We start from the raw sequence: 61,080 nt of genomic DNA on the forward strand, positions 1-61,080 counted from the left end.
CCCGGGGGGGACTGCCAGTGGGAGCTAGTGTCTGTGTTGTGGCGCGTTGGGGGCGGTAGCTTCTTCACCTTCGGTGTAGATCAATGTAAAAATTTAAAAAATAATAATAATAATTGAACCGTCCGGTTCGCCGATCGGACCGCTGGTTCCACCGATCTGATTTCGATTTAACATATTTCCGATTCAATTTACAAGACTGAACTAGAACCGTGATCGGCTGGCGGTTGAACCTGTCGGTCCGGTCCGGTCCGGTTTTTAAAACCATGGTTGCAGGCATCCATGGTTGAGTACGGAGTCATGCCCATTGTCTTCTAATTAAATATACGCTTGCAGTTGCTGTAGTTTTCCAAATCCTTACTTAGTCCTCGTTTGCCAAATGATTGTCAAATCGTCGGCAAAGACGACAAAGTCATATTTTAAAATGTCGCGTTGAAATTAGTTTGATCCCGTCAGTTCACTGGTTAGACTGCGGCTCATTTCATTCAGAATAATCAGTAATATTTTACATAGTGATAGATGCTTTAAAAATAAAAAGGCTTATGAGAACTGGCCAAGAAAACTTGAGGAAAAATTAGATAGAAGAAAAAATGTGAATAACAATAAAAATAAAGATTTAAAATTAATGAAATCTTTTGATATCCACGTTTAAAGTTTTTTCACTCATTTTCTTTTTCTATATATAGATTAAATAATTTAAAATTTTGTAAGTTTTTAATTAATTTTAGTTAAATTTAATTTTTTTATATCCTCATTTTAAGTTTTTAATTTAATCATTTTCTTTTTTATATAAAATATTAAATAATTTTAAAAATAAGACCAATATGTGGACCTACATTAAATAATTTGATACATTGCCGCTCAAAGACAACACTTTGAACTCTATGGAAAAAAAATTATTTTATTTTAAAAACTGGTCGAGCTTTTGCATTTGCCATTTATTTTATTTATTCTTGAATGGGAAAATAAATTAATAAGAAAGAATTAGTGTGACTCCTCATTTGAGAAAACATGTTTTATGAGATAAAAACGGATTCAAAGTTAGATTAACTATTGAGAAGGAATGAGAATAATAGCTATAGCATTCCCTTAACCTTGTAAACCTATAATCTCTAATATACAAGTAGAGTGAACTTGGATATTCAATTAATTAATTAATGAATACCGAAGAAATGACCAAACGAAAAGAAAAATATATGCAATGATATAATAACAACATATTACAAAATATATAAAATAATGAACAAGAGAAATGTACAAATTAGTTTATTAAACTAATTAAAAATTTGATTTTTATAATTTTATTTAAGAAAAAGTATTCCAAATCGATTTTATTTACAAGAAAATATCTTTTACAATTTTTATTTAGAAAAATAATTTTTACAATTTTATTATAAAAGTTTGATTTGGTTTGTAAAAAAAGTTTCAAAATTCAGTTTTATTAAGAAACTTTTCAATTAAAAATGATTTATATATTTTTTTGTTAAGTAATGAAATCGATTTTTTATTGAAAGCAACGGTTCCAATTTACTTAAAACAAAAAGCTTTAATTTATATTTACAAAATAATGATTCCAATTTATTATTGTTAGAAAAAAGTTCTTAGATTTATTATTAAGGAAAATGAATTCAGTTTTACTACTAAGAATAGCGGTTTTAGTTTTATTATTTTTATTAAGAAACATGATTTCAATTTTATTCTTTTAGAAAAATGATTTAGGTTTTATTTTTAAGAAAAAATGGTTTCAATTTTAGGGAAAAAAATCGATTTTGTAAAAAATGGTTTAAGTTTATATATACATTTATATCATTATGAAAAGCCCAAATAATAATGGAAATCAAGCCCAAGGCCTATGTAGAGTTGAACTATTGAAGGCCACAAAGTCAAATAGCCTATAAACAAACTCCAATATTAAGCCCAACTCAAACAACATAATTCAAAACCCAATTAAAATGAAGTCATGCCCCTAAGCCAAATGAATAATTGAAATCCAATTCTAATGAAGCCTAGAATCCGCATCAATGATAAAAACCAGGCCACAATATGCAAATAAGTCTTAAGGCCATATAAGAAAACATGCATTGTAAGGAAACTTACCTATGTCTCTTGACAATGTCATGGAGAGGAAACCATGGATGGAGAGGAAAGGCAGGTGCCAACGAGAGTGGTGATGGCAATGTTGTGGATGTCAGTGGTGACTGACGGTGGTAATGGAGTGGTGCAACAGTGTGTGGACGACGACGAATCCAGACAATAGTAGCCCGACGAATGGGTGATTGTGGAGTTGTGTGGAAGTAGCGGTAATGGAAGTGTGGGTCTTAGTGATGGTAGTCACATGGAGGAGGGGACAGTGGCGACAATAATAGTGATGTCATCGACGGCGACAATAATAGTGATAAAGGTGGTCGTGAATGCTGTTGGAGACGAAGGAAGAAGAAAGAAAAAGAAAAAGAGAAAAAGAGTGTGATTATGAGAGGGCTGTCGAGGAGATGGAGAGAATAAAAAAGAAAAAAGAAAAAGAAGAAGGAAGAAGAAGAGAAGAGAGAGGGGAGGTGGGTGGTAGCTATATGTGGAGTCCCTCTTGATAGTAGGGTTCAAAGTATCGGCCGAGTTCGGTATGACTCGGCCGAGTCGTATTAGCCTCAACACCTATCGCGACAAGACCGATACCAGATACAGTATAATGCATGAACTCGGTTGGGAATCGGTTAGACTCGATTGACTCGTCTGAGTTTTCGAATTAACTCGGTTGACTCGTTAGGTTACAAAGAATTCTCAAAATTTTCATAAGATTAAAATAAATAAATAAATCAGAAATTGCCCTTTCGAAAGGGTACACCTTCTAAAATTTTAAACCATCAATGAGGAGATCAAAGAAGATGAAGAAGAAAAAATCCAAACCATGACCCGTTTGGAAAGAAGCGGAGAAACCACTGAATGATGAGGGCATGATTTAGGATTTACTTACCTGATTTTCCTCAAAATCGAGCATTACGGGAGGGTGGAGCTTAGGCGTCGGCGGTGGTGACTCGTCAAGTGGACTGAATCTTTCACCGGCGATGTCGACAAGACAATCCCCTCACAATCAGATTGCTTCCCCTCCCATGTTAGGTCTTGCACGGTTGCAAATTTGCTATTGCAAGTGGTGTCGTCTGTTGTGGATCTTGATAGCATGGTGGCGTGTGAGGGTGGGAGATTGGGAGCTCTATTGTGGGTCTTGACAGCAATGGTGGTGAGGGTGAGAGATTGGGAGCTCAAATAAGTAAAGTAAAAAATTGCCTTTTATATGGATTTACATGGAGAATTGAGTCCCAATTTACATGAAAAATATCTTTTATATAAACACTTTAATATGATTTAATAATAACATATTAGGAGAATTGAGTACTCGATTTACTAAAGTAAAATGATATGAAAGGTATATATGAGGTTTAATGATAAATTAAAGTGTTTATATGGCAGAGTGAGAATTAAATCCTCAATTTTTAATATTATCATAAATAACTTTGAGCTAAATGTGAAAAAAAAAATGTTTTATTAAAATTTTCAATTTATTTAATTATATCTATTTATTTTTTTAATTTATATAATATTTTTATAATTTTTTTGAAAATTTTAATTATTTTATTTTATGTATCACTCGATACCAAACCGAGACACCGATACCGATATGTCTCGTGACCCTTTGAGTCAATGATCGATACCACGAATTTGAACCATGCTTGATAGTAGGTACTAAAGAGAAAAAAGTTAGATGATGAGAGTTGTGGAAGCTAATATGGAAGCTTGCCATGGGATAGTGCTTGTACATTATGAGCAAATGTAAATAAAAAAAAAATGAAATTAACATGTGTGCACATAAGTCACAAAATATTTTTAATGGTTTTTGTGGTTGTTTTCATTTTCCTTATCTTTTTTTCTCATACCAAACCACTTGTTTACACATATTAACAAACATTTCATATAGTACTTATTTATATTTTCATCAATGTACAAGACATTTGTATTAACTATACAAGACATTTGAACTAACTATATAAGGGTTGTACAAGGTTGCCAAGGGTGTGTGAATGGAATTTGCACCACTATATAAAAGTGTTACACTAATTATACAAGGTAAATGTACTAATTGTACAAAAGGCGTACAAGATTGTACTTTATGCAGAATTTCAATCGATTCTATACCATTTTTTTTTTATCATCAAAGGATTGCACACTCTCATGCTACACATTCCTTTATTACACACCCATCTTATGCATTTTATTTAACTTATACATGAAAATTTGAATACTTACCCTACTAATGATGTTTGGAAGAAAAAAAATTTGTTTTTAAGTCTTCCACTTTCTTCTAAGCTAAACCATTGGAAACATAGTTCACACATCTATGTGGACACATTATCTATGCATTATCAATTTATCTCCTTTCTAAACCAACTAAATGGAAATATGATTAACACTAAGTATATGGAATTTATGCAAGTGTACAAGGTATTTACACTAAGTGTATAAGGTATATGTATTAATTGTACAAGGGTGTACAAGGCCGCCTTCCTTGAAGGAATTCAACTTATTTTAAAAAACTCGCTAACCATTTCCCTTTGTCAAGGATAGAGGACATTTCCTCACACACATTGTTTGATGACACACTCATCCCATGCATTTTTTTTTTTACCTTATACATGTTCATTCAATTTCCCACCCCACCAATGATGAATAGGAACATAGATTGGGTTCAATTTTTTCTTTTTTCCTTGAGCTATGATAATGGAAACATGGTTAACCCACCCATATGCACACTTTGCATTTTATGTCTATGGAATTTGTGTAAACGTGCAAGGTATTTACACAATGTACAATGTAAATGTATTAACTATACAATGGTGTATAAAGTTACCTTCCTTGAATGAAGGAATTCAACTGATTTTCAAAAACTCACTCGACCATTTCCCTTTGCCAAGGATGGGGGACATTCCTCACACACATTATTTGATGACACACTCATCTTATGCATTTTATTGACCTCGTATATGATAATTCGATCAACTACCTTCCTTGAATGAAGGAATTCAACCGATTTTCAAAAACTCGCTCGACCATTTCCTTTTGCCAAGGATGAGGGACATTCCTTACAAATATTACTTGATGACATCCTATGCATTTTATTGACCTTGTATATGATCATTCAATATTCAACTACCCAACTAATGATGAATAGGAGCAAAAAATTTGGATTCAATTTTTTCCTCACATTTTTTAACCAAACCTTGAATCTTTGATGGAGAGTAAGACACAATAATATGAAAACTCCTAAATCAAGATCAATGAAACAAAATTGTCAACTTAAACTAAGTAGCTCAATACACTAATAATAAATACGAAGAAAAACATTAAACTCAAAATAATGTTAATTTAAGAAGAAGATACATAGAAATCAAACACTTTTTTTTTTTCAAAAGCATACTTAAAAATAAAAAATAGAAACTCAAAAATTATATAAGGATATTATTTTAAAATTTTTAAAGAAATACTATGATAAGTATGTGAATTAAAATAATTTAAGACTCCAAAAATTACCATAAGAATAAAAAAGGTACAAAAATTAAACAAAATTTTCATCAAAGCAAATCGTAAAATGGAAAACCAGAAAGAAAGAGAAAATTTGAAATTAAAAGTGTAATACAAAAAATAGCCTAGTTGAATGGCTTTGATGGTGGTAAATAACCTTTCTAATTCACCCACTCTATGACTTAAAGAAATATCGTAAGTACATTGGTAAGGTAAAATAAATAACAAAAGAAAAAATATATTACAAATGGTGGGTTGGTTAGTCAATCATAATTTCTCCAAGACTTCCTTTGATTTGAAATGACAAATTGTAAAAAAAAAAAAAAAAAGTTAAAATAATTAATTTTTTTTTATCAAAATAGTAAATAAAATATTATGACATGAATAATAGAAAAGATTGATGTAATATTATTATATGGATGAAATTAACCTTTGTAATGGATCATAAGACTAGTTATGTATTTTAATTGAAAAACATGCATGGGAAATGGATCTTTAAGTGCCATAATCAACGGTATAACTTTTATTAGTCGTTGTGATATTTTAACGTTGCAAATGATGGGGATAGCTTATTTATTTATTTATTTTCCATGGTAAGTGTTATGGAAAAATAACAATAGGTAACAAGAAAAATAAGAACACACAAATTTACGTGGAAAACCTTAGACAGGAAAAATCACGAGTAAAGGAGAAGAATAATCCAATATGTCAAAAATTGATACAAAAGAAGAGAGTATCAAGCGGCTACTATATAAATACCTGAAAACCTATACACCATTCCATATATATATATGGGAGAGAAAAAATAAATAAAGCACGAAAATATATCATTTTTTCTTCACCATATATATTGCATCGCGAACTTTTCAAGTTGGACCAAAAAGGAAATCGAGTCACCAAGCTCTAACAATCTCTGCCTTGACAAAAATTCCAATGTAAGGAATGAAAAAAAAAAAAAAACTTCAATCTTCAACAAAAATTCTTCACCTCTTCCATAAACCTTAAAGGACAATTTAACAACAAATACTAGCCAAATCCAAGCAATGCTCAAACTTGGCTACAAGAAGTATCTTTGTCATCATATCAGTAGGATTATCATGGATGATAGCTTTAGGCACAACAATATCACCACAAGCAATGATATCATGCACAAAATGATACCGCACATCAATGTGCTTTGTCATCTGATGAAACATTTGGTTTTTTGTGAGGAAAATATCACTCTGACTATCATAAAAAGTTGTGGTAATCTAGAAGTTGTCACTAAGTTCACCAAATAGTCATTTTAACCAAATAGCTTCCTTACAAGTCTATGTAATAGTCATGTATTCAGTCTCAGTAGTAGACAAAGCAACTATAGTTTGTAAAGCTATTTTCCAACTAATAGCACAACCACCAACAATAAAAACATACCTTGTAAGAGATCTTCTTTTATCAAGATCACTAACAAAATCAGAATCGAAATACCCAAGAACTCCATCTCTAGTTCTCCCAAAATGCAAACAATCATTAGTAGTGCCACGTAAGTATCTGAAAACCCACTAAATTGTTTTTTGATGTTCTTTACCAGGATTTTCCATGTATCTATTGACTGCACTGGCTGCATATGATAAATCTGGACATAAACAAACCATAGCATACATGAGAGACCCCATTGCACTAGAATATGGAACTCGTGACATATAATCAACATCATCATCAAATTGTGGAGATAAAGTAGATGAAAGTTTGAAATGAGTTGCTAAAGGACTACTAACAGTTTTGTCATTCTGCATATTGAACTTGTGAATAACTTTCTTAATGTACCCTTTCTGGCTTACGTATAATTTACTTGCCTTTATATCTCTTAGAATCTCCATTCCAAGTATACTTTTTGTCATTCCTAAGTTTTTCATCTCAAAATCCTTATTGAGTTGGACTTTTACCTTTCTTATCTCTTCCTTATCCTCGACTGCTATTAACATATCATCAACATATAAGAGTAGATATACAAATGACCCATCATCACTCTTCTTAAACTAGACACAGCTGTTATAATTGCTTCTTTTAAAATCATGAGTGGTCATAAATGAGTCAAACATGTTATACCATTGTCTAGGTGATTGTTTTAGGCCATAGAGAGATTTTTTCAACAACCACATTGTCTTCCTTTCCTGAAACTATAAAACCCTCAGGTTGTTGCATGTAGATGTCCTCCTCAAGTTCTCCATGTAAGAATGTTGTCTTCACATCCAACTACTCAAGCTCAAAATCATGCATGGTCACAATAAAATAAATATAGCGAGTTGTTTTTGGAAGACCCAACCCTCTATGGTTCCATAACTTAGACATAATAGGATTGAAAAATTTTGATTTTTAAAATTTGTCCTAGTTTGGATCTTGTTTATGGTTTAACCTAGAACGGGGGGAAAGGGGTGGGCACTGAATAGATAGTTCTTTCCTTTTATCCCTTTTTTAAAAAATTAAATAAAATGAAGTAAAAATAAAATTCCCTTTAAGAATTAAAGATGAGTGTAGAAGAAGACAAGGATTTATATGGAAAACCACCAACAAAGTCTCTATAAGAGTATAATAACAATGGGTTAGAGATCGTAGAGTATAAATCCACTATCAAAAGATCAATACATAGATTTACTTGACAAAAGTTATCCCTATGACTTACTCCCAAGTACCTACACTAGTCTTTACATCTATGATGTAGCACCCCACATGCACCTGGTGGACTACCTCAACACCTAATGGGATATGAATGTCTCATGAACTCAAGGAATGAGAATCACCAAGAATTGAGAGTCTTGGTACACAACAAAGGCTAATGATCTTCTTTCACCAAAATTTGCATCACAAAAAAACCTTTATGGCATGATATTTATACATAAGGAGGAAAACCCTAGTAAATATAATCCTAAATTTTCTAAAAAATAGTTTTTAAAATGTGGAAATAATAAAAATAAATTATGAATGGGAATTTGGAGAAAACTACATCGAGAGCACTGAGAAGTGCTTAAGCGCTCATGTAGAGTTTAAAAACCAATTTTAAAACACTTTTAACTGAATTCAAAATCTAACATCAACTTCATGTCATAATTTACCCCCATTAGCCTTTCTCGGACCTCTTTGTACGTACTTACTTGTGTCATCCTAATTGATGACCCAAGAACTTTGAATCTTTGATAGAGTAAGACATAATAATATAAAAACTCCTAAATCAAGACGAATTGAACAAAATTATCAACTTAAGCTAACTTAATGCACTAACAACGAATATGAATAAAACCATTAAACTCAAAATAACATTAATTTAAGAATAAAATACACAGAAATCAAACATATTTTTCTTCAAACGCATACTTTAAAAATAAAAAATAGAAACTCAAAAATTATATAAAAATAAACATTCTAAAATTTTCTAAGGAAAAAAGAAAGTAATAAAAATATTAAGACATTTTAAAAAAAAGTAAAGAAAAAAAGTTAAAAAAAAAAAAAAAAAACAAATTAGGCAAGAATTCTTGATATATTTCTTTGAATGTAATTCTACATGAAAAGAACCTGAAAAAAGAAAAAAAAAAAACTACAAAAGTATAAATAAGATAAGGATATTTTTTAAAAAAAATAAAAGAAATAACGTGATAAGTATGTGAATTAAAATAACTTAAGACTAAAAAAAAATTACTACAAGACAAAGGTGCTACAAAAATTAAACAAAATTTTCATCAAAGCAAATCTTAAAAATGAAAAATAGAAAGAGAGAAAATTTGAAATTAAAAGTGTAATACAAAAAAAATAGCCTACTTGAATGGCTTTGATGATGGTAGAAAAACTTTCTAATTCTCCCACTCTCTGACTTGAAAAAAATATTATAAACATATTGGTAAGACAAAAAGAAATAACAAAAGAAAAAACATATTACTGATGGTGGGTTGCTTAGTCAAGGATCACTTCTTCGAGATTTCCTTTGATTTAAATATTAAACTTGAAATTGATCTTTGTAATGGATCATAAGATTAATTAAGAATCTTAATTGAAAAACAGGCATGGGAAATGGATCTTTAAGTGCCTTAATCAACGGTACTATAAATTTGTATTAGTCGTTGTGATATTTTGACATTGCAAATGATGGGTATTGCAAGTGGCGGGGGTTTTTATTTATTGTTTTTCGGTCATATGGTGAGCAATTGCTTCAAACGCTGGCCTCAAACGATATGTAAGCATTGATGATGCCTTGTTCCTGACCATATTTCCTACTAAACCTATTCAACTTCTATCAAAAAGTCTAATGCTTTGTTCCTACCTATTTCCTATTAAACCTATTCAACTTCTTATTTATTCTTTGCATAAAAGGGATTTTCTTTTATACTAATATAGCTTTAGATTATGATTTAGTCTAAATTTACTAAATGATTTTCTTTGATTACTATATAATGACTATTATTAATATTAACTGAAGAAAGAATTGATCGACCAGAACACCATATATATGAAATCGGAGTTTACTATGATCCAAGGACAAATAATATGAATCTCATGAACAACAATGAAATGAAACAAATTCAAATGAAATAACAAACCTGAATCATAGGACTATTTCCGGCCGAATTAGCGTGTGTGGAATAGGGATGCGGATTGAGACAAGGTTGAAGAAGATTCTGAGACCTTTGATGAGTCCGTGGTGCCATTAGAGGAGTTGGAAAACTGGGTGTGGTTTCTCTCAGAAAGGCTAGTGCTATATGATGTCTGCAGCGCTGGGGGAGCGTAATACATTGGCACAGGCATTTTTATAGGAAGAATAGGCAATAAAGCTTCAGAATTAAGGACACTAATTGCTTCCCTCATTGAAGGACGAGCATTGCAATCCGGGTGAGCACACCAAAGACCAACAATCATCAATCGTTCCATTTGTTGATCATCATAATCTGCAGACAGTCTTGGATCAGCTGCTTCAAGAAGTTTTCCTACGCCATAGAGGTCCCAAACCCACTCCACCAATCTGATCTGATTTTCTTCGGCCTTTGTTTCCACGGCTCTTCTTCCACAGCAAATTTCCAATGCAACAATTCCAAAACTGTACACGTCAGAGTTCTTACTAGCCTTGCCTGTCATGAAACATTCAGGAGCCATGTAGCCCATGGTCCCTGCTAAAACAGTGGTTTGTGACCCTTTACCATGATCAACAAGCCTGGCTAGCCCAAAATCTCCAAGCTTAGCATTAAAATCTGAGTCCAGCATCACATTACTGGACTTGATGTCCCTGTGTACCACACACTGCTCCCATTCTTCATGTAGGTACAGAAGCGAAGAGGCCAAGCCTAGAGCAATTCTATACCTCATAGCCCATGTTAACAAGGTTTTTTCTTCAAAAAGACAGGTGCTCAAGCTTCCATTTGGCAACAACTCGTAAACCAATAGGAGCTCTCCTTTTTTATGGCACCAGCCCATGAGCTGCACCAAGTTCCGGTGCCTCAATCGACAGAAGATCTTCACTTCAGATGCGTACTCCTTCATCCCCTGTTGGGAGTTCCTTGTTACCCTCTTAACTGCAACATAAGAGTTCAGTTCTCGCAAGAAACCTCTATAGACCCCACCAAACCCTCCCTCTCCAAGCTTCTCTCCCTCTGAAAAGTTAGTGGTCGCAAGAGCCAATTCATTAAAGGAAAACTTCCTCGGTCCAGTACCCTTCTCAAAATCTTCGTCCATGGCCAGGTCACTGTCACCACCGTCTTCTTGATCTCTCCCAGTATTCCTCTTCCTCCAGAAGTAAAACCAAGCCAATCCAAACCCACCCACCACAACAAATGCACAAACACTCAATCCCACCGCAAGTTCTGTCTTCTTTCCCTCTCCAGGTTCTACAGAACTGGGAGGTTCCAAAGTTGAACTAAAATTCCATGAGCAAATTTTGTTTATCTGGAAATACGATCCTGTTGAGCCTGAGAAGCCCATAGTAACGTATTCCGGCAAGTATTCCCTCAGATCAACTTGGTAAGAGAGGCTTTGCGTACTATTGGTACTGTCCGTAACCTCAGTAATTAGGACAACACTGAGATTATGTGAACTAGAAGTATAACTGATGGAAACATGATTTAGCTTTCCTTTCTCGATATTGCTGGACCAGTTCACAGTTTTAACAGATATCATGGAGTTAATATCAATACCAATATGCTCACCTTCTGGATCCCTCTTTGCTGCGTTTGTAAATGTATCAAACTCCACTGCAATAAAAGTAACTGCACTTTTGTTTGTCTCATTCTTTTCTTTGGCGAGACCAAGAGTTTCTCCCAACGTATCTGTATGCAATTGGGTACCATTAAGGAAGAACGTAAGTCCGTCGGCATGCAGACTGTCGCCTTGTGAATTGATGACAAAGGAGAAATTGCTAGTGAAATCAGTTAGATTTCTGGAGGTCTGATCCCAGAGATACAATCGCTCGCTATACATGGCTCGACCCCAACTATTATTCGCTTGCATGTCCTTCTCATTTCTGGTCAGTTGGATGCATCCATCTGAAGAATATACAGCGTCTCCTGCTTCGTCGAAGGATATATTATGGTTATTTGAACCAAAGCTGGAGAAGTTGAAGGACAACGAAGTTGCAGAAGGGAAGAATATTAGGAAGAAGAAAATGGAAATCATGAAGAGATGAAAGGAGAGAAGTTTGTGAGATTCCATACGAGTGTTGCAAGCACCCATGGTTGAGTACAGAGTCCTGCCTATTCTCTTCTAATTAAACATATCCTTGCAGTTGCGTACTCCTTTGCCAAAGAATTTTCAAATCGCCACCAAAGACGGCAAAGTAATATTTGAAGAGGTCGCGTTGAAAGTAATATTATTTGTTGATAAAATTATTTGTAAAATCATATGATCCATATTTCATAGTTAATAGCCAAGTTACAGCTTGTGACAATTAAGCCTAGAAACCTCATATGGCCGGCCATTCTGTGATTCCATTGTTTGTAAAGACCAAAGCCTAAAAATTGGTTCTAGGAAGTTGTTATTCAAGAAATTGTCTTTGTCTATTCTTCTTCTTCTTCGTCCTATGTGTGTAGTTTATATTTTCTTGGCAGCCACGGTTTCTTCTTCCAAACTGACTGAATGATTTTATGGGGTTGGATGGGAAGCATTGTCTCATTCAGTGACTCCTAGTCCCAGCAATATTGTGGGTTGCTTTGAATATGGATACCAGAAATGTAAGAGAGGAAGGAAATGATTCTATCTAGGGGATTCATTTTCATGGAGATGTCCAATTTGACTAATAGAATTGACTCATCCAGAATTGTGGGGAAAAAGGGGTCCATAGATCAAAAAGAAAATATTTGCTTTGATCTGCTACTATTTTTGTCGGTGATATCTATGAATATTATTTTTAATACATACTAATATCGAAGATATCATGTTTGTTATTGTGCTAGTGTTTGAATGACCAAAGAAATAAAAATAGATGTGATAAAACATACTTCATCTTGGGATTTAGTTTTTGGATTTAGAAAAAATATAATAGGTAATTTTTGTTTCTTCATTAATATAAATAAACAAAGTTACATTTACAAGTTTTCTTTTTTGTTTTGTTAAGTGGGGCAACGTGAAAAATAAATCAATAAAAGAGAAAATTTTAGAGAAAATAATTTATAATCCATGAGATATGTATATCTCATTGCTTTCAACAATATCATTAAATCTTTTTTATAAAGGATAATGAATGAGCTAGATATGTTATTTCAGTTATTATTTTATTTTATTCTCAAACGAAGATGAGAAATGATGGGAGGTACAATATTATATCGTATCTCATTGTTAATCAAACATGGGATAAGGTATAAGTTCCATATAAAGGCCCCTCTCAACCTTTGGGCACCCATGCCATACTTCCTATATATTTGGGTTGTGGCACCCATGGCATACCAACCGTTGAGTGAGCATTTTCTGTTTACCAAAGCTGATAATAATAATCACAGAGGTCATTGTTTGGGAGTTCTAATAAATACAGTACTACACATTGATATTCATAACACTTTTCTAGCACCTATGTTAAGCTAGATATAACAATATGCAAAACACATGCTACAAAGAAGCCAACAAAAAAAGTGATTACATATGGATATGAAATAATTTGGAAGGAATGTTGATCATCAACTGGAAGTTCAAACTTTGGTTTGCTAGTTGCTAAACTTTCATCACTTCTCTTCCATCTTGGTGCATCGAACACCCAAGCTCGAACAACTTCCTCTCTAGAAGTATATGATTTGTAAACACTCCCCTTATAAAGTAGGACATTCTTTTGACATTCAGCCCATGAATCGTACACTCCATGTCTATGACCGACAAACACTACATAGTATGTTTGATTGTTCGTCATCTGATGACATAAATGCTGTTGGTTAATATTTGATAATGAAACAAGAAATTTATAATGCAATTTATAATGAACGTATGTACTTCACATATGTGTACAACATTCGAGGATAATAACAGTCATAATAGGAAAAAAGTTTAAATAAATTTTAGCACCTAAGGGCCATTAAGGTAGTACCTAAGGTACAGTACCAAAAAACTATTGGTGGAACACTTGAGCACTCAAGAGAAGCACATAATGGCATGGTCTAAGGGTCAGAAAGGAAGGCTCGAGGCTTGGGAGAGGTTGAGTTCAAGTTTAGCTAAGGTAGTACCTAAAGGCCACTAAGGTAGTACCTAAAGGCCATTAAGGTAGTAACTAAGGTACAGTCCCTAAAAAGCATTGGTGGACCACTTGAGCACTCAAGAGAACTACACAATGGCATGGTTTAAGGGTCACAAAGGAAGACCTGAGGCTTGGGAGAGGTTGAGTTCAAGTTTAGCTATGGTAGTACCTAGGGTCCTTTAAGGTAGTACCTAAAGGCCACTAAGGTAGTACCTAAAGACCATTAAGGTAGTACCAACGATACAGTACCAAAAAACCATTGGTGGACCACTTGAGCACTCAAGAGAACCACATAATGGCATGGTCTAAGGGTCACAAAGGAAGACCCGAGGCTTGGGAGAGGTTGAGTTCAAGTTTAGCTATGGTAGTACCTAGAGTCCCTTAAGGTAGTACCTAAAGGCCACTAAGGTAGTACCTAAAAGCCATTAAGGTAGTACCTAAGGTACAGTACCAAAAAACCATTGGTGGACCACTTGAGCACTCAAGAGAACCACATAATGGCATGGTCTAAGGGTCAGAAAAGAAGGTCCGAGGCTTGGGAGAGGTTGAGTTGAGGTTTAGCTAAGGTAGTACCTAGGGTCCCTTAAGGTAGTACCTGAAGGCCACTAAGGTAGTACCTAAAGGCCATTAAGGTAGTACCTAAGGTATAGTACCAAAAAAACATTGGTGGGCCACTTGAGCACTCAAGAAAACCACATAATGGCATGGTCTAAGGGTCACAAAGGAAGACCTGAGGCTTGGGAGAGGTTGAGTTCAAGTTTAGCTAAGGTAGTACCTAGGGTCCCTTAAGGTAGTACCTAAAGGCCATTAAGGTAGTACCTAAGGTACAGTCCCAAAAAACCATTGGTGGACCACTTGAGTACTCAAGATAAGCACATAATGGCATGGTCTAAGGGTCAGAAAGGAAGGCTCGAGGCTTGGGAGAGGTTAAGTTGAGGTTTAGCTAAGGTAGTACTTAGGGTCCCTTAAGGTAGTACCTAAGGGCTCTTAAGGTAGTACCTAAGGTACAGTCCCTAAAAAGCGAGACTACTTCCCCAAATCAGCTTTTGAAATATTATTATTGTTCCAAAACTTGAGGTGGGTCATTGGATGAATGGTTCTATAATTGAGAAGTGCTCACCAAAATCATCAAATCAATTTCAACCCCATATGTAAAAGAGAGGCTTTATTTATCTACTTTCCCAAAAATACACTAAAATGTTCATGTTGTGCCAAAACTTGGAAGTGGGCCTTTGGATGGATGGCCATGTATTAGAGAAATGGTAAGCAAAATGATCTAATCTAAGACCTTTTTTTTTTCCCAAAAATACAGTCAGAAGTTTACATGGGTCATTTCATGAGTAGCCATATAGTTAAGAAATGCTCACCAAATCATCAATCAGACTCAAACCCATGTGTAAAAATGAGACTGTCTCCCAAAAACACATTCTCAAATTTACTTGTTATGCCAAAACTTCACCTAGGTCATAGGAAGAATGGGCCAAAAATGCAGAAATGTTCATCAAAATCCTCAAACCCACACCCAAAAGAGAGAATTTTCCCTCAAAAATTGAACTGGGTTATTAGATGAATGGTTACCAAAATTATCAACTGAATTCATACCATGTGTAAAAACAAGATATTTTACCAAAACATATTAGAAAATGTACTTGTAGTGCCAACAAAAATCGAAACTGGGTCATTTGGATATGAATGGTCAGCAAAACCATCGATCAGATCCAAATCCATATGTAAAATGACAACCCTTTGCCCAAAAATCAATCAAACACCTAAGGTAAAACCCACTGAACGGAGAACCACATACCTCATGTCGTGTTTCCTCTGATCGGGTTCTTTTTTGTTCAGATTTGAGTGCTGATTACATGGGCAATTTTGCAGACCCGTGGCTACTTACATGGAGACCGTGGTGGCTGCTAACAAGGAAAACAAAAGGGCAATTTTGGAATAACTTATCCAAACTGTAATTAGTGCACAAAAAAATAATATTCTGATCATTAATGGACAAAGCCCATATTCCAGTTTCTTTGGGTTTCATTCCCATATAACCTTCAAATGGGCCTCCTAAAACACAACTTCCCCTATATTAAATCATTTTTGGTACAATATACCTATTAAACAAAAAGTCCAAAATGTTTATGAAAAAAACATATGTAAAAATTAAGAAAGAAAACCCAAAGAGCAAATAAGTGAAGCACATTCCATTCATGTTCAGCTATGATGAACTGATTACTACCCAAAAATGCTATTTTGCGCCTTTAATTCATTATGTTTTAAGCACTTTTGTGTAGTAGTTCTCCATTTTTATTCCAATTGGCATGTTAAGGACCTAGCAATGACTTCTAATCATATTTGTGGCTATTTTTAGTGTTTTGACAGCTTTTTGGATCATTAAGACAAGCCAAGCAAAGGAGAGAAGCAAAGAGGAGAAAAGCAAAGAGGAAAACAGAGGACAACAGCTGCAGTCTTCTTTCACACTTTTGGAGCACTTCTTGAAGTCCATTTTCTACATGCTATATACCATTTCAAAGCTCAGGAAGTCAAGAATCTAACGCTTAAAACCGTGTATGATTTGGAGCTGAAATGAGAAAGTTACAGCTATTGGAAGCCAATCACTCCAAGCTAAAGGAAGAATTTTGCACGGCTGCGAAATCACCCTTTTGCTGCGAAATGATTTCGCAGCCATTTTGCACAGTGGTATGGAATTTCTCCTGAAGTTTCTCGATATTTGCAACCGACTCTTTTAGATCTTTTCTTAAGATATTTTTGTATAAATTTCCATTTTCTCCTTGTATTCAGCCACTCATGTAATTCCTTAGCTAGGAAGTATCCAAGGAAGGGTAAATTACCTTCCTATATAAACTCTCTTGTAAACACTAAAAAAGGAGACTCTCGGGGAGCTTTTTCCAGGGGATCCATCATATAGATATATAAATATATAGAATATACAGAGCCTTGCTCTGTTTTTCCTTCTCTTTCATTTTCATTTTCTTGCTAGCCAAACATTCTCTGAGATGTTTTCTCAGAGGATGAGTGGCTAGGCTTTTTGTTTCTTAGGTGAAGGGAAGCTAGGTGAAAAGTCCAAATGAAAAGGTGGAAAACTCTCGTGCATTAAATACAGGTAGTTGGAGTTCATAAATGGCTTTTAAATCTAAAGTTTTGCTTTAAATCCCTTTGAATCACTTTGAATGGCCAATACATGGTAAGCTTCAGGTCTCTGTGGATGCTTATTGCTAGATCCATATCAGTCCATTAGTTATCATGTACGAGCCATTGGAAAGTGGTTCAAGGTGAAGACCCATAGTGTCTAAAGCCATTAATGGAACTTGACTACCACTTCTATTGACTTTTTATGGATTAAATCTTCATTGTTAAACCTATACCGGTTCGGGAAATAACTATAGGTTAAATCCCCAATGCGAGGAGAAAAATCCGGAATTTCTCACTTTACAGTTGACACCTGATCCTAGTAACCTGAATCCTAAGAAACACCTTTCTTTCTAATTTCTTTCTAGTTAATTTTAGTTACTTTATGTTAGGTTAGCTTAATACCATCCGTTTTCATTCAAACTTATGTCTTCTTTTAAAGCTAACCTTGAAATGAAAAGACACCAATTCGTTTTTGAACTAATATCAGTTGTGAAGTGAAAACCCATCCCAGAGTTCGACCCTAGAGCTGCTATACTATAGTAGTTTTGCTACGCCAGTATGAGGTCATAGGATTTATAAATGTTTTTTTTATTAAAATACCCGATTGGGCATGAATCAAATGGCGCCGCTGTCGGGGATGGTGCCACTTTGCAGTGATATGATCTTTTGAGAGTACTTGTGATCTTCATCACAAGTTTGGTGACTTTTCTTTTCTTTTTACTAACTCTTTTTATTTGTTTCTTTTTCTTTGTTCATATTTTAATATATCTTTTATTTAGTTTTTAGTTAATCTTAATAATTTTCTTTTTTCTTTTTCTTTTATTTTCTTTTGTTTTCTCTGTTTTTAATTCATAAATTGCTAGTTGTACATGCCATGTTGAATACGAGATAGTAGAGGAAGCCATGAACTTCATAAGTTATGTGGCTGAAGTTTCAAGCGAATGGGGTGAACCAAATGCTAGAAATATGGGAAGAATGACTTCTCAACCTAAAGCTAAGGGTGAGATGTATATTTTGAATGACGACATAGACATGAAGGCAAAGCTTGCAGCTATGGAAAGGAGATTGGAAGAGCTAGAAATGAACCAGATGCAAGAAGTGCAAGCCATCTCTCAGACACCATTGCAAGCTATGCCTTGTGCCATTTGTCTATCTTATGAGCACTTGGTAGAAGAGTGTCCTACCATTCCAACGGTGAAAGAAATGTTTGGCGATTGCAACACCTACAATTCCAACTGGAGGGACCATCCAAAATTCTCTTGGAAACCACAGCCACCTCAGTACCAGCAACCTGCTCAAGCACCTCAGCAAGCCTCAAGTCTTGAACAAGCAATAGTGAATCTCAGCAAGGTCGTGGGAGATTTTATTGAAGAACAAAAATCCATCAACTCTCAACTCAATCAAAGAATTGACAATGTAGAGAGTTCATTGAATAAAAGGATGGATGGAATACAAAATGATCTATCTCAAAAGATAGATAATCTCCAATACTCAATCTTAAGGCTCACCAATCTCAAGGCTCATAAGAGAGAATCTTCACAAGTGAGAGACGTTAAAGTCGTGATCACTCTAAGGAGTGGTAAAGAGGTTGATTTGGCCACATTCAAACAAGAGCATGAAACAGAGAATGAAACAGAGAAAAATAAGAGTGGGGAAATTAAAGGAAAGAGAAAGGGAATTGTTTCCATTGCCATCATACAATGCAAATCTCTAATGAAGGATGCAAACTTCATATGGGATCCGAGCAAGCTAAATCAGGATCAAATTTTTTGATGGACTTAGTCTTTTTAAAGACTAGCTAGTCCATATCTTTTTGTTTTGTTTTTTTACTTGTTTTAATTTTGATTTCAATGTTTTAAATTTTGATTTAAATACTTTTAATTTTGATTTCAATGCTTTAATTCTAATTTGTTTGATGTAATTTAGTCTTTTTGAATGATTTTAGGTTGGAGAAAATGCAAAGAAATTGAAAGGAAGTCTTTCAGAGCGAGAAAAGGGCAAAAACATGGCAAAAATAGGGGTCTGCGAGATTTCGCAGCCTCTACGAAATCGGCACTTTGCTGCGAAACCATTTCGCAGCCTCAGGCCCCTCTCTACGAAAATTTTCGCAGCTGCGAAACTAAGTTTGGCACACGAGTGCCACTTCACAGCACAGGAACCCCCATTTCGCAGCTGCGAAATGGCTGCAAAGCTCCAAAGCATGAAAATTCCCAATTTCGTAGCCAAAGCTCCATTTCGCAGGGTGTTTCACAGCTACGAAACCGATTTTGGCACATGACTGCCATTTTACAGCATAGTGACCCTCATTTCGCAGCTGCGAAACGGCTGCGAAATCACAAAGCGTAAAAACTCCCAATTTCGTAGCCAAAGCTCCATTTCGCAAGGTATTTCGCGGCTGCGAAACCACTTTTTGGCACACGATTTCCATTTGGAAGCCCCGTACACTCATTTTGCAGCTGCGAAATGGCTGCGAAACCTCCACACCTTAAAATCCTTCAGCGTGCACACCATGAACAGACATGTCATAGCCGCACCCCCATTTCGGCAACTATTGGACACATTTCGATCACTTTTCGAAGTTCATTTCATGCATACCATATATCATTTGAAATCTTGGGAAGTCAGGAGTCCATAGCTTCAAATGGTGCTTGATTTGGATTTGAAACGAAAAAGTTATGGTTGTTTGAAGATGAATGTGCAAACCATGAGCGGAAATGTCGCACCTCCATTTCGCTACTGTTGGACACATTTTTGAAGCACTTCCTGGAGCTCAAATTATGCATACCATATCTCATTTCAAAGCTTGGGAAGTCAGGAGTCCAGCGCTTCAAACGGTATGCGATTTGGAGGTGAATGAAGGAGTTATGGCCGTTTAAAGACGAGCGCGCAAAGCTGAGCGGGAATTTCGCAGTCGAGAGACCATTTGGAAGGGTGTTTCGCAACTATGAAACCACTTTTTGGCACACGAGTGCCATTTTACAGCACAGTTCCCCTCATTTCGCAGCTGTAAAATTGGCTGCGAAATCACCTTTAGGCTGCGAAATGGTCTGCGAAAATGCCACTTTGCTGCGAAATGATCTCCAAGCTTCGAAATGGCTGTGAAATCACCTCCAAGCGTTGAAATGACCTTCAAATTGCGAAATTGACTTGCAAAATGGAGGGAGGTTTGCAAAAACACCTTGCAAAGCCAAGGAAAGTTGCTAAAATGCCAACAAAGCCCCACGACCATGCATATGAAGAGAAGAGCCCCGCGCACCCTGAGATCACACACATGAAGCCTTTCACTCCATATTTGACCTCCTTAAACCATCAGAGCCCATAGCTCCAGCTGAGGAGACTATGTCACCTAAGGAGACTACTAGAACAGAGGCCAAAGTCCTGATCCAAACCACTCAAAAGGCCACCACAGATGCATCAGCTCCATAGGACCTTACCATTACTTGATCATCTCTTTACTTTTTGTCTTTATATATTATACATAGCTCCATGTTTTGATGTTTTATATTCTAGGATTGGAGGTATCCATTGATCATATCTTATATTCTACTTTCTCAGATTCATATATAAACATCATTTTTTGTTTAAACTTGGCATTTTTCTATTTTCTCTATTCACTGATTTTTTTGTTTTTTTTTTAAACATGTGGTTTCTCCTATACGACTCAGACTCCATGTCACTCAGGAGGTACCACTTCCTCCCTATTTTTTTAATCGCTATTGTCACATTGAGGACAATGTTCAGCTTGGTTGGGGGGAGAGTTGAGGAAGTAAGTATTGTTAATAATGCTAAGTTATTTTGGTAATTTAGTTGTTTTTTTCTTAATTAAAAAAAAAAATTCTACTCTCCATGGTTATTAAGGAAAAATTCTCAAAAGTAAATGGGAGAAATTAAATTCTTATCTTATTGCCATAGCCTCAGAGTTTGTATTATGCTTATTAAAGTTGATAAATTGTTGAAGCTCCTTTTGATTTCAATCTTAAGTCTTCGACTCTAATCTTTTCACACACTGAACACATTAGATTCCAATTATAAGATGGAAAACTTTCTCACCCCCTAAACTTAGGAAATTTTCAACTTGGTGCCTTTGACCTCATTCTATTAGTGTTGGGACACCTTATAAAAGGCCAGTGTGTCTTATGGAAATTTTTTTGCTTCGCTTGCTTTGAAACCTGAGCAAGGTCTGAAGGGTATATGGTGAAAATCTTTAAAACCTGGTGCCATAAGCCTTAATTGGTTGGGAGTCACTGACCTCAATGCTCGTTATATGGGTGAATAGGTGGAGTTTAACATACTGTAGGTGCTTGGGTATTTAAAAATTCATTCTCAAAAGTCCAGGGTGAAATTCGAGGAGTTAGTGGTTGAAAAATCCTTAAAGCTTGATGCCCTAAACCTTGATTGGTTGGGAGTCATCGATGGACCCCCATTACATGGACAATTTAGAAAAGAATGCCTTTAAGCTTTGCACTCCTACAAGAAAAAATTGTGAAAGAAAAGAGGCGCGTTCTTAGCCTATTGGAGGTTGATTAGTTTGCTAAGCTTTGAAAAGAACTAGGTTGAGGGGAGAGATTAGTTTGACATATTATATTTGGAAACTAATAAATAACACATAGATTTTTGTGGAAGAGTAAGGGTTGGACCTTTGGGAGTGGAAATTAATTTGAAGCTTAAATTTGCATAATGCCTACTCTTTATGAATTGTGACTAGGCAAATTATTTGATAGCTCCTATTGAAGTTCGAGTTTTATTTCTTTAATGTTCCATGTGAGAGTTTGATCAGTCATGCCACTTGATTATATTTTGGAGTGATCAGCATGATTTTATAAAATATTATATTATCTATTTTTCTTTATTTTTCTTTCCTTCATTTCTCATGGATTAGCAATGTGTCAGTTGGGAGGAGTGATTACTACCCAAAAAGTGCTATTTTGCGCCTTTAATTCATTATGTTTTAAGCACTTTTGTGTAGTAGTTCTCCATATTTATTCCAATTGGCATGTTAAGGACCTAGCAATAACTTCTAATCATATTTGTGGTTAGTTTTAGTGTTTTGACAGCTTTTTGGATCATTAAGACAAGCCAAGCAAAGGAGAGAAGCAAAGAGGAGAAAAACAAAGAGAAAAACAGAGGACAGCAGCTGTAGTCTTCTTTCGCACTTTTGGAGCACTTCCCGAAGTCCATTTTCTACATGCTATATACCATTTCAAAGCTCAGGAAGTCAAAAATCCAACGCTTAAAACCGTGTACGGTTTGGATCTGAAATGAGGAAGTTATAGCCATTGGAATCCAATCACTCCAAGCTGAAGGAAGATTTTTGCACGGCTACGAAATCACCCTTTTGCTGCGAAATGATTTCGTAGCCATTTTGCACAGTGCTGTGGAATTTCTCCTGAAGTTTCCTGATATTTGCAACCGACTCTTTTAGATCTTTTCTTCAGATATTTTTGTATAAATTTCCATTTTCTCCTTGTATTCAGCCACTCATGTAATTCCTTAGCTAGGAAGTATCCAAGGAAGGGTAAATTACCTTCCTATATAAACTCTCTTGTAAACACTAAAAAAGGGGACTCTCAGGGAGCTTTTTCCAGGGGATCCATCATATAGATATATAAATATATAGAATATACAGAGCCTTGCTCTGTTTTTCCTTCTCTTTCATTTTCATTTTCTTGCTAGCCAAACATTCTCTGAGATGTTTTCTCAGAGGATGAGTGGCTAGGCTTTTTGTTTCTTAGGTGAAGGGAAGCTAGGTGAAAAGTCCAGATGAAAAGGTGGAAAACTCTCGTGCATTAAATACAGGTAGTTGGAGTTCATAAATGGCTTTTAAATCTAAAGTTTTGCTTTAAATCCCTTTGAATCACTTTGAATGGCCAATACATGGTAAGCTTCAGGTCTCTGTGGATGCTTATTGCTAGATCCATATCAGTCCATTAGTTATCATGTACGAGCCATTGGAAAGTGGTTCAAGGTGAAGACCCATAGTGTCTAAAGCCATTAATGGAACTTGACTACCACTTCTATTGACTTTTTATGGATTAAATCTTCATTGTTAAACCTGTACCGGTTCGGGAAATAACTATAGGTTAAATCCCCAATGCGAGGAGAAAAATCCGGAATTTCTCACTTTACAGTTGGCACCTGATCCTAGTAACCTGAAATCCTAAGAAACGCCTTTCTTTCTAATTTCTTTCTAATTAATTTTAGTTACTTGATGTTAGGTTAGCTTAATACCATCCGTTTTCATTCAAACTTATGTCTTCTTTTAAAGCTAACCTTGAAATGAAAAGGCACCAATTCGTTTTTGAACTAATATCAGTTGTGAAGTGAAAACCCATCCCAGAGTTCGACCCTAGAGCTGCTATACTATAGTAGTTTTGCTACGCCAGTATGAGGTCATAGGATTTATAAATGTTTTTTTATTAAAATACCCGACTGGGCATGAATCATGAACCCTAGTCATTGTACATGGGCACTATACTAATCAGCTAACTGGCACATGACACTTACTATTTTGAAGACTATTAGGAATCATGACTAGTGATGGACTGACAATATAAAAACTGTTTCTACCCCAATTGTGATATTGAGCCAGTCCAATGTCAGGAGGGCCAGGCAGGATAAATGTCATGCTTAACCTACCCCTTACTCTCTAATACAAGCAATAGACATGTAACCTCTCAGGTGAGCAACCAAATGGAAACTTATACCTCCCAGCTACCACTGAAAGCACACCTTTAGAGTCAAGTCATTGCACTAGCTAGAGTAGGGTTACGAGAACTTGCTGCAACAACTATTTTATTTGCATCTAACATCATCAATGCAGTACCAGGAGGAGTTGCAGACTCCCAAGCATATTCAGAAGCAGCATAATTGGCATTTTAAAACATACAAATTTCTTAAGAATTATTATTATATTTAATTTTCTTAAGATGGTGCCTCAAAGAGAAATTTTCCAATAATGGGTCAAAAATAAACTATCATCCTCCTCATCAATCATAACAAGTTAAAAGAGTTAGAAACAATGGATAAGTATAACCTTTTGAGCTTAAATCCTATTTTCATTGCTAAGAATTCACCAGGACAAGTGAGAAAAAAAAAATTGGAATACACACCTACGCGACCCAAACCACCTTCCTATGAAGTCTCAGTAGCCGAATCACATTAATAATGCTCCTATAATTCTTCCCAATATTATAACAGTGCACTCAAATATGAAGTTTCTGACCAAGAAACACAACAGGTATTTCTAGTGACCCTCCATTTTAGTTGGTGAAGAAAAGCCATTAAGATTTGAGTTTCAAATTCCATTTTGTCTTCCTTCCAAAGAATTAAAAAACAATGAGAAACTCAACTCAGGTAACCAATTAGTTTAATTAGAATTGATTGATTCCAGATGTTTTTTCTTTTCCCACATGAAAGCCATTTTTCCTATTTTACTTGGATTTTCTAGGTATCCAAACAAGCTCAAATGTAACTTGTAAAAACTACTCATACCTTTAATTTTCTGGATGAAAGAAGCAAAGAAGTCCAAATTAAATGAAAGATTAAAAGCTTGATTCCAATCAACATCCCTGATGGGCAATACAAGTTCAAAGTCAAACCAAATTTGATAAGAATCAAACACTTAAAATGAGTTTAATTAAACCAATTGCCCCAACTCAGTTCACTCTTCAATTATTCAAAACCCAGAATCAACAATTTTTTTCTCTTTTTCAGAAACCAAACAGAGAACTCACGAATCCTTAACGCAGAAATTGGAGCGCTTCTGAAACTCTGCACTCAGCATTGTAGTCATATTGGAAATCTGACCATAACCAAGTTGTGTGAACAATGGAAGAAGCTCGGGATTATCAAACTCGTTGTAGTCATCCACGTTATGGCACTGTACGAACTGCACCGAACCCATTAATAGTACAACGAGAACCACCAATGTGGGAGCAGGGGAAGGGCAATAAGCGCCAACTTTCGCTCTTCTCATATCGAAACCCGATTGAAGCGTCGACAAAAAAGAAGTGTTGAAGCTCAGAAATAGTGTGTTTGGTTGGGAAGAAACCGTGGGAAAGTGGAGGAGAGGAAATGGGAGCTCATTTGGATTTATTTTCCTGGGCTTTCTAAGGAACCAAACACGGGGAAAGAGACTGATAGGCGATGATGGAGGAGGGAGGAGATTATTATCAGGGAAAGTTGTGTTTTTTGAAACTAGGTTTGAAATTTGGAATTTCCTGAGATGGGGTTAGGGGAAAATGATCAGAAGCGAAAGAGATTCTCTACTTTTGGTTCTCGGGTCGAGTTTCTTATTGTTTTAGCTTTGAAAATTAGTTCAAGTTGAAAATTGTTCTGTTGACATGGGGAGGTTTTGCTGATGACATGGAGAGATTTAGGGGCAATATGGGAAGATGAAAAATAAACAGTAGATAGTGCACGTTTTGGATATTGCTTTACATATTAATAGTTGGATCTCACATTTTGTATATTTGGATCATCAAAATCATATAATTTCCACATCAATAGCCCAAAACCTAACTTTCCCATAATAATATGCTTCATAATGATGAATGTTTGAGAAAAGGGGGAAGGAAAAGAAATATTAATAATAACTGGTCGGGAAAACTTGAGGAAAAATTACATATTGAAAAAAACTAGAAGAAAAGAGAAGTGAATAATAATATATGTATATATATATATATATATATATATATATATATATATATATATATATATATATATATATAATTAATAAATTCTTTTGATATATAATCATATTTAAAGATTTTCACTCATTTTCTTTTTTTATATAAAAATTGAATAATTTAAATATATATACAAATTTAATTAATTTTAATTAAATTTGATTTTCTTTTTTTATTTTTTATATCCTCCTTTAAAGTTTCACTCATTTTCTTTTTTTTATATAAAGATTAAATAATTTAAATATATATACAAATTTAATTAAGTTTAATTAAATTTGATTTTCTTTTTTTATTTTTTATATCCACCTTTAAAGTTTCTCGCATTTTATTTTTTATATAAAAGTTAAATAATTTGAAAATATATAAGTTTTTAATTAATTTTAATAATATCTAGTTTTTCCTTTTATTTATTTTTATAATAGATTAAATATGAGAAAAATTATATTTACAAAAAGTATTCTAAATTGCTATTTATTTATAAGAAAATGTCTTTTACAATTTTTATTTAGAAAAAATGATTTTTAATATTTGTAAAAAAATGTTTACAAATTCAATTTTATTAAGAAAAGTTTCAATTAAATATGATTTTTTATATTTTTATTAAGAAATGAAATCAATTTTTATTAAAAGCAATGGTTCTAGTTTACTTAGAAAAAAGTTTTAATTTATATTTACAAAGGAATTATTTCCGATTACTATATAATGACTATTATTAATATTAACTGAAAAAAGAATTGATCGGCCAGAACACCATATATATGAAATCGGAGTTTACTATGATCCAAGGACAAATAATTTGAATCTCATAAACGGCAATGAAATTAGACAAATTCAAATGAAATAACAAACCCTGAATCATTGGGCTATTTCCGACCGAATTAGCGTGTGTGCAATAGGGATGCGGATTGAGACAAGGTTGAAGAAGATTCTGAGACCTTTGATGAGTCCGTGGTGCCATTAGAGGAGTTGGAAAACTGGGTGTGGTTTCTCTCAGAAAGGCTAGTGCTATAGGATGTCTGCAGCGCCGGAGGAGCGTAATACATTGGCACAGGCATTTTTATAGGAAGAAGAGGCAATAAAGCTTCAGAATTATGGACACTCATTGCTTCCCTCATTGAAGGACGAGCATTGCAATCCGGGTGAGCACACCAAATACCAACAATCATCAATCGTTCCATTTGTTGATCATCATAATCTGAAGACAGTCTTGGAGCAGCTGCTTCAACTCCACCAATCTGATTTGATTTTCTTCGGCCTTTGTTTCCACGGCTCTTCTTCCACAGCAAATTTCCAATGCAATACACGTCAGATTCCTTACTAGCCTTGCCTGTCATGAAACATTCAGGAGCCAATGTAGGCCATGGTCCCTGCTAAAACAGTGGTTTGTGACCCTTTACCATGATCAACAAGCCTGGCTAGCCCAAAATCTCCAAGCTTAGCATTAAAATCTGAGTCCAGCATCACATTACTGGACTTGATGTCCCTGTGTACCACACACTGCTCCCATTCTTCATGTAGGTACAGAAGCGAAGAGGCCAAGCCTAGAGCAATTCTATACCTCATAGCCCATGTTAACAAGGTTTTTTTCTTCAAAAAGACAGGTGCTCAAGCTTCCATTTGGCAACAACTCGTAACCCAATAGGAGATCTCCTTTTTTATGGCACCAGCCCACGAGCTGCACCAAGTTCCGGTGCCTCAATCGACAGAAGATCTTCACTTCAGATGCGTGCTCCTTCATCCCCTGTTGGGAGTTCCTTGTTACTCTCTTAACTGCAACATAAGAGCTCAGTTATCGCAAGAAACCTCTATAGACCCCACCAAACCCTCCCTCTCCAAGCTTCTCTCCGTCTGAAAAGTTAGTGGTCGCAAGAGCCAATTCATTAAAGGAAAACTTCCTCGGTCCAGTACCCTTCTCAAAATCTTCGTCCATGGCCAGGTCACTGTCACCACCGTCTTCTTGATCTCCCCCAGTATGTCTCTTCTTCCACATGTAAAACCAAACCAATCCCAACCCACCCACCACAACAAATGCACAAACACTCGATCCCACCACAAGTCCTGTCTTCTTTCCCTCTCCTGATTCCACAGAATTGGGAAGTTGCAAAGTTGAACTAAAACTCCACGAGTAGATGCTGTTTATCTGGAAAAAAAAGTCCTGTCGAGCCTGAGAAGCCAATAGTAACGAAATCTGGTAGGTAATCCCTCGGATCAACGTTGTAATAGAGGCTTTGCGAAGTTGTGCAATTGTCTGTGAAGTCAGTAATTAGGACAACACTCAGATTGTGTGAACTAGAAGTATAACTGATGGAAACATGATTTAGCTTTCCTTCCTTGATATTGCTGGACCAGTTCACAGTTTTAACAGATGTCATGGACTTAATATCAATACCAACATGATTACCTGCCGGATCCCCTTTTTCTGGGTTATTATGTGTATCAAACTCCACTGCAACAAAACTAATTGCAGTTGAGTTTGTCACGTTATCCTTCGCGAGACCAAGGCCTTCTCCCGACCCATCTGAAGGCAATTGGGTACCATTAAGGAAGAACGTAAGTCCATCGGCATAAGTATAGTTGTTTTGTGAGTTAATGACAAAGGAGAAATTGGTAGTGAAATCAGTTAGATTTCTGGTGGTCGGATGCCAGAGATACAACTGCTCGATAAACATGGCTCGACCCCAACTACCATCCATTGCTTGGTCCTTCTCGCTTCTGGTGAGTTGGATGCGCCCGTCCGAAGAACATCGAGCGTGTCGTGTAAAGAATATTTCATGACTATTTACATCAAAGGTGGTGAAGTTGAAGGACAATGAAGTCGCATAAGGGAATATTAGGAAGAAGGAAATGGAAATCATGAAGAGATGAAAGGAGAGAAGTTTGTGAGATCCCATATGGCAATCCTGTTGCAGGTAATGTTTTCAGAATCGGACCGGTCATTGAACAAAAAAAGTTACCGATTCACGGTTCATTGGTCAGACCGACAGTCAAACCTCGAACTGATGACGTCATAAATATATAATTTATAAATTATTAAAATTGAAAATAATTATAAAAATAAAAATAATAATTTATATATTATTTAAAAATTAAAATTTTATTTAAAAAATAGAAAATTAGTTTTAAATTAAAATTTTAAATTAAAATCATAATTTTAATTTAAAATTTAAAATTTTAATATTTATTTTACCATTAAATCATATTTATTTCTTGGTCTTCGTTTGAATAACTATTTGAAGAAGCTAGGAACAAGTCAAAAAAAAAAAAAAATACTTGAATCAAGAAGTGGTGCGATAAGAAATGTGAATTTGGGCGTTGGTTCATTATTAATAATTTATTATACAAAGTTCACAGAGATGGTACTGTGTGTTTTTCTATCTTTCTTTTTGGGCACAACGAACAAACACAAGGATTATTATTATTATAAACCACCCACCTCCGCAACCCCCCCTCCTTCTCCCCCTCTCTCTCTCTCTCTCTCTCTTATGAACATTACTGGCAAATAACGCAAATCATAGAGGCATCTGCCAAAAACAAGCAGAAAAATTCTTGCTTTTCTTTTACTTGTGTTTAGGTTGCTCTGAACTGGGCTTTCATTCATTGAGGGTTTGCGGCGTCGAGAGGGGGTTTTGTAGGGCGGGGGGCACCTCCCCAACCCCCCCATCCCCCCTCTCTCTCTCTCTTATGAACATTATTGGCAAATAACGCAAATCATAGAGGCATCTGCCAAAAACAAGTAGAAAAATTCTTGCTTTTCTTTTACTTGTGTTTAGGTCGCTCTGAACTGGGCTTTCATTCATTGAGGGTTTGCGGCACCGGGAGGGGGTTTTGTAGGGCGGGGGGGCGATGGTTGTAGCGATGGGGAAGAAGAGGGGGGATGGTTGTAGCGGTGTAACGCCCAGGGGGGAAACTGCTTGTGGGAGCTAGCGTCGGTGTTGTGGCGCGTTGGGGGCCTGTAGCTTCTTCACCTTCGGTGTAGATCACTGTAAAAAATTAAATAATAATAATAATAATTGAACCGTCCGGTTTGAATGGAACCGGCCGGTTCACCGGTCGGACCTCCAGTTCCACCAATTTGATTCCGGTTTAACATATTTCCGGTCCAATTGACTAGACCGGACCGGAACCGTGATCAACCGGCTGTCGAATCGGTCAGACCGACCGATCTAGTCCAGTTTTTAAAACCATGGTTGCAGGCATCCATGGTTGAGTACGGAGTCCTGCCCATTGTCTTCTAATTAAATATACGCTTGTAGTTGTTGTAGTTTTCCAAATCCTTACTCAGTCCTCGTTTGCCAAATGATTGTCAAATCGTCGGCAAAGACGACAAAGTCATATTTTAAAATGTCGCGTCAAAAATTAGTTTGATCACGTCAGTTCACTGGTTAGACTGCGGCTCATTTCATTCAGAATAATCAGTAATATTTTACATACCGATAGATGCTTTAAAAATAAAAGGCTTATGAGAACTGGCCAGGAAAACTTGAGGAAAAATTAGATAGAAGAAAAAATGTGAATAACAATAAAAATAAAGATTTAAAATTAATGAAATCTTTTGATATCTACGTTTAAAGTTTTTTCACTCATTTTCTTTTTCTATATATAGATTAAATAATTTAAAAATATATTTTTAATTAATTTTAGTTAAATTTAATTTTTTAATAATTTTTTTATATCCTCATTTTAAGTTTTTAATTTAATCATTTTCTTTTTGATATAAATATTAGATAATTTTCTTCACAATGTGAATTGATACATCGCCACTCAAAGACAACACTTTGAACTCTATGGAAAAAAAAAATATTTTATTTTAAAAACTAGTCGAGTTTTTGCATTTGCCACTTATTTTATTTATTCTTGAATGGGAAAATAAATTAATAAGAAAGAATTAGTGTGACTCCTCATTCGAGAAAACATGTTTTATGAGATAAAAGCGGATTCAAAGTCAGATTAACTATCGAGAAGGAACGAGAATAATAGCTATAGCATTCCCTTAACCTTGTAAACCTATAATCTCTAATATACAAGTAGAGTGAACTTGGATATTTAATTAATTAATTAATGAATACGGAAGAAATGACCAAACGAAAAGAAAAATATATGCAATGATATAATAACAACATATCACAAAATATATAAAATAATGAACAAGAGAAATGTACAAATTAGTTTATTAAACTAATTAAAAATTTGATTTTTATAATTTTATTTAAGAAAAAGTATTCCAAATCGATTTTATTTACAAGAAAATATCTTTTACAATTTTTATTTAGAAAAATAATTTTTACAATTTTATTTTAAAAGTTTTATTTGGTTTGTAAAAAAACTTTCAAAATTCAGTTTTATTAAGAAACTTTTCAATTAAAAATGATTTTTATATTTTTTTTTATTAAGTAATGAAATCGATTTTTATTGAAATCAACGGTTCCAATTTACTTAAAACAAAAAGGTTTAATTTCTATTTACAAAAAATGATTCCAATTTATTATTGTTAGAAAAAAGTTCTTAGATTTATTATTAAGGAAAATGAATTCAGTTTTATTATTAAGAATAGCGGTTTTAGTTTTATTATTTTTCTTAAGAAATATGATTTCATTTTTATTTTTTTAGAAAAATGATTTAGGTTTTATTTTTAAGAAAAAATGGTTTCAATTTTAGGAAAAAAAAATTGATTTTGTTAAAAATGGTTTAAGTTTATATATACATTTATATCATTATGAAAAGCCCAAATAATAATGGAAATCAATCACAAAGCCTATGTAGAGTTGAACTATTGAAGGCCACAAAGTCAAATAGCCTATAAACAAACTCCAATATTAAGCCTAACTCAAACAACATAATTCAAAACCCAATTAAAATGAAGTCATGCCCCTAAGCCAAATGAATAATTGAAATCCAATTCTAATGAAGCCTAGAATCCGCATCAATGATAAAAACCAGGCCACAATATGCAAATAAGTCTTAAGGCCATATAAGAAAACATGCACTGTAAGGAAACTTACCTATGTCTCTTGACAATGTCATGGAGAGGAAACCATGGATGGAGAGGAAAGGCAGGTGCCAACGAGAGTGGTGATGGCAATGTTTTGGATGTCAGTGGTGACTGACGGTGGTAATGGAGTGGCGCAACAGTGTGTGGACGATGACGAATCCAGACAATAGTAGCCTGACGAATGGGTGATTGTGGAGTTGTGTGGAAGTAGTGGTAATGGAAGTGTGGGTCTTAGTGATGGTAGTCACATGGAGGAGGGGACAGTGGCGACAATAATAGTGATAATAGTGATGTCATCGACGGCGACAATAATAGTGATAAAGGTAGTCGTGAATGCTGTTGGAGATGGAGGAAGAAGATAGAAAAAAAAAAGAAAAGGAAAAGAGAAAAAGAGTGTGATTATGAGAGGGCTGTCGAGGAGATGAGGAAGAGGAGGAGAGAATAAAAAAGAAAAAAGAAAAAGAAGAAGGAAGAAGAAGAGAAGAGAGAGGGGAGGAGGGTGGTAGCTATATGTGGAGTCCCTCTTGACAGCAGGGTTCAAAGTATCGGCCGAGTCTGGGACGACTTGGCCGAGTCGTATCAGCCCAACACCTATAGCAATAAGACCGATACCAGATAAAGTATAATGCATGAACTCGATTGGGAATCGGTTAGACTTGACTGACTCGTCTGAGTTTCCAAGTTAACTCAGTTGACTCGTTAGTTTACAAAGAATTTTCAAAATTTTCATAAGATTAAAAATAAAATAGAATAAAATAAATCAGAAATTGCCCTTTCAAAAGGGTACACCTATTCTAAAATTTTAAACCATCAATGAGAAGATCAAAGAAGACGAAGAAGAAAAAATCCAAACCGTGACTTGTTTGGAAATAAGCAGAGAAACCACTGAAGGATGAGGGCATGATTTAGGATTTACTTACCTGATTTTCCTCAAAATTGAGCATTATGGGAGGGTGGAGATTTGGTGTCGGCAGTGGTGACTCGTCAAGTGGACTGAATCTTTCACCGGCGACGTCGACAAGACAATCCCCTCACAGTCAGATTGCTTCCTTTCCCATGTTAGGTCTTGCACGGTTGCAAATTTGCTATTGCAAGTGGTGTCGTCTGTTGTGGATCTTGATAGCATGGTGGCGTGCGAGGGTGGGAGATTGGGAGCTTTGTTGTGGGTCTTGACAGCAATGGTGGCGAGGGTGAGAGATTGGGAGCTCAAATTAGTAAAGTAAAAAACTGCATTTTATATGGATTTACATGGAGAATTGAGTCCCAATTTACATGGAAAATATCTTTCATATAAACATTTTAATATGATTTAATAATAACATATTAGGAGAATTGAGTACCCGATTTGTTGAAGTAAAATGATATGAAAGGTATATATGAGGTTTAATGATAAATTAAAGCGTTTATATGGCAGAGTGAGAATTAAATCCTCAATTTTTAATATTAGCATAAATAACTTTGAGCTAAATGTGAAAAAAAAAAAATTGTTTTATTAAAATTTTCAACTTATTTAATTATATCTATTTTATTTTTTAATTTATATAATATTTTTATAATTTTTTGAAAATTTTAATTATTTTATTATACGTATCACTCGATACCGAACTGAGACACCGATACCGATATGTCTCGTGACCCTTCGAATCAATCACCGATACCGCGACTTTGAACCATGCTTGATAGTAGGTACTAAAGAGAAAGAAGTTAGATGATGAGAGTTGTGGAAGCTAATATGGAAGCTTGCCACGGGATAGTGTGGTGATTAATGGCTGCAATGGAGTTAAAGGTTGCATTGGCATCTCTAAAAGCGAATGTCTATCGCCGGCATCATGGTGGGAGTAGGTGTGGTGTCAGCCATTTGGGCCTTACCAAACTCAAAAGAGAGATGAGCAGAAAAAAGGGAGAATTGTGCTGAAGAGAATCCACTTGTCGATAATTGGCCAACGTCCATTTTAAGTTCTATAATCGATAGAAAGGATATAAACTATAAAGAGAACAAATTAAATAACCTTCCAGAGTTGTCATATCACTTGATACATAAAATAGAGAGTGATTGCAGGGAGAATTTTATGATCCCTGTGGTGTACAGATTTTTCACCCTTGGATTTATATATTTAATTGTGATATTTGATTTAGGGTGTACAAAGACTTGTTGGAGGCTTTTTTTCCATCAACAACTAAATAAAATTGTATTTATATTAAATTTTGGAGGATAGCAATTTAGTAATGGGAGATTAAGCAATGATATTTTATATTATTAAAATATATAATGTACAATAAATAAAAATAATGTATTATTTAATTTCATCTTCTCTTTTATTTTATATCAATATTATTAAAAATATAGAATAATAATTTTTAGTTTTTTTATCAATCATTTAATAAAAAATTAATTCTTATGAGCTAAGAAAGCTGAGTTTATTTTGAATTCTAATTTTATTATATTAGATAACTAAAAATTAAAAAAAATAATTTCAATATAACTCAATTAAAAAATTATTTTGATTTAGTGTAATTCTCATACATAAATTAAAATAAATTTTTTTATTTAAAATATTTATTTATTACATGAAATAACTAAGGATAAAAAATTTAATTTTAAAAAGATAAATTTCACTATAAAATTATTTGATAACAAAAATCTTTATTTTATAAAATGGATAAATATGAAATAAAAGTTATAAAATTATTAAAATAAATTTATTAAATGTGAATTTTATAATTTTTGATTTTATTGTATCAAGGATTTAACAATAAAGGGATTTAATTCAAAAGAAGTCTTTTGATTTTTTTTTTAAATTAAATTTTATTACAAAATTCATTCGATAATAAAAATATTTGTTTTATAAAAGAAGTTTAAAATTGAATAAAAAAAATTATAAATAATTTATTATCTTACTTTATCTTCATTTTTCTTGTTTATTTATTTATTTATATATCAAACTAGTTGTAACATTGTTTACACACTTGCACACATATCAAATTAATTTTCATCATATTTACTTGAAGTGGGTTTGGATGAAATACAAAAAATATAAGTGAAAAAAAAAAAAAAATAGTTCAATATATGGAGCCTTATACATATCTTGTGCACTTAGTTCAAATTCCTTGTACATTATGAGCAAATGTAAAAAAAATGAAATTAACATGTGTGCACATAAGTCACAAAATATTTTTAATGGTTTTCGTGGTTGTTTTCATTTTCCTTATCTTTTTTTCTCATACCAAACCACTTGTTTACACATATTAACAAACATTTCATATAGTACTTATTTATATTTTCATCAATATACAAGACATTTGTATTAACTATACAAGACATTTGAACTAATTGTATAAGGGTTGTACAAGGTTGCCAAGGGTGTGTGAATGGAATTTGCACCACTATACAAAAATGTTACACTAATTATACAAGGTAAATGTACTAATTGTACAAAAGGCGTACAAGATTGTACTTTATGCAGAATTTCAATCGATTCTATACCATTTTTTTTCTTATCTATCAAAGGATTGCACACTCTCATGCTACACATTCCTTTATTACACACCCATTTTATGCATTTTATTTAACTTACACATGAAAATTCGAATACTTACACGACTAATGATGTTTGGGAGAAAAAAATTTGTTTTTAAGTCTTCCACTTTCTTCTAAGCTAAACCATTGGAAACATAGTTCACACATCTATGTGGACACATTGTCTATGCATTATCAATTTATCTCCTTTCTGAACCAACTAAATGGAAATATGATTAGCCCACCCATATGTACACATTCACTACTAGGTATATGGAATTTATGCAAGTGTACAAGGTATTTATACTAAGTGTATAAGGTATATGTATTAATTGTACAAGGGTGTACAAGGTCGTCTTCCTTGAAGGAATTCAACTTAATTTCAAAAACTCGCTAACCATTTCCCTTTATCAAGGATAGAGGACATTCTTCACACACATTGTTTGATGACACACTCATCCCATGCATTTTTTTTTTTACCTTATACATGTTCATTCAATTTCCTACCCCACCAATGATGAATAGGAACATAGATTGGGTTCAATTTTTTCTTTTTTCCTTGAGCCATGACAATGGAAACATGGTTAACCCACCCATATGCACACTTTGTATTTTATGTCTATGGAATTTGTGTAAACGTGTAAGGTATTCACACAATGTACAATGTAAATGTACTAACTGTACAATGGTGTATAAAGCTACCTTCCTTGAATGAAGGAATTCAACTGATTTTCAAAAACTCACTCGACCATTTCCCTTTGCCAAGGATGGGGGACATTCCTCACACACATTGTTTGATGACACACTCATCTTATGTATTTTATTGACCTCGTATATGATCATTCGATCAACTACCTTCCTTGAATGAAGGAGTTCAACCGATTTTCAAAAACTCGCTCGACCATTTCCCTTTGCCAAGGATGAGGGACATTCCTTACACATAGTACTTGATGACACACTCATCCTATGCATTTTATTGACCTTGTATATGATCATTCAATATTCAACTACCCAACTAATGATGAATAGGAGCAAAAAATTTGGATTCAATTTTTTCCTCATATTTTTGAACCAAACCCTGAATCTTTGATGGAGAGTAAGACACAATAATATACAAACTCCTAAATCAAGATCAATGAAACAAAATTGTCAACTTAAAGTAAGTAGCTTAATACACTAATAATAAATACGAAGAAAAACATTAAACTCAAAATAATGTTAATTTCAGAAGAAGATACATAGAAATCAAACACATTTTTTTTTCAAAAGCATACTTAAAAAATAAAAAAAATAGAAACTCAAAAATTATATCAAAATAAACATTTGAAAAAGTAATAAAAGTATAAAGACCTTTTCAAAGAAGTAAAGAAATATTAATTGAAAGGAAAAAAATAAAAAGAAAATAAAATTAGGCAAGAATTTTTTTATCTTTCTTTGAATATGATTTTTCATGGAAAGACTCTCGAAAAAAATTTAAAATATGATAAGGATATTATTTTAAAATTTTTAAAGAAATACTATGATAAGTATGTAAATTAAAATAATTTAAGACTCCAAAATTTACCATAAGAATAAAAAAGGTACAAAAATTAAACAAAATTTTCATCAAAGCAAATCGTAAAATGGAAAACCAGAAAGAAAGAGAAAATTTGAAATTAAAAGTGTAATACAAAAAATAGCCTACTTGAATGGCTTTGATGGTGGTAAATAACCTTTCTAATTCTCCCACTCTATGACTTAAAGAAATATCGTAAGTACATTGGTAAGATAAAATAAATAACAAAAGAAAAAATATATTACAAATGGTGGGTTGGTTAGTCAAGCATAATTTCTCCGAGACTTCCTTTGATTTGAAATGACAAATTGTAAAAATAAAAAAAAAGTTAAAATAATTTTTTTTTATCAAAATAGTAAATAAAATATTATGACATGAATAATAGAAAAGATTGGTGTAATATTATTATATGGATGAAATTAACCTTTGTAATGGATCATAATACTATTTATGTATTTTAATTGAAAAACATGCACGGGAAATGGATCTTTAAGTGCCATAATCAACTGTATAACTTTTTATTAGTCGTTGTGATATTTTAATGTTGCAAATGATGGGAATAGCTTATTTATTTATTTATTTTCCATGGTAAGTGTTATGGAAAAACAACAATAGGTAACAAGAAAAATAAGAACACACACAAATTTACATGGAAAACCTTAGACGGGAAAAATCACGAGTAAAGGAGAAGAATAATCCAATATGTTAAAAAATTGATACAAAAGAAGAGAGTATCAAGCGACTACTATATAAATACCTGAAAACCTATACACCATCCCATATATATATATGGGAGAGAAAAAATAAATAAAGCACGAAAATACATCATCTTTTCTTCACCATATATATCGCATCGCGAACTTTTCAAGTTGGACCAAAAAGGAAATCAAGTCACCAAGCTCTAACAATCTCCGCCTTGACAAAAATTCCAATGTAAGGAATGAAAAAAAAAAAAAAAAAACTTCAATCGTCAACAAAAATTCTTCACCTCTTCCATAAACCTTAAAGGACAATTTAACAACAAATACTAGCCAAATCCAAGCAATGCTCAAACTTGGCTACAAGGAGTATCTTTGTCATCATATCAGTAGGATTATCATGGGTGATAACTTTAGCCACAACAATATCACCATGAGCAATGATATCATGCGCAAAATGATACCGCACATCAATGTGCTTTGTCATCTGATGAAACATTTGGTTTTTTGTGAGGAAAATATCACTTTGACTATCATAAAAAGTTGTGGTAATCTAGAAGTTGTCACTAAGTTCACCAAATAGTCATTTTAACCAAATAGCTTCCTTACAAGCCTATGTAATAGCCATGTACTCAGTCTCAGTAGTAGACAAAGCAACTGTAGTCTACAAAGCTGTTTTCCAACTAATAGCACAACCACCAACAATAAAAACATACCTTGTAAGAGATATTCTTTTATCAAGATCACTAGCAAAATCAGAATCAAAATACCCAACAACTCCATCTCTAGTTCTCCCAAAATGCAAACAATCATTAGTAGTGCCACGTAAGAATCTGAAAATCCACTAAACTGTTTTTCGATGTTCTTTACTAGGATTTGCCATGTATCTATTGACTGCACTGGCTTCATATGATAAATCTGGACATAAACAAACCATAGCATACATGAGAGACCCCATTGCACTAGAATATGGAACTCATGACCAAGGAGGAAAATATCGGTAATCACGGATATATCGGTACTTCGATTTTACGGATATATCGGATATATCGGAGATATATCAGCGGATATTCTGGAAAAAAATATCGATAGACTCAAAATTGTTAAAAACTCATGAAAATATAAGGAAAACCTCATAATAATATAATTAAAAGTATAATAGACATTTTAAAGTTGTTTTATTGAAAAAATTGATATACATATGATATAATTTACGATATTAGATGTAATTATATTTTGTCGATCTATAAGAAATGTTAATTTTGTAATTGTTCTCATTATAAAGTTACATAAAATACTTCATTTTATTAAATATCAATAATTTGTATACATTACATTGCAATGTCCCTTTAGTACCAAAATGAGGATCGATGTAGTTCAATGGGATTGATAGATGAAGGAACCCCGTCTTGCTGTTGGAGACAATATTGGTTAAAAATTCTAACATGTCATGCATATATATATATACATTGATTATTAAATTACATCAAATATTATTCAATAATAATATTGTGATATTTGATTATAATATGTTTAATTTTAAAATATATTTAATATTAAAATTATGATATATTTAATTTAATTGTATTAAATGATAATAAATGTATAATTTTTTAATATTTAATTAATAATATATTAATGATATTAAAAACTTATTGCTAATTAATTAAATGAAAAAATTTTATTTACTTATAAAATAATTATAATTAATTCGTAATTTAAAGGATTGTTTTAATATTTTGTGTATATGAACACTTTTAATATATATATGTATGGTGCCACATTATAAACAAACTGCAACGTTGGCTGGATGGTCGCTGGGTGTCTTCCCCATCCTTTTGGTCGGCGGTTCAAGTCCTGTGAGAAGCAAAATGGAGGGATTTTGGGCATCAGCAGCTGGTTTGACTCGGTCAACGCGGAGCGTTGACCCGCGTTGACCGCCGATATTTCTGTGGCAAATGTCGTGTCGACATGTACCGATACACCGAAGATATCGGCGAAATATCCCGATATTTTATTCACTGCTCATGACATATAATCAACATCATCATCAAATTGTGGAGATAAAGTAGATTGAATATCCCGATATTTTATTCACTGCTCATGACATATAATCAACATCATCATCAAATTGTGGAGATAAAGTAGATTGACTACTAACAGTTTTGTCATTCTGCATATTGAACTTGTGAATAACTTTCTTAATGTACCCTTTCTAGCTTAGGCATAATTTATTTTCCTTTCTATCTCTTAGAATCTCCATTCCAAGTATATTTTTTTGTCATTCCTAAGTTTTTCATCTCAAACTCCTTATTGAGTTGGACTTTTACCTTTCTTATCTCTTCCTTATCCTCGGCTACTATTAAAATATCATCAACATATAAGAGTAGATATACAAATGACCCATCATCACTCTTCTTAAAGTAGACACAACTGTTATAATTGCTTCTTTTAAAATCACGAGTGGTCATAAATGAGTCAAACATGTTATACCATTGTCTAGGTGACTGTTTTAGGCCATAGAGAGATTTTTTCAACAAATACATTGTCTTCCTTTCTTGAAACTATAAAACCGTCAGGTTGTTGCATGTAGATGTCCTCAAGTTCTCCATGTAAGAATGTTGTCTTCACATCCAACTACTCATGCTCAAAATCATGCATGGTCACAATAAAATAAATATGGCGAGTTGTTTATGGAAGACCCAACCCTCTATGGTTCCATAACTTAGACATAACAGGATTGAAAATTTTTGATTTTTAAAATTTGTCCTAGTTTGGATCTTGTTTATGGTTTAACCTAGGATGGGGGGAAAGGGGTGTGGGCACTGAATAGATAGTTCTTTCCTTTTAGCCCTTTTTTAAAAAATAAAATAAAATGAAGTAAAAATAAAATTCCCTTTAAGAATTAAAGATGAGTGTAGAAGAAGACAAGGATTTATATGGAAAACCACCAATAAAGTCTCTATATGAGTATAATAACAATGGGTTAGAGATCGTAGAGTATAAATCCACTATCAAAAGATCAATACATAGATTTACTTGACAAAAGTTATCCCTATGACTTACTCCCAAGTACCTACACTAGTCTTTACATCTATGATGTAGCACCCCACATGCACCTGGTGGACTACCTCAACACCTAATGGGATATGAATGTCTCATGAACTCAAGGAATGAGAATCACCAAGAATTGAGAGTCTAGGTACACAACAAAGGCTAATGATCTTCTTTCACCAAAATTTGCATCACAAAAAACCTTAATGGAATTATATTTATACATAAGGAGGAAAACCCTAGTAAATGTAATACTAAATTTCTAAAAAATAGTTTTTAAAATATGGAAATAATAAAAATAAATTATGAATGGGCATTTGGAGAAAACTACTTCGAGAGCATTGAGAAGTGCTTAAGCGCTCATGTAGAGTTTAAAAACCAATTTTAAAACACTTTTAGCTGAATTCAAAATCTAACATCAACTTCATGTCATAATTTACCCCGTTAGCCTTTCTTGGACCTCTTTATACTTGTGTCATCCTAATTGATGACCCAAGAACTTTGAATCTTTGATAGAGTAAGACATAATAATATAAAAACTCCTAAATCAAGACGAATCGAACAAAATTATCAACTTAAACTAACTTAATGCACTAACAACGAATATGAATAAAACCATTAAACTCAAAATAATATTAATTTAAGAATAAAATACACAGAAATCAAACATATTTTTGTTCAAACGCATACTTTAAAAATAAAAAAAATAGAAACTCAAAAATTATATCAAAATAAACATTCTAAAATTTTCTAAGGAAAAAAAAAGTAATAAAAATATAAAGACATTTTCAAAAAAAGTAAAGAAAAAAAGTAAAAAAAAAAAAAAACAAAATTAGGCAAGAATTCTTGATATATTTCTTTGAATGTGATTCTACATGAAAAGAACCTGAAAAAAAAAAATCTACAAAAGTATAAATAAGATAAGGGTATTTTTAAAAAAGAATTAAAGAAATAACGTGATAAGTATGTGAATTAAAATAACTTATGACTCAAAAAAATTACTATAAGACAAAGGTGCTACAAAAATAACTTATGGCTATGTTTGGTTCTAAAAAGTACAAAAGAAAGAAAAAAAAAATGCGAAGGAAATTGGTTTTCTCTCATTTTTGGTTTCACTATAATTTTTTTTAAAAAAATTAAACATAATTAAAATTAATTAGAAATTTATATACTTTAAAATTATTTAATCTTTATATAATGAAAAAAATTAAGTGAAATGAGTTTGAAGAAACATATAAAAATAATTTATTAATTTTGAATCTATTTTTTATTTTCCTTTCATTTTTTCTTTCCTTCCACTTTTCATCTCTATTTTCTTTCCCTCACATTTTTCTCTCAAATTTTTCGGCACCAAACATAGCCAAATAATTGTCTTTGATTACTATATAATGACTATTATTAATATTAACCAAAGCACGAATTGATCGACCAGAACACCATATATATGAAATCGGAGTTCACTATGATTCAACGACAAATAGCATGAATCTCATGAAGAACAATGAAATTAAACAAATTCAAAATAAAGAACCAACCCTGAATCATAGGGCTATTTCCGACCGGATTAGCGTGCGTGCAATACGGATGCGGATTGAGACAAGATTGGAGAAGATTCCAAGAACTTTGATGAGTCCGTGGTGCCATTAGAGGAGTTGGAAAACTGGGTGTGGTTTCTCTCAGAAACGCTAGTGCTATAGGATGTTTGCAGCGCTGGAGGAGCATAATACATGGGCACGGGCATTTTTATAGGAAGAAGAGGCAATAAAGCTTCAGAATTAAGGACACTAATTGCTTGCCTCATTGAAGGACGAGCATTGCAATCCGGGTGAGCACACCAAAGACCAACAATCATCAATCGTTCCATTTGTTGCTCATCATAATCTGCAGACAGTCTTGGATCAGCAGCTTCAAGAAGTTTTCCTACGCCATAGAGGTCCCAAACCCACTCCACCAATCTGATCTGATTTTCTTCGACCTTTGCTTCCACGGCTCTTCTTCCGCAGCAAATTTCCAATGCAACAATTCCAAAACTGTACACGTCAGATTCCTTACTAGCCTTGCCTGTCACGAAACATTCAGGAGCCATGTAGCCCATGGTCCCTGCTAAACCCACTCCACCATGTACCACACACTGCTCCCATTCTTCATGTAGGTACAGAAGCGAAGAGGCCAAGCCTAGAGCAATTCTATACCTCATAGCCCATGTTAACAAGGTTTTTTCTTCAAAAAGACAGGTGCTCAAGCTTCCATTTGGCAACAACTCGTAAACCAATAGGAGCTCTTCTTTCTTATGGCACCAGCCCATGAGCTGCACTTCAGATGCGTACTCCTTCATCCCCTGTTGGGAGTTCCTTGTCACTCTCTTAACTGCAACATAAGAGTTCAGTTCTCGCAAGAAACCTCTATAGACCCCACCAAACCCTCCCTCTCCAAGCTTCTCTCCCTCTGAAAAGTTAGTGGTCGCAAGAGCCAATTCATTAAAGGAAAACTTCCTCGGTCCAGTACCCTTCTCAAAATCTTCGTCCATGGCCAGGTCACTGTCACCACCGTCTTCTTGATCTCTCCCAGTATTCCTCTTCCTCCAGAAGTAAAACCAAGCCAATCCAAACCCACCCACCACAACAAATGCACAAACACTCAATCCCACCGCAAGTTCTGTCTTCTTTCCCTCTCCAGGTTCTACAGAACTGGGAGGTTCCAAAGTTGAACTAAAATTCCATGAGCAAATTTTGTTTATCTGGAAATAGGTTCCTGTTGCCCCTGAGAAGCCCATAGTAACGTATTCCGGCAAGTATTCCCTCAGATCAACTTCGTAAGAGAGGCTTTGCGTAGTATTGGTACTGTCCGTAACCTCAGTAATTAGGACAACACTCAGATTATGTGAACTAGAAGTATAACTGATGGAAACATGATTTTTCTTTCCTCCCGTGATATTGCTGGACCAGTTCACAGTTTTAACAGATATCATGGAGTTAATATCAATACCAATGTGCTCACCTTCCGGATCCTTCTTTGCTGCGTTTGTAAATGTATCAAACTCCACTGCAATAAAAGTAACTGCACTTTTGTTTGTCTCATTCTTTTCGTTGGCGAGACCAAGAGTTCCTCCCAACGTATCTGTATGCAATTGGGTACCATTAAGGAAGAACGTAAGTCCATCGGCATGCTGACTGGAGCCTTGTGAATTGATGACAAAGGAGAAATTGCTAGTGAAATCAGTTAGATTTCTGGAGGTCTGATCCCAGAGATACAATCGCTCGCTATACATGGCTCGACCCCAACTATCATTCGATTGCTTGTCGTTCTGGTTTATGGTCAGTTGGATGCATCCGTCCGAAGAATATACAGCGTCTCCTGCTTCTTCGAAGGATATATTATGGTTATTTGAACCAAAGCTGGAGAAGTTGAAGGACAACGAAGTTGCAGAAGGGAAGAATATTAGGAAGAAGAAAATGGAAATCATGAAGAGATGAAAGGAGAGAAGTTTGTGAGATTCCATACGAGTGTTGCAAGCACCCATGGTTGAGTACAGAGTCCTGCCCATTCTCTCCTAATTAAACATATCCTTGCAGTTGCGTCCTCCTTTGCCAAAGAATTTTCAAATCGTCGCCAAAGACGGCAAAGTAATATTTTAAGAGGTCGCCTTGATCCCGTCTGTTCTTGCTGTGACCGCGTCTATAATAATATGCTTCATAATGATGAATGCAAAAAGAAGGGGGGTGGATTACATAAAGAAAAAAACTAGAAGAAAAAAGAAGAGAAGAAAAAAGAAGAGAAAAGAAGAGAAAAAAGAAGAGAAAAGAAGAGATTCTTCTTTTTTCTTCTAGTTTTTTTCTATATGTAATCCACCCCCTTCTTTTTGCATTCATCATTATGAAGCATATTATTATAGACGCGGTCAAAGCAAGAACATACGGGATCAAGGCGACCTCTTAAAATATTACTTTGCCGTCTTTGGCGACGATTTGAAAATTCTTTGGCAAAGGAGGACGCAACTGCAAGGATATGTTTAATTAGGAGAGAATGGGCAGGACTCTGTACTCAACCATGGGTGCTTGCAACACTCGTATGGAATCTCACTATATATAATTAATAAATTCTTTTGATATATAATCATATTTAAAGATTTTCACTCATTTTCTTTTTTTATATAAAAATTAAATAATTTAAATATATATACAAATTTAATTAATTTTAATTAAATTTGATTTTATTTTTTTTTATTTTTTATATCCTCCTTTAAAGTTTCACTCATTTTCTTTTTTTATACAAAGATCAAATAATTTAAATATATATACAAATTTATTAAGTTTAATTAAATTTGATTTTCTTTTTTTATTTTTTATATCCACCTTTAAAGCTTCTCTCATTTTCTTTATTTATATAAAAATTAAATAATTTGAAAATATATAAGTTTTTAATTAATTTTAATAATATGTAATTTTTCTTTTTATTTTTTTTATAATAGATTAAATATGAGAAAATTATATTTATAAAAAGTGTTCTAAATTGCTATTTATTTATAAGAGAATGTCTTTTACAATTTTTATTTAGAAAAAAGGATTTTTAATATTTGTAAAAAAAAATGTTTACAAATTTAATTTTATTAAGAAAAGTTTCAATTAAATATGATTTTTTATATTTTTATTAAGAAATGAAATCAATTTTTATTTAAAGCAATGGTTCTAGTTTACTTAGTGTAGAACCCCATTTAGGCATATTCATTTTTTCTTTGTTGTTTTTGCAGGTTACATTTTTTTGCCAGTAGCCACGTGTTGATTCCCGTTTGGTTGCTATGGCATCAGGTAGTAGAATCAAGGAGCAAACAAGAGGTTGACACGTGTCAAGAAGATTCTGGAAAAAGTTGAGGCCGTTAGGAGGAGCGTAGGAGAGAGAGGATTCTGGCAGAGATGGAGGGTGATTTTCCTACGTGCTGGAGATACTTTTGGAGGGGCAAATTTGGTAAAGAGGGGAAAAAGGAGGTTGGCAGAGAGCAGGTACTTTTGGGATGCTGGGTTGTGAGATATTTTGAGGGGGAGGATTCTTTCTTGAGGAGAAGTCTAGCAGCAGGGTAGGGAGGAGAAACAGAGGATTTTCCTTCTAGCTTGAGGAGGAAGCTGCTACAAGAGGGTATTCAGTTTTTAGGGAGGTGAGGGATTCCACAGAGGTTCTCTGAGTGAGAGAGGGCAAGTCTGGTAGAGAAAGGGGAGAAGGTTTTCTGGGAGTTTTCAGAGGTTATTCGCGGAGTTAAGAAGCAAACTGAAAGGAGAGAGAGATTGTTTTTGGCTAGGTTAAGCTAGTTTTGATAGAGGAGAGGGAAGGTTATAAACTTGAGAGAAGAGAGAGCTCTCATAGAAGAACAAGGAACAAAGGAGAGAGGTTGCGGATTACTGAAAACCAATCGATTTTTGATCGAAATTAGGCAAAGTAGCAATTAACAACTAGTAACTAGTAGTTTAGTTTGTTGCAACAACATTAGTTATTTTCGTTTCTTTGTTAAAACTTTGTTATTCTCTGTTTTCCTAATCCCTGCTATATATAGCAGAGGTGTTGTACTGTCAAAATAATAAAATCCCTCTCTCTCTCTTCTTTTTCCTATCTTGGTATCAGAGCTACAGTGCTCACGCATCAATGGCCACTGTGAATCAGACTACTGGAGAGGTGTTACATTCGGATCCTTCAGCTGAAGCTAGAAGAGGCAATTCGACGACCATGGAGGAATCTTTGAGAATGGTAATAAGCCCTTTGAGTCAGCTTATTACGATGCGTCTGGAGAATAATAATTTCTTGATGTGGAAGTATCAAATTGAAAATGTTGTACGGGGTTATGGTCTTGAAGGTTTCTTGTTTGGAACAGAGCAAGTTCCACCAAAAATGGTCACTTATGAAACAGGGATTTTGGTTCCAAATCCCAAGTTCAGAGATTACCAACGCCAGGATCATCTGTTGATTTCTTGGCTTCTATCTTCAATCGGAAGTGTGTTTTTGCCTCAGGTTGTTGAGTGTTCTTTCGCTTTTGAGGTATGGAATACAATTTCCTAGAATTTCAATTTTCAATCTTCTACAAAGGTTATGTTCTACAAGAGTCAAATGCAGATGTTAAAAAAGGATGGTCTGACTATGAGAGATTATCTTACCAAAATGAAGAATTATTGTGATCTTCTTGCTACTGCTGGTCACAAAATTTCAGACACAGATCATATACTTGCTATAATGCAAGGTCTTGGAGATGAATACGAATCTGTCATTGCTATTATCTCCTCGAAAAGGTCTTCTCCTTCTCTTCAATATGTCACATTGACTTTGATTGCTCATGAAGGAAGAATTGCACACAAAATCTCCTCTAATGATCTTTTTGTGAATTACACCTCTCAGTATTCTAATAGAGGTTCTTCTTCCTCTTAGAATTCTAATGGCTACCCTTCTAGTGGTTTTCAGAATAGGAATCAATTTGGAGGAAATCAGATGACTAGAGGGTCTTTTGTTCCTAACAGAAGAAGAGGTCGTGGCAGAGCTCAAGGAGGAATCAAGCCTTAGTGTCAACTATGCAATAAATTTGGTCATACTGTTCATCGTTGCTTCTATAGGTATGATCCAAATTTCCATGGGAATATGCCTGCTAATGGACCTACTCCTAGTGTTTTAGGAAGTAGTGTAAGGAATGGAGCATCTGGTTCAATTTCTAGTGCTGGAAATGTCAATCTCACTGAGTATGATGCTCAAGAAGATCAAGATTACTCAGAAATGAAAGCAATGGTTGCCACCCCTGAAGATCTTCAAAATTGTTGTTGGTTCCCAGATTCAGGAGCCACAAACCATGTTACTCATGATATTGGCAACCTCAATTCTAGTGCCGAGTATAATGGTAACTCAAAAATCCACATGGGAAATGGGACTGGACTTAAAATTTCACACATTGGTTTATCTGTTTTTCCTTCTTCTTCTAGTCCAAATAAAGTTCTTTTTCTTAAAAATATTCTTAGAGTTCCTGCAATTAAGAAAAATCTCTTAAGTGTTTCTCAATTTGCTAGAGATAATAATGTTTATTTTGAGTTTCATCCAAAGGTTTGTTTTGTTAAAGACATATCTAATCACTCTTTACTCTTGCAACGCAATCTGCATAAAGGACTCTATTAGTTCAACCTGTCAAAGAAACTCTTTGGAAAAACATCTGATCTTTCTTTATCAAATGGTCAAAATGAACTTACATGTTGTACTGCTTCTCTTATGCATAATGACAATTCTGATTTTTCTGAAACAACCAATTCTAGTTTTCATGTTTTTGATCTGTGGCATAAAAGGCTTGGTCATCCGGCCTCAAAAATTGTAACACAGATTCTCAATGATAATAAAATTCCATTTTCTACCAAATCTGGTTCTTCAATTTGTTCAGCTTGTCAGCTCGGGAAAAGTCATAATTTGCTTTTTTCAATTTCTCAAACTGTGTATACTAAGCCTCTTCAGTTAGTTGTATAAGATTTACGGGGGCCAGCTCCAATTAATTCTTCTTATGGGTTCACATATTATGTTTCTTTTCCTGATGCGTACTCTAGATACACCTGGGTTTATTTCTTGAAAACTAAGTCACAAACCAGAGAAGCCTTTTTAATGTTTAAAGCTCAAGTTGAACTCCAATTTGGTTGTAAACTCAAAACCTTTCAAACAGATTGGGGTAGTGAATTTAGAAGTTTGAAAACCTATTTTGAACAAAATGGTATAATACATAGGTTTTCATGTCCTCATACTTCAAAACAGAATGACATTATTGAAAGAAAGCATAGACATATAGTGGAGTTAGGTTTGACTCTTCTTGCTTAAGCTTCTCTTCCACTTAAATATTGGCCTGATGCTTTTTCCACAACTGCTTTTCTTATCAACAGGTTGCCTACTGAGGTCTTAAAGCAAAAGTGTCCTTATGAGTTTTTGTTTAATTCTAAACCCAATTATTCTCAACTTAACGTGTTTGGCTGCCTTTGTTTTCCTCACCTAAGACCTTACAATAAACATAAACTAGATTTTAGGTCCTCACCTTGTACTTTCCTTGGTTACAGTTCTAAACACAAAGGGTATAAATGCTTAAATCAGCAAGGAAGAGTGTTTATTTCTAGAAGTGTTATCTTTGATGAAACTAAGTTTCCTTTTGTAGATAAACTTCAAAAACCTGTTCAAACTGTTTCACATTCAACAGTTGGTCTTCCTTGCATTCCTTTAGTTAAAAACCTAGAGCCAATAAGTGTTAGTCCTTCACTGTCACTTCCCACATCTTCAGCTCAATCAAGTCATCAACTTGATGAGAATCCTGGTTCAAACATAAGGCCTGTTCAACAGGATTTATCAAACACTGATTCTTCTTCAACTGTGCCAATTCTCAATGAGTCAACTTCCATATCTTCTTCTTCTAATCTATATGCTCTTCCTAGTACAATTCCTTTATCAACAAATTCAGATGAACCAAATGAATCTATCAATACAAGACCAGTCACTTTACCACAATAGCCACATCATATGGTTACGAGGTCAAAGAATGGTATTTTTAAAACCAAAGGTCTATACTATTGATCTTAATGTTGAAGAACCTAATACTTTCCAGGAAGCAATCTCTCATCCCAAATGGAAAGAAGCAATGGACGAAGAATTTAGAGCTTTGATGAAGAACAAGACTTGGTCTTTGGTTTCTCTTCCAACTAACAGAACTTCTATTGGGTGCAGATGGGTTTTTAAACTCAAAAGGAATCCTGATGGTTCTGTGTCTAGGTACAAAGCTCGTCTAGTAGCAAAGGGCTACTCTCAAGTTCCTGGTTTTGATTTTTCTGAAACCTTCAGCCCAGTTGTGAAGCCTACTACAATTAGAGTTGTTCTTGCTATTGTTGTTTCTCAAAGCTGGTCTATAAGGCAATTGGATGTCAATAATGCCTTTTTAAATGGTGAATTGCAAGAGGAAGTTTACATGGACCAACCTCCAGGTTTTGATGGCAGAACAAATCAAGAACAAAACCTAGTTTGCAAACTACATAAGGCCTTGTATGGCTTAAAGCAGGCACCTCGGGCCTGGTTTGACAAACTCAAGATTTCTCTTCAACAATTTGGTTTTTCTTCCACTAAGTCAGATCAGTCCCTATTTGTAAGGTTTACCAACTGTTCTTGTCTCTTTGTTCTTGTTTATGTTGATGACATTGTGGTGACAGGAAGTAGTAGTCAAGAGATTCATGAGCTTATCTCAAGGTTAAGTGGTTTGTTTTCTCTTAAAGATCTTGGTGAGCTTAGCTATTTGGGAATTGAGGTAAAGAAAACTACAGATGGTGGACTTCATCTTTCTAAAAAAAAATACATTCAGGATTTGCTCAAGAAGACTAAAATGGATGGAGCTAAGTCACTTCCCACTCCTATGCTTTTTGGTCTAAAACTTTCAGCTGGAACAGGTGATCCAATTGATAATGTTTTTTAGTACAGAAGTGTTGTTGGAGCTTTGCAATACATAACCATCACTAGACCCGAGATTGCTTTTAGTGTCAACAAAGTTTGCCAATTTATGTAGAAGCCTTTAGATACTCATTGGAAGGTTGTCAAATGAATTTTAAGGTATCTCAATGGCACTACAGATCTTGGTATTGTGTTGAAGCCATCAGAAAACTATGAATTTAGTGGGGTTTTGTGATGCTGACTGGGGGAGTGATGTTGATGATCGAAGGTCTACATCTGGACATTGTGTTTTTCTTGGGAAAAGCTTGGTTTCATGGAGTTCAAAAAAGCAGCACACTATTTCCAGATCTAGTACTGAAGCGGAATATAGAAGCTTGGTTAGCTTGACCTCAGAAATATTATGGTTGCAGTCCCTCTTGTCCGAGCTCCAAACTAAGATGACTATGGTTCCTATAATTTGGTGTGACAATATAAGTACTGTTTCCTTTTCAGCTAATCCAGTTTTGCATTCGAGGACTAAGCATATGGAGTTAGACCTTTATTTTGTAAGAGAGAAAGTAATGGAGAGAAAGCTGGTGGTCAATCACGTACCAACTGAGGATCAAGTTGCAAATGTGTTCACTAAGCCTTTATCTTTTAGGTTCTTTGACAAGCTGCGTGGGAAGCTTACTGTTACTTCTCTTGATCTGAAGAATGGAGATTAGGCTTAGTGTTGCTCGGATGTTTGTTTTAAAGGGGAAAATCAGTGAAGGTTCTCAGGATCTCCTTTTGAAAGTCTGGTTGCTTCTACTGAGTGGTAAAAAGCTTGAATGATTGAAGTTTATGGTGGCAGGTTCAGTGGCTCCCAGAGGCTTCCTCCCAGAGACTTCATTTGAGGGAGCAAATTAGGCAAAGTAGCAGGTTCAATGGTTCCTAGAGGCCTCATTTGAGGGAGCAAATTAGGCAAAGTAGCAATTAACAACTAGTAACTAGTAGTTTAGTTTGTTGCAACAGCATTAGTTATTTTCGCTTCTTTGTTAAAACTCTGTTATTCTCTGTTTTCCTAATCCCTGCTATATATAGCAGAGGTGTTGTATTGTCAAAATAATAAAATCCCTATCTCTCTTTCTCTCTCTCTTCTTCTTCCTATCTATTGAAAGCATGGTTCAAAGTCGCGGTATCGGTCATTGACTCGGAGGGTCCCGAGGCGTATCGGTCTCGGTGTATCGGTTTGGTATCGGACGATACGTAAAATAAGCTAATTAGAAAATTCAAAAAATTATAAAAATATTATGTAAATCATCAGAAAAATATATACAATTAAATAAACTCAAAAAATTAATAAAATAAAATTGTATTACATTTAACATTATTTAAATAGTTATAAAAGTATTTGCTCAAAGTTATTTATAATAATGCTAATAAAAATAAATATATCGGTCTCAAAATCAACTTAAAGTCAACTATAATCAATATGATCTTTAGAGGTAAGATCTATAGACGGGGGTGCATAAATAAAGAAAAATTTATCAATTTAGACTAATACATCAACATAATTATTATTTTAAGCAATTACTTAAATTATTAACCTCCTTCCGAGGTAATATTAATACATTATTCTTATATGATTCTTTAAACAAATTTTAATTTAATTTTTTTTATATAATTAATTTTAATTATATTTGATTATATATATATATATATATTTATAAAAAATTATGCATGAAAATTTTATTTTTCTTAATATATTTTTGAAGAAATCATTTTTTTTCCATAAGCTTAAAACACAAAATTTTTATTTATTTATTTATTTATATAGAAATACATGGACCACAGGCTTTTATGAATTGAACTTGGGCTGGGCTGGTGGGCTGAACCCGTAAAAATATGTCATGGTGCTGAGCCACATAGGATCAAAGACCTATCTTCTCCTATCTTCCCTCCACTGAAAGCAGAGAGTGCGATTTGCAGAGAGTGAAATCGCCATGGCCACCTCTCTCTTCTCCTATCTTGCCCTCCACCGTGGACGCTCACGACGTTGGTTCTGCCGGTGGTGCCGTCAAATCCTATTTTCTTCATTGCACAAAGCTCTTCTCTGCTCCCAAACTCGAAAGGAGGGTTGTTTAGCCGGCGTTCAGTCACCGTTGCAGCACCAGCAGCGCACCAAAGATGAAAAATCTTCACTCCTGATTTATCTAAAAATGTTGATTCTTGTTGTGATGGGTTTCAAAATCTGTTGATTGTTTTTTTTTTTTTTTTTTTTTTTTTTTTTTTTTTTTTTTTTTTTTCCGAGTCGTATCTAGTATCGGACTCGTCGCGGTCGGCGTCGAGGCGGATACGACTCGGCCGAGTCGTACCGGACTCGGCCGATATTTTGAACCCTGTTTCAGAATCTGTTGATTGTTTTTTTTTTTTTTTTTTCCGAGTCGTATCTAGTATCGGACTCGTCGCGGTCGGCGTCGAGGCGGATATGACTCGGCCGAGTCGTACCGGACTCGGCCGATATTTTGAACCCTGAGATTCGAAAGGATCGCTCAGGTTTAGCTATTTGTGCACCTTAAGTTCTTCGTTATTTCAGTCGTTCCATGTTTCTCCCTAATATTCAGATGCTTATTTTGGCTGTCTAATATGTTAAACCTGCTTCTCAGCTTCCATTTGCTTAGTCTCTGTTTTCTTTTTCTTTTTTTTCTTTTCTCTCTCCGTATGAGTTGCATTATGATCATACCATTTGTTTGTGTTAAAGTGACCCGAAAACTTCCCACCAGTTCTTAACTCTCACCGATTTTCATGGGAGAAAGACAGATTTAATCTATTACTTCTTTCATATGCTCTGTTTTCCTTCACTGTGTCTTCTGTCTCTGATATGGTTAGCGTGAGTATCATGTTTGGGGTTGGTTGCCTGCATTGGGATGTCTTCGGAAGAGCTCAGTAGCAAAGCCTCTGGGATTCATGTGTCTTATCACCCATTCAGTGAGTTGAAGGTCATCTAGACAGTGGAGCGCCATAGCCATCATCCTGTGTAAGAGACACCCATCAGAAATAGAACGCCTTGTTCCCTCGAGCTCAAGACCAGCGTTCACTGTTGAGAGAAGCTTCTTAGATTAGATCAACATGGGACTTTTAAAATGGGCAGGGCAATGAGGAAGCGTTACAACACTGGTTTGGTCATAAGCTGGAAGTTATGATGAATGCGCATGAAATTTGTTTTGAATACGGGAAGTGAAGCCAAGTATGAGCTGCACTGGAAGAAGAGTTAGTAGTGCAGAAACGAGTGGAATATACGTTTGGGAAAGATGAATATATATCACTGATTACAGCAGCTGATCCATGGTTACTCCTCTAAGATGCTGTTATGCCTTGTGAGAGATGCTGCTGCTAAATTGCCTGGAAATATTGGTACCAGAGAAGACATTGGTACTCTGTTGAGAAATTCACAATATATTGCAGAAGGCATCTTCAACAGATAAGTTAACCCAGTCGTTCAAGGAGGTTTGAGCCGTTTGCACTATGAAGATGATTCTTGGGTACAGTTTGATAGAGTTAGAAAGTTTTGGATCTATTTACATGGAGGATATGAGGAGAGACACTCACATATACCAGCACGTACGTCTCCTTGCTTCCGTGTCGTAAGAAGGTGATGACTATATCAGCAATAATGGGTTTGACCTGGATGCAAGGAACGGGACTTGGTGCATGCATGCAAGATATGGAATAGTGATTTGACTGTAGATTTGTTTGGCGGAATGCTAGGAAATGACATTTTGAATCTGATTCACACTCTCGAGTGCAATGGTCCATCCACAGTTAAAACAAAAGTCAGCAGTTGATATAGTTCCTACGCTTTCATGCCCAATATCCCCCATCCATTTCTTTCACTACCCCTTTGTTGCCCATTTTCCAACGTGCATGAAGTCTCATGCATGTGCTCATACCCCAATACTACATTCCATCTATATCCTCATACCCATCACCTCACACTCCACCTTTCTCTCTTACCATCCTTCGTATACATTTGTCAGCAACCCATACCCATTCTTTCCAATATTCATACTCATTGCCAGTTGCCCATACCTCCTTCACTCATTCTCTATTCATTTCTCTTCTGTCATCCCATCTGCATGGATTTTACGTGCATGACTCCCTAACCTTTTTCCAACACCTTCCCTTGAGATCCACTGGTCACCAAGCTCACTTTATGCTATCAATAATACCCACACTCACAACCCCAACATATCCACCGCTATGCACCATTTATCATACCTCGTGCAGCAACAAGAGAGCAAGTTTGGGAGTGCGAGACGCATTTCAGCTTGTCAGAGTTGGTTAAATTCCCGACAGAAGTTCCTGGTCAAGATGCTTGTGCATATTTTTGTCTGCTATCCTAGCCCATTCATCAAGCCATGGATTTGTGCCTTCCCGGTCTAGTGATAAGACGGTGGAATATGAGAATTCTTAGCCATTCTCATCTCGTGGAGATAGAAATGGAAAATGCAGCAGGAACAGTGGGGAAATTAAAGGATCTTTTATCCAGAAAGATTGGAAAGGTCATTGTTCAAAAACAGGCAATGCATCTCCAAACGTGTTGGGAATGTCTCTTGCTGTAAATGATCAGAACTCAGTCTATGACATGCTAATTCATTCAGACTTTGTAAACGGATGGGATCCACTTCAGTTGAAAGACCGACATGATAAGATAGGTAATGTCAATGGGTTAGGCACAAGACAGAGAGCTAAGAGAGAGAACTCGTTGAGCTCTATTGATTGGAAGCCTCTAAAATGGACTCGGTCTATAAGCTTGCCTTCACGGGGTTCTAGTTTCTGCCGTTCAAGTAGCTCGAAGAGCATGGAGTTAGATTCTAATGAAGCCGGAGGAGACTTGCAACTCATGAAGGTGACTCCCGTCCAGTCTCCTTCAGGGGATGCTGTTGCCTGTGTGGTATCTACTTCACCATCAGGAGAGACTTCTTCTAGGAAGAAGCCACGTCTTGGATAGAGGAAGGGACTGGCAAAGTACGAGATGAAGGTCTGGATGAAAGTGTGAGCAAAAATGGCATTGTTTTCTGCAGCAGTAATTGGGAGTCTGCACGTTCTCTCAACTCAAACTTGGTTAACAAGAGCCCAAGAGTTATGGGTTTCTCAGATTGTGTATCTCTGGCAACTCCTCTTCTGTTGCTTGTAGTTTTTCACCAATCTGATGATCCAAGTTCAGTGGATTCTAATATACTGCATGTGTGAAGGTACTGATCGCTTCCAGTTTACCAAGTGATTCCCATATCCCAAACAGCTCAATGGTTGAGGCTCCATTGACATTAATATACCCGTGGCCACCTTTACATGTTTATTAACCCCTCATCTCACTCAAACTGATCCATTCTCTTCCTCGTTTTCCATACCCAACGTCGTAGTTTCGGAGTTGGTTGTGCTGTGGGTTGTTCGGATTTTCTGGAAGCGGTAATGATGAATATGGAAGACTTACGTGAGTGGCTTTTGAACCAATGCAAATCTCTGATGATTGGCAATGTGTTCTTAGCCGATGTGACTGAGGATACCCTGGGTCAGTTTGCTTGAACCTGCTACAAGCAATAGTGTAACTCCACTGAGAGTGAGCTAGCTTTGCATAGGTATGATATCATGTATTCAAGAAGAGGTTGAAGCAATCCAGTTAGACGGCCATTTGACTCTTCGCGTCATACGTAAAGTTGGCAAGGCTTTGCTGCTGCTTCTCCCATTGGAAGTATTTTATGCTTCAAACGTCTTCATGGGTACGTTTATGTTTGTGGTCAATGGAGATGTTCACAATGAGCAGGTTGTCCTTGCTCCTGTTGGAGCTTCTGAAGCTGGGGACATGCTACACATAGCCATGGCTTTACCTACTTGTGCACTCCATCAGAATCTTCAGAATGTTAAAGACCTGCAAACATCCAGAAAACCAGCATTGAGGATTTTAATTTCCCGAAGTTCCGTGATGGATTTTCTTTAGATGGATTTCATGGAGATATGGATGATTCTTCTACACGCAAAGATTCATTTGGTCATATTTCAGAGCTCGAAAATGCAGATATACTAGTAGGAGCATCGAATTGTGTTATGTTGGCAAATATAGATGGGTTGAGCATGAAGTCGCTGCTTACCCAACAAACTAGAAATCTTTCCCTGGTCAGTGCAGGTCTTGTAGCGGAACTTGTGGAAAGAAATTCAGACATAGATAGGGAGCCTATCATGGATATTGATGGCCGGCCAGTTGCTGTTGATGTCATAGACATCCTCCCTAGATGTTTGTCAAGTAAATATTTATTCCGGGACCCAGACCTTGCTCTTCTATCACTAGGAAAGTACTCAGCCCTGCAAGAAATAGGTTGGATAAAAGAGAATCAAGCTCATTGTCCAAGCCTTCAATACTATTATCTTGGCTATTACATTCACTCTTGCAGTAAGATGAGATATAAAGCAGCATATCGCCCATCTGAGCTTCTCTGTCCTCTTCGTTACCAGTGGGTTCCATTTGATATTGCCAGGCCTTTACTTGATAGGCAGCCATACGTTGTCTTGTCAGCTTTTGCTGTCTTACAAAATGGAGAGTCCACATCACATGTTCCTGAAAATATCATGGAAACGCCACATGATGGCCTTAATGAAGAAGACGCAAATGACATTGATGATGAAGAAATGGACGATGCTGATTTTGTAAATTCTGATGATGAATCAGATTCAGAAGTCAATGGTCCAACATCAGTTGAAATAGAAGATGATGATGTTAGTAATGTTCTGATCGGATTGAAACGATCCTGTGTGAGGTTCCAAGATATGCAACATGCTTTTGGTCTCAGGGAACGTGTTTGGTTGGAAACACAGTTGCGCAGATACATGAGGGCTGTGGGTGCTGAGGTCGCTGGTCGAATGGTTTATTCCCTGGGGTGACTGATTCTGTTTCTCAGAAGTCAGATTAATATTCCAGAGAGATTTAAATTGCTGTCCAAATCATCGGGTGATCAAATTGGAGCTGAAAGGAAACACTGCATGGCGGTAGAGTTTGAACCATCAAAAGGATATACTGGTGATGCATGGTATGTGGAGGGGAACCTATGCATGGCCACCCTTGGCCACGTGCCATCTTCTATTTCTTCCTTTTGGTTTTGAAAATAACTTTCTAAATCCCTTTCTTTAAATAATTTTCGTGATTCTAACTTTTTTTTAAAATAATCTCAACTCCAAATTTTTCATCCTTAGAGTTTTTAGGTACCAAAAATCTCATTTTCAATAAAACTTTGCCGCCATTTTCTTTTTTGGCGGGTAATACTCACATCTCCTCTGTTTTTAAAATGATTTTAAATAAGCATGAATTAAATTATGTAATTTCGAGTGATGGAATTTATGTAATTAATTCATGCAAAAATAAATGGGCTTTGGTGGGGGCTCTACATCTAAGAAACTTTATTTAAAAAATGAATCTGAATGGAATGTGATATTTGATGATTTCTTACTATTTTTAGTGGTATGTGTGACATATCTTATGATTGTTATTGTGTACTAACTCCCTCTCTTGATAGCGTATGATGGTTCGTTGCTCAGGTACGCACTCATTCTCACTCTGGTTATTTTATATGCATGTTCTGACTCCCATGTGTATGATTGCTCTGAGTATTCATTGATTTCCTCACCATTGTCACATTCAACTTCATTTTATTAGTAGAGACCCATTTTTTAGGGACTTAGAGGGGTGCTACGGTCTTTACCATATCTTCCCAATAAATAACTTGACCCCTAAGCCCATTTTTTGTTTTCAAAGACTACCTTTTCCAAATAAAGAGTCACACCTAGGGTTTTCTTTCTTATTTTGTTTACCCTTTTAAAATAAAACAAAAATAAGTGGCGTCTCCAAGTCATTTTTTAATAAATAAAATCATTTTTGAAATAAAATCGAGTTCGCCATCGAGTGGAAAACACATGAGCCGAAATGCGAGGTCCACACTTAGAAAAAAGTTTTAATTTATATTTACAAAGGAATTATTTCCGATTACTATATAATGACTATTATTAATATTAACTGAAGAAAGAATTGATTGACCAGAACACCATATATATGAAATCGGAGTTTACTATGATCCAAGGACAAATAATATGAATCTCATGAACAACAATGAAATGAAACAAATTCAAATGAAATAACAAACCCTGAATCATAGGGCTATTTCCGACCGAATTAGCGTGTGTGCAATAGGGATGCGGATTGAGACAAGGTTGAAGAAGATTCTGAGACCTTTGATGAGTCCGTGGTGCCATTAGAGGAGTTGGAAAACTGGGTGTGGTTTCTCTCAGAAAGGCTAGTGCTATAGGATGTCTGCAGCGCTGGGGGAGCGTAATACATTGGCACAGGCATTTTTATAGGAAGAAGAGGCAATAAAGCTTCAGAATTAAGGACACTAATTGCTTCCCTCATTGAAGGACGAGCATTGCAATCCGGGTGAGCACACCAAAGACCAACAATCATCAATCGTTGCATTTGTTGATCATCATAATCTGCAGACAGTCTTGGATCAGCTGCTTCAAGAAGTTTTCCTACGCCATAGAGGTCCCAAACCCACTCCAGCAATCTGATCTGATTTTCTTCGGCCTTTGTTTCCACGGCTCTTCTTCCACAGCAAATTTCCAATGCAACAATTCCAAAACTGTACACGTCAGATTTCTTACTAGCCTTGCCTGTCATGAAACATTCAGGAGCCATGTAGCCCATGGTCCCCGCTAAAACAGTGGTTTGTGACCCTTTACCATGATCAACAAGCCTGGCTAGCCCAAAATCTCCAAGCTTAGCATTAAAATCTGAGTCCAGCATCACATTACTGGACTTGATGTCCCTGTGTACCACACACTGCTCCCATTCTTCATGTAGGTACAGAAGCGAAGAGGCCAAGCCTAGCGCAATTCTATACCTCATAGCCCATGTTAACAAGGTTTTTTCTTCAAAAAGACAGGTGCTCAAGCTTCCATTTGGCAACAACTCGTAAACCAATAGGAGCTCTCCTTTTTGATGGCACCAGCCCATGAGCTGCACCAAGTTCCGGTGCCTCAATCGACAAAAGATCTTCACTTCAGATGCGTACTCCTTCATCCCCTGTTGGGAGTTCCTTGTTACCCTCTTAACTGCAACATAAGAGTTCAGTTCTCGCAAGAAACCTCTATAGACCCCACCAAACCCTCCCTCTCCAAGCTTCTCTCCCTCTGAAAAGTTAGTGGTCGCAAGAGCCAATTCATTAAAGGAAAACTTCCTCGGTCCAGTACCCTTCTCAAAATCTTCGTCCATGGCCAGGTCACTGTCACCACCGTCTTCTTGATCTCCCCCAGTATTCCTCTTCCTCCAGAAGTAAAACCAAGCCAATCCAAACCCACCCACTACAACAAATGCAGAAACACTCAATCCCACCGCAAGTTCTGTTTTCTTTCCCTCTCCAGGTTCTGTTTTCTTTCCCTCTCCAGGTTCTACAGAACTGGGAGGTTCCAAAGTTGAACTAAAATTCCATGAGCAAATTTTGTTTATCTGGAAATAGGTTCCTGTTGCGCCTGAGAAGCCCATAGTAACGTATTCCGGCAAGTATTCTCTCAGATCAACTTCGTAAGAGAGGCTTTGCGTAGTATTGGTACTGTCCGTAACCTCAGTAATTAGGACAACACTCAGATTATGTGAACTAGAAGTATAACTGATGGAAACATGATTTAGCTTTCCTTCCTTGATATTGCTGGACCAGTTCACAGTTTTAACAGATATCATGGAGTTAATATCAATACCAATGTGCTCACCTTCCGGATCCTTCTTTGCTGCGTTTGTAAATGTATCAAACTCCACTGCAATAAAAGTAACTGCACTTTTGTTTGTCTCATTCTTTTCGTTGGCGAGACCAAGATTTTCTCCCAACGCATCTGTATGCAATTGGGTACCATTAAGGAAGAACGTAAGTCCATCGGCATGCTCACGTTTGTGTTGTGAATTGATGACAAAGGAGAAATTGCTAGTGAAATCAGTTAGATTTCTGGAGGTCTGATCCCAGAGATACAATCGCTCGCTATACATGGCTCGACCCCAACTATCATTCGATTGCTTGTCGTTCTGGTTTATGGTCAGTTGGATGCATCCCGAAGAATATTCAGCGTCTCCTTCGGAGGATATATTATAGTTATTTGAACCAAAGCTGGAGAAGTTGAAGGACAACGAAATTGCAGAAGGGAAGAATATTAGGACGAAGAAAATGGAAATCATGAAGAGATGAAAGGAGAGAAGTTTGTGAGATTCCATACGAGTGTTGCAAGCACTCATGGTTGAGTACAGAGTCCTGCCCATTCTCTTCTAATTAAACATATCCTTGCAGTTGCGTACTCCTTTGCCAAAGAATTTTCAAATCGCCGCCAAAGACGGCAAAGTGATATTTGAAGAGGTCGCGTTGAAAGTAATATTATTTGTTGATAAAATTCTCATATGATCCATATTTCATAGTTAATAGCCAAGTTACAGTTTGTGACAATTAAGCCTAGAAACCTCATATGGCCGGCCATTCTGTGATTCCATTGTTTGTAAAGACCAAAGCCTAAAAATTGGTTCTAGGAAGTTGTTATTCAAGAAATTGTCTTTGTCTATTCTTCTTCTTCTTCGTCCTATGTGTGTAGTTTATATTTTCGTGGCAGCCACGGTTTCTTCTTCCAAACTGGCTGAATGATTTTATGGGGTTGGATGGGAATGCATTGTCTCATTCAGTGACTCCTAGTCCCAGCAATATTGAATATGGATACCAGAAATGTAAGAGAGAAAGGA

The 61,080-nt window shown here is 35.2% G+C and overlaps 2 protein-coding genes and 1 pseudogene across 2 annotated transcripts; all 3 read right to left on the bottom strand.

The window, feature by feature from the left end:
• Positions 1-10,161: 10,161 nt before the first annotated feature.
• On the bottom strand, positions 10,162-12,195 carry LOC117910924 (L-type lectin-domain containing receptor kinase IX.1-like). Its single transcript, XM_034825106.1, has one exon. The coding sequence runs from the start codon at positions 12,193-12,195 to the stop codon at positions 10,162-10,164; it is 2,034 nt and encodes a 677-aa protein (XP_034680997.1).
• A 12,917-nt stretch (positions 12,196-25,112) lies between these two features.
• LOC117910925 lies at positions 25,113-28,763 on the bottom strand (annotated as a pseudogene).
• Positions 28,764-42,307: 13,544 nt separating this feature from the next.
• Positions 42,308-60,612, bottom strand: LOC117910926 (L-type lectin-domain containing receptor kinase IX.1-like). The gene is made up of 2 exons (XM_034825107.1): positions 58,980-60,612; positions 42,308-42,944 (listed from the first exon to the last, which is right to left on the bottom strand). Exons 1-2 carry the CDS (start codon positions 60,610-60,612, stop codon positions 42,448-42,450), a joined length of 2,130 nt encoding a protein of 709 aa, XP_034680998.1. The 3' UTR covers positions 42,308-42,447.
• Positions 60,613-61,080: the final 468 nt, after the last annotated feature.

The sequence above is a fragment of the Vitis riparia genome, chromosome 3, assembly GCF_004353265.1.
Source record: "Vitis riparia cultivar Riparia Gloire de Montpellier isolate 1030 chromosome 3, EGFV_Vit.rip_1.0, whole genome shotgun sequence".
Lineage (NCBI taxonomy): Eukaryota > Viridiplantae > Streptophyta > Magnoliopsida > Vitales > Vitaceae > Vitis > Vitis riparia.

Excerpts from the sequence above, each read along its gene's own strand:
- LOC117910924 (XM_034825106.1), bottom strand. The coding sequence starts at position 12,195 with ATGATTTCCATTTTCTTCTTCCTAATATTCTTCCCTTCTGCAACTTCG.
- LOC117910926 (XM_034825107.1), bottom strand. The coding sequence starts at position 60,612 with ATGGGCAGGACTCTGTACTCAACCATGAGTGCTTGCAACACTCGTATG. Across the intron at positions 42,945-58,979 it reads TCCTGAATGTTTCATGACAG|GCAAGGCTAGTAAGGAATCT; the intron begins GCAAGGCTAGTA and ends GTTTCGTGACAG.